Genomic DNA, 72,089 nt, shown 5'->3' on the forward strand with positions numbered 1-72,089 from the left:
TCTTGTTGGGAGGATGGCGGAGTAGAATCTGTAGAGAACCTCCGTTTCAGTTGCTCGGAAGGACCACCATCATCCAATGCCTTGCCAATTTCTTTTAGCTTTATTGATTTTGCATTGTGAGGTCATACCGACAAGAAAAAGGAATATCATTCGCTCTTCAGAACTCATTCATGCATGATACTGACGAACACTACTCTGATGATAGGCAAAGTCATGATACGAGGATGGAATATGTACGAAAAATGGACGGCTTGACATATTCACACCTATGATGTGGTAACTAAGTAGAAGGCACTTCAACAAATTAGAAACACTGCAAGACACCATATGGAAGGCGCAATCAATATCACTCTGCCAAGTTAAAACTGTCTCGTCATAGGTGGCGTTCATCAAACTAGAAGCAATACATGCTAGAAATCATATTCAAGACACAAACCAATATCACACTGCCAACTTAAAGGTGTCCCATCATAAGTGACTGATGCAGGATACACAAGAAGAGTAGTTTCATGTAAGAACATGGTGTGATAGACAAATATAGTATGTACCAAAAACAGGAAAGCGTGTCATATTCACATGTATCATGTGTAAGCTAAGCAGATGCAGTTTACACTAATTAGGAGCAATACGAGCTAGACACCATATGCAACATGCAACCAGATATCACACTGCCAAGTTAGAGCAAGCACCTTGGATGGTGGAGTAGGGGAGCGGAGACTTGGACCATGTAATGCACTATCAGTACAAGGAGAATCGGTATAGATGCTCCATTTACGTTGCTGCAGAGGACCACCATCATCGCCTTCCTTACTCTTTTCCTTCCTCTTTCTTGATTTTACCTTGTCAAGTCAAACCCACGAGAAAAAGGAATAAAATTTGCTCTTCAGAACTTATTGATGCATGATACTGACGAACACTACTTTCATGTAAGGCAGCCGCATGATAGGAGGATGGAATATGTATGAAAAACAGGACGGCGTGACATATTGACATGTATGATAGATAAAGTGTAAACTAAGCACAAGGTGCTTGAACTTGTTAGAATCGATGCAAGCTAGAGACCATATGAAAGATGAAACCAATATCACTCTGCCAAATTAAAAGGGTGCCCTAACAAATGTATTTGACCAAATTAGAAGCAATACATGGCAAGAGGCTAGAAATAATATGCAATATGGAACGAATAAAGGTGACTCATCGTAAGTAATTGATGCAGGATACAAAAGAGAGGTAGTTTCATGTAAGAACAAGGTTAACACATAGATGTAGTGTGTACCAAAAATAGGAAGGCATGTCATATTCACAGGTATAGTGTGTAAACTAAGCAGATGCAATTTACCCTAATTAGAAGCATTACAAGCTAGAACCATATGCAAGATGCAACCACATATCACACTGCGAAGTTGGAGCAAGCACCTGTGATGGTGGTGTAGGGGAAGTGCTGTCTTCAGGTACAGAGCAACGTTCAATATCTTCATTTAGGCTTGCTGTTTCTTGAGAATCATGTGGAGAGGATGAAATTGCATTCTTTATAAGAGTATTGCGTCTCATATTAACCAATGCGCGTGACTGTCTCATCATAAGCGATAGACGCAGGATACACAAGAACAGTAGTTTGATGTAAGAACATGGTGTGATAGGCAAATGTAGTATGTACCAAAAATAGGAAGGAGTGTCATATTCACATGTATAATGTGTAAGCTAAGGAGATGCAATTTAACAAATTAGGAGCATTGATGAGGGATACACAAGAGAAGTAGTTTGATGTAAGAACATGGTTAATAGAAAGACATAGTATGTACCAAAAACAGGAAGGCATGTCATATTCACAGGTATAATGTGTTAACTAAGCAGATGCAATTTACCCTAATTAGAAGCATTACAAGGTAGACACCATATGCAACATGCAACCACATATCACACTGCCAAGTAAGAGAAAGCACCTGCAATGGTGGTGTGGGGGAATTGCGGTGATCAACTAGAGAGCTACGTTGACTATCTTCATTTAGCCTCGCTGTTTCTTGAGAATCATGTGGGGAGGATGACACTGCACTCTTTAAACGAGTATGGCGTCTCACAGTAACCCACTCGGGTGACTGTCTCATCATAAGTGATTGACGAGGGATACAAAAGAGCATTAGTTTGATGTACGAACATGGTTAATAGACATATGTAGTATGTATCAAAAACAGGAAGGCATGTCATTATCAAAGGTATAATGTGTAAAGTAAGCAGATGCAATTTAACCAAATTGGAAGCAATACAAGCTAGACACCATATGCAACATGCAACCACATTTGACAGCGCGAAGTTAAAGCAAGCACCTGGGATGGTTGTGTGTGGCAATTGAGATCATCAACTGCAGAGCTACTTTTATTGTCTCCAACTGCTGACACTGCACCCATTAGAGCGTTGAAACGCTTACTGCTTATCTTTGAATTACACTGGAGCGACTTCTATCTTTTCTTTTCTGCATTCATCAACACTGCGTCAGAGTCTGAAATACCCATGCATAAAAAACAATAGTGTGAGTATGGGTGAAGTGTGCACAATTAGTACAGTGTGAAGGTAGCAGATAGCAGGTCGGTGAGAAATAAATGACGGGAGACATATGATAGCTCTACAACATGCATGACACACTCAATTACTACAGGATTCTATGAAAATAACAGTCGACTGAAAGCAAATAGGTCAGTCCATTTTTTCTGCACCGTTCGATGTACAAAGAATGGGGAGATCGCTTTCATCTACCTCCAGCCAATCAGTGTTGACGATCTTCCTCGAAACGCCAGCGACCATCGGCCCAGTATTTCTCCCCTGCCTGCACCCTCCCCTCGACCTCACCGCACCGCCGTGCTTGGCACTGCCCCCGGCCATCCATTCAAGCCCCGCCGACCTCCAGATCGGGCGCAAGCAGCTCCTGTGCCCCACACCCCTATGTTAGACACTGATGCGCCGCTTCCCTGGGGAACAGGCGGACTAGGTGCTCTGCGCGCGTAAGCGGGTGCTGCTTCTTTTAATTGCGGTTCGACTGACCCTGAATTGAAATCCAGGCGGGCTACTGACCTCTAGCAAAGGTGAAATAGTAAAAGGGAGGAAACCTTGTGCATTTAGTATCACGAAGAAGATGGAGTAAGAAGCGCTCAACTAGTTTCTTTCATGGGATGAATACGGTGTGAGCGGAGACGTAAGATTTGCACGAATAAGGGAAGAGGAGTACCTCTTTCTGCTGGCAGTGCTGTGTCCTCCTTCTGTTTTTCTGACGATCTTGTTGTTCGCCGGAAACCAAAAGTTATGAAGGACGGTGCAGCCTTGGACGAACCCATTGCCAAGTTGTTGAGTGTGGTGCGGTGGCCGTCTGTCGGCGGCAGGGAAGTAGATCCGAGGCGGCGAACGACGGCGTAGCGGGAACAACTTCGGTGCGGTGGACGGTTGCGATAGTGGAGCTGCAGCAGTGAGGCGCAGGACGGCGTGGTCGGAGTGGTTCTGGTACGGCGCACGTCGGCGTCGGCATCGTGGAGGCAGCTCTGCCTCGGCTTCAGCTGCTAAGTCCTTGAGGGCGTTGCGGTTGCGGTTGCGTTGGACGACGACGTCGGGGTACCGGCTCCGGCTTGATGGAGGAGGGCGGCGGTGGATTGGCCGCTATGGGGTGGAGGACGGAGGAGGTTGGGGTTTCGCGGCTGGTGGAGAGGGCGTTTTCGCGCCCACGGAGTATGAATGGGGAAATGGAGGGATGCGGGGAACTAAGGGGGAACAATGTTTCGGTTTGAGACACGCTTGTTTGAAATTTGGGGAAAATTACAAACTTTGCCCCCATCTAAAATTTCGGACATATTGCGGGTTGGGGGTAGGACAGTTATGTCAGGTGTCCCAAATGTGGGCGGGATAGATTTCGGCCGAGCGCATGGGTGTTTAGGCGCCCACATCGTATGAATGCTTCTCGGAGGCGGTTGAGACTGGCGTCTTGGTGAAGTTACAAACCTACCCCGGTTTAGACCTTTGGACATCGGGCCGATAGGCTACACGGGCCAGAGTCAGGACAGTAATTTCCTACCACCAAAACATTAGTCTCGCGCGGTTTCGGGTGACCAGAGGCCTATTTGGTGCTTCGTTCAATATTTGGGAGCAGAAGCATTAACGTTTTTGGTTCTCTTGAATTGAACTTTCAGGATTTGTCAAACTTCACAAATCTTTACTCTTGAAAATCCTAAAGCTACGATTATTTTGGAATGGAGGGGGTACATTTTAATATACATTGTACACGAGTATGTATTAAAAAATATGCAACTTACCTTAGTTCATGCATGGTTCTAGGTATAATCTCCTTGGTTGCAAAAAAAAGTTAGATATGCGTATGAATATATATATACCATGTTCAAACTCACAACAAAGATTGATGCCCCCTTTTACATCTGATTTACAAATGCCATTATCTCGGGTTCAAATAGATGAATGCACTTCCTATGAATTCGAATCTTCGAAACTCCCTTTATGTTGAATTCAACATGTATTTTATTTCGTAGCTAGCAATTTGGAATGTATCCATGCAAGTGACAAATGTATAAAGTGCTTCACACTAACAACATGGAGTGCACTAATTAATGTTTATATATGAATTGCAAAAGCATCCATGGCCTGTATTTCAAACCGCTCTCACTCTATGGATCGGTAATATGAAATAAACACATGCACATGCTAGAATTCAATAGAGTATGGATGTCTGATAGACCGATTTTCGTCCATACGCAATTTTGCAAAATTCATGATCTCATCCAAAAATAATAATGCCATTTATATTTTAATTTAATGCGTAGAACCGCCTTTTACACGTAGATATCTCTCTATCTAACGCATAAGTGCACAGACTTTATATGCATCGGCATTTCTCTTTCACACATGCTCACAATCTCTCTTAGGGTGTCGGGGTGTCTCACGCACATGCTCTCTCTGTTTCTCTATCTCTCTTTCTGACTACTATGTACCACTACTTTCACTAATCTCAGTTGGAAAACACTATTTCTGTCACATGCATATATACACATGCACGGTCTCTACTAGCCCTCTATACGCACATATATGTGCCTACGTGTCTCCCGCACGCACATTATCTTTAGGCCTCTCTCGCACACATTGCCCCCCCCGACACACCTCTCTAATATTAGTTCGCAGATATGAGTTCGTCATATCATTCGGTAGGATATCCCTGGCTGTTAGGCTGGATGGTAATACGAGGCAAAGTTTTACCCTAGTTCGGATCGGACCCTTGCAGTTGAAGAAAGAGCCTACTCCTGGTACTGTATATTAGTGTTAGGGGTGTGTACAAAGTACACGTGAATACCAGGCATTGTGCGTGTGTGTATACTATCGACAAACTAGCCCCCAAGCTTGTATAACATACTAAGGGCCTAGGGTTACAAATCATATATAGTCGGCTTATCACCAGTGGGGATAGAGTCCTCCGCGACCCTGGTAGCTTCGTGTTGTACGCCGAGTCCTCCACATGGGTCTCCGTATAACACGTCTCGGTCCAACCTATATGTGGCGTAGGATGGAACCGACCCATGAGTCTTCATGTTGACCCACCACAACTAGAAATGATGCGCCCACCATACCGCACACGCAATCGCCCACTAAGAAAATAAGCATATACAATAGTACAACGGTATCTAGCTCACGATACGTCTCCATATTTTGTTGATGACACTGATGGACTTTGCATTTGATGCGTGCTCCATATTTTGTTGACGACACTTACGGTCATTGTATTTGAAGCGAAAGCACGATATGGTCACCGGACTTCAGAATAAGCTCATCACGGTCACCACATACATTTTGTCGTGCTAACCAACATGTGGTTGGATGGTTAGAGGACAGTGGTTTCTTGAGCCCACCAAGGTTAAAGTCCCGGTGCTCGCATTTATCTTGTGTTAATTTCAGTATTTTTCGGTGATGTACGTTTAGTGGGAGGAGACGTTCCACTCGACTACGAGGCACCTATGGTGACTTCGTAAAATCTCAAGATCATATATGCTGGCCCACTCTCTCGAAGGTGCGGTGGTGGGGAGTGGTTTCGGGGAGGGCGGGCCGGCCGCGGGCGGCGGGGGCGGGCGGTTCGGCCGGTGGTGGCTGGCGGCTCGGGGGAGGGGGGGGGTGGAGTTTGATGATAAACTGGAGGCCTTTGATTTCGAATCCAACGGCTGGAAAATCTAATGACCAGAGATGAAAAAGTCAGTCGACTGACGTGTAGCCTCACCCTGCACGTACACATGCACGCACGCAAGACATGCATGCATGTAGGCATGCAACACTGACACGTACACATAACGTACACACGCACGCATGCTGGCGTGCAACACTGACACATACACATGCACTCACGAACACACGCACGTACGCACCCATGCATGCAACACTAAAATGCACCCTTGCACGTACGCACCCATGCATGCAACACTGAAACGCACCCTTGCACGCACGCAACACTCGCACGCCTGCATGCACACAGCACACGACGCAAGACACACGCTTAACTACATGAAAAAGATGACGTCACACTCAATGAACAATCATCAGTTTATGAAATGCCCGCTTCTGACCGCCCTGGCCCACCAAAGGTTCCTCTGCTATGCGCTGCCTGCGTTGGGTCACTGACATGCAGGCCATGTAAGAGCCCACACGTCAGTGGAAGAATGGTGCAGTGTCCTAGGTCAGAGTCGAGGGCGCCACTCGCGGCACGCCCGGCTGAACACGCCTCCGTGCCGCATTCAAACGCCTCCATGAAACCCGCCTGTGTGGAAGCCGAGAAACCCACTCTGGACACACGTCCGTTCATGATCGGGCCAGCATTAAACGCAATGCCGGCCGAGCTCCTCCCGTCCGCCGTCTATTTAATCTCCTATTTAAACGAGGCCAAACGCCGTCCAAGAATCGCACGCCTCCGCTGCTCCCCTATCTCCTCCACCATTTTGTCCACTCTGTCAGGACCCCGACTCGATGCCACATGGGTCTAGCATGTAACACCTCATATCACTTTGCGGCCTCACGCACGGTATTCCCACGGGTGTCGCCTTACCTTTGCCCGGGACCGTTTGCGCCTTTTGGCACACGTATATGATAGTGTCGCTAGCACCCATATGATAAGGAGCCCGGGCTGACATGGCTAGTCGTAAACCCAAAGTGGCACTAACTTACAGGGACAGGCATCCATGACCCAGCATCGAACGTGTCGGTCATCAGCGAGTGAATCCAGGCTGTAGCACTGGGCTAGCAGGACTCCGGTGAACCGGGCTGTAGCGGGCTAACAGGACTCCGGTATTCATCGCGTGACATTTCCCCGAAGGGACAGACACAGGAACGAAGAAGGACACATGCCGGCCAGCCTAAGTGTTCCGGAGCAGTAGCAAGCTACCATGGCTCGGTGAAACACTAGGAGACATTTCCCCGTAAGAGAGGCTACTAAAGATAAACAACTAGATGGTCAGATCCCACACATACCAAGCATTTCAATAGCATACACACAATATGCTCGATATGTGCAATACAACATGGCATCACAAAATGACTCTACGACTCAAGTATTTATTCAATAGGCTCCGAGGAGCGAGATATTACAAACAGGGGTCTCACGACCCAACATTCAGAGCACACAAGTCAAAGCACAAGCGGAAGCTATCATGTCTGGGTACAGACATCTATAAATGAAAAAGGCTGAGAAGCCTGACTATCTATCAGATCCTGCCGAGGCACAAGATCGTAGCTGAGGTAACAAGCTAAACGTCGAAGTCCACGCGAAACTACTAGTGAGACCGAAGTCTCTCTGCAAAAACATAAAATAGGCAAACGTGAGTACAAATGTACCCAGCAAGACTTACATCAGAACTAACTACATATGCATCATTATCAACAAAGGGGATGGTGGGGTTTAACTGCAGCAAGCCAGCTTTGACTCGGTGGCTATCCTAAACTACGACTGCAAGCGACTCTTTTGAGGTGGCGCACACGAGTCCACATATTCACCATATCAATACACCACTATGGATCCGCTCCCGTCTCCCTATGAGAACGCCATCCATAGCACTCACGCTTATCTTGCGCATTTTAAAGTATCCACTTTCACTTGTCTATGAACTGATATAAGCAACCCAGAAGTCCTGTACCGCGGACACGGCTATTCGAATAGATGATATTAACCCTGCAGGGGTGTACTTCTTCATACATGTTTCCACCACTTAGCGTCTGCACACGACATGTGCTCGGCAGACTTCAAGCGAAAGCCGACGTGGGTGTAGACCACGACCTACCTAAACACTCAAGTCTCTAGTCCAGGTTTATCGCCTATTCGGGTCCCATCCATGAGGAGATCCGGCCGGAGTTTCGCTCACAGCCCCAAACGATGTGAACAGGGTTCCGTGACACCAAACGGGCGCCCGGTTTACCCGGCCACGTGCCTACCGCATCACAGCCCACCCCTCCGGTCAGCTCTGTCCACGGCCTCCAGCATACTACAAACACCAGAAACTACTTGCAACTCCTGGACAGAGGACGAGGGTGAATAAGAAGTCGAGCGGGGTCATATTTCAGGGCCCAATGTATGGTAGTAGCTGAATCATGGATCACAAACACAGAACTCAGTTCCTAAGGACGACTTCAATGAGACAACCCTCCATGTACTCCTACATGGCCTCTCACCGACACCTTTTACCAAATCGTGTTCACACACTTAGCTCACACACAGTAGGACATGTTCACACACCTCTGATTCATCCCGGATGAATCAGACCTGACACAACTCTAAGCAGTAGCAGGCATGACAAACAAGCATGAATGAGTAGGCACAACAGGGCTCAAACAACTCCTACTCATGCTAGTGGGTTTCATCTATTTACTGTGGCAATGACAGGTCATGCAAAGGATAAAGGGGTTCAGCTACCGCAGCAAGTAACAAATATGTCATTGTTGTCCTAATGCAGTAAAAGAGAGCAGGAGCGAGAGAGTGGGATTTTATCGGAATGAACAAGGGGGTTTTGCTTGCCTGGCACTTCTGAAGATAACATTGAGTCTTCATCAGTGTCAACGATCACATCATCGGTATCACGTCTATCGAGAGGGGACAAATACCGGCAACACAGAAGGGAACACAATCAATGCAATGCACAATATGATGCATGATCATGACATGGCAAAATGAATGTGTTTTGGGCTAATGCAACTAGCAACAGATTAAATGAAGTTGGTTTGAATACAAGATTCAAATTCAAACTCCATATGTGATTATTCAAATGCCATTTAATTGATTTGTGCTATACAGCAGCTATAAGTTGTTCTAACATGCATGAAAATGGTACAGATGGATTCCTTGAATTTTTCTGATAATTTTTCATATATAAATTATTTAATTTGGAGTTACGGTTAATTTCCTATGATTTATTGAAGTTTAGGGCATTTTCTGAAATTAATAAATCATTTCTGATTTATTTAAAAACTCCAGAAAACAATTACTGCATCAGCCTGACGTCATGATGACGTCAGCAGGTCAACTAGACTGGCTCGGGTCAAACCTGACGTGTGGGGTCCACACGTCAGTGACTAACTAACTAACCTAATTAATTAATGTTAGATTACTACTAACTAAAATGTCAGTTGAGTTAATTAGACTTAATTAAAAAGACTAATCTAGGATTAGCTGGGCCAGGGCCCACTTGTCGGCGACCCAGGGGAGGTCAAACCCCTGGTCAGCCGAGGCTAATACGCCGGCGGCTCGTCGCCGGCTACAGCAGGCGCGGCGGAGGGCTCGGGTTAGCTCCTCCGGCCACCAAAACGACGGCGGAGAGGCTCTACGAGATGCCCAGGCTCGCGCGCATCCATTGCGGCCAGAGGCAGCAGCTGAGGTGCACTACAGCGATGACGGCGATGGCAAGTGCGGCGGCCGGAGCTACGGGTTCGAGCGGGGCGAGGCCACAGAGGACGGGAGGGATGGCTAAGGGGCTCACCGGGCTCCTGAAGATGCTAGGAGCACGGTGCCGTGCTCGGTTTCGAGCCTTACTGGCTGCAGTGACGGTGGCGACATCGCCGGCGGCGTGGAGTTCTCGGCCAAGACGGGGCTATGGCCTAGAGGTCGAAAGAGACCAGGGGAGAAGGGGAAGACAACTCGGGGGCTCACCGTGAGTCCGTTTGGAGGGTCAGTGGGCTCGAGGGCGGCCGGAGTGCAGCGAATCGACGGCGACGATCTCCGGTGGCCGAGGAGGGGAACGGCGACGTGGGCGGCGATGCAGGGCTCCCGGCGTTGCGTAGCTCCATGGAGAGGTCGGGGGCGTCAAGGCGGAGCCTTTGGTCACTCTGGTGGGGTGGAACGACGGTGGTGGCTACGACTGCGACGAGCGGCGGCGACGGCGGTCCGCGGTCGCGCGAGTGAGAGAGCTAGAGAAGAGAGAAGAAGGAATGGGGGAGAGTGAGAGCGGTCCAGGGGGGTGCGTGGCATCCTCAGGGCGACGGGGAGACAGGCAGAGAGGCAGGAGGTGGCCTGGGCGTGTGCCCGCGCGCTCCGGCCATGCGCCTGCGCCTACTGGCGCGAGGAGGAAGGCGACAGGGGGGAGGGGGAAGTGGTGGGCTGGGCCGGCCAGGTGGGGGAGCTGGGCCGGCTGGGCTGGACAGGTAAGCGCCAGGTAAGTCTTCTGCTCTGTTTTATTTTTTTCTTCTGTTTTGTTTTATTTAATTTATTTTGCCACTGTTTTGAATTTAAAATAATTCAAACAATGCCAAAAACTCCTCTGAATATTTTATATTGCTAGATGGACTTTTCCAAAAGCTTATAAAATATTTCCGGGGGTATTTGAAATTATATTCTAATTATATGAATATAATTCAAATTCAAATAGCTAATGAATTAAATCCAAAGTCCCAAAAATAATTCCTTAAAAATGTTCAATATTTTGGTTGGGACCAGAATCCTTACCAAAAATTATCAAACATTTAAGAAGAGCATTTTGGAGCAATGAATGAGATTTCTAGGGTTTTTGCCCCTCTTTTATTTAAGTTTTTGAGGCTTCCAAAATTCCTCAGTTCAAGTTTCGAAAATATAGACATGATGCACACATGAAGCTAGCCTAGAGCATTACCAGCAGCTAGGGATGTGACAACTCACCCCCACTAAACAAGAATCTCGTCTCGAGATTCAAGCGTAGGGTAAGGTGAAGGGGGAACGCAACTAGTACAATCTTCACGATCCAGGTTGCACTTCATAGGAACGTTGATTCGATCACCATCATCGTCTTGAAGTCTTGCTCTGAGAAATCCTGTCAACATGACATGGAGGGAAGAAGGAGACTCTAGAGGGGTCGATCTTCTCGAAGATCGAACAACTCACGGAATGAGACATAGGACCATCTCTCAGGTTGAGACACGAGATACACATCAAGAGGGGTGGAAAGAAACGGATGACGAAGGTTCACTAGGTGGACAACAATTCCACACCTAAGAAGGTGGTAAACGATTGTCAACGTAGCGAGGAGTTGAGTTGCCATGATATCACGACGAAACATCCTGGAGGAGGGTGATTCGTAGATTATTACCTTAAGTGGCAAAAAGAATTACCTTTGATATAGAGATCATTGAGACTCTCTATATCAGCCTAAGGCAAATCACAGCAATCGATTGGCGGGGTCGGTAGAATGGCATACTTGGACTTGAATGATGTGGATTACCTTGTTGAAGACAACGTAATGGATGAATTTGCTTATCACCGGAGATGGAAGAGACCCATGGTAGAATGGCACATTGGCGGTGCAAGCTGGGAACAAAATGCAAATGCTGGGAATGATTCTGGTAACTGGGGAAGAACCCAACAATAGAGAGTGAATCAACTGTTTGAAAAGATCATAGCATTGCCGAGGAAACTGAGAGCACTCCAGTTAGTGTCGGTGATAACACCTAGCGCTTGTGCGTGCTCTCAAGAACTTGAGCAATTCCCTAAACATCAAGGTTTTACCAACATCCGTGTCAAGGGTCCGGTGACACAACTTACTACCATGATGAATGGTGATGGAGGATGCAGATGCAAAGGAAGATAACACCTACTCAGATTTCACCCTTGGCGGGGCCAAGGAAATAAAATCTGGATGATCGACCGGGAGACATTTAGCACTCCGCTTCTAATGTTCTCCTTGATGTGCTAGTGTATCCCATTCATAGATATGGTTTGATAACTAGAACATCAAGTAAAAGGTCGGACTTCGGGAGCAATAGAATCCATAAGGAACAGTTATGGAGGTAAATCCTACGAAATCCTTATGGGGAGGTGGCCAACTTCTTCAATCAAGATACTACAATAATAGGTCTTTCGGCTGGGTGGTGCTGGCCACGACATCCACCTTACCAGTTATCGAGGAACCAATATTATAGTTCTTGGGGAAATGTTCCAACCATCATATCTGCCTGAGATTCAGATCTGGTTGGTGTCAGAATATTCCAGACCCATCGAGTCTAGGAAGAAAAATGAAAGTTTGCAACACAAATCGACGAGATGACGTTGCGGGATTCTCGGGAGATGAACTACGATAGCAAGCTCCAAAACATGAGCTAGTTCTGCTACAAACATGTGAACACGTTGTCCCAGACAAGCATGACCACAAAGTAGTCTTAAAATAAAACACTACCGAGTTCAGGAGGGGGAACCATCATTAATGACATCGAAGTCTCCACGCGTGGAAGTCCAAAGAGTTCACCTTGGACAGACTCCTTTATCTTTGAACAACTCAATCAGTGGCTTGGTGTGCTAGGATATACATATAGAATGGAGGTTGCAAATCTCCAGACCACAGAATACTTCGCACGTATGCATGACTGACTTGGGATGATTCCAGAGGAAGCAAAACTAACTTTCTCAAATTCACGGCGGCAACTTTCACCAAATGCACGTGTATAAAAGGAAGTCACTCCTTTCATCAACAAATACTTCATGAGCTAGCATGACGAAAATGCTTTCAAAAGTTTCCAACACTAGCTTAATGTCCAACAAAATCATGGAGGAGATAAGGATGTTGTCAATGGGCTCAACAACAATTCATCTGGGTTTCCTTTTAAAAGGAATTCCATAGTTAAGTGAACAAGTGATAGCATTGGTCAGGCCAAAGATGTAATGGTGTATGCTCGAGGGATCAACCACGAATAAGACAACATTACGAGCATCATTGGTACTGATTTGATTTGACGATAGCCCACACTCAAATCAAAGGATTGATAAGACAATAGGTCCAGCAACTGATCACAGGGACCAATCGATGAAGATATCATCTTTCTTCAACACACACTACACAAGATTATCCCTTTGGAACGAACTAGGTCCGGCAAGCTTTTATCCTCCAACTCTCCAAGTTGTTGTCTAGCTTAACCAACTAGCTCAGGGATATCTAACACCGATTCTTGGAGAGAAGGTGGTTCACAAGAAACCAACTTGATCACGAGCTCAACATAACGGTCAGGTGACGACCTGGTAATACTTCCGAGAAGATCTTCGGAAATCACGAACCACCGATATGTTACTAAGCTCGAGAACAATCTTGCTTTTCAGGGCAAGATGATATGATCAAATGAGCGAGGACTTGACAAAATCCTAACTCATCAATCAAAGAGTGCACCAGGAAATAAGGACTAGGTAGCACGATCAATCTTAGAATGGTGATTCAATAACCAACATACTAAGAATAAGATTATTGTCCATTAACTACCAAGCAATGGGGTTGCTAGGAGTATTGAGTTCACACATCATGATTCACTTGTCGGCACTCCGGCTGCAACAACACGGAACCGAGGAATGAAAAAGGATGGCGAGAAGTATCACTATGTCAAGAATTCACAAAAGGTGGTGCAATTCTCATGAAATTCCTGTCATAAAGAAGGTAATACTTCAGGGTAGAGCAGACCAGAAGCTGGATTGTAACTTGATCTGCGGAACACAACTACTTTGACCCAATCCTAAATATGGATGAGGTACTGGAGTTTGTTTCTCCTAGTCATTCCGCGATAGAATGGCTTGACGGACCACAAGAGTAATAGGCATCGATAAACGAACGCACGCATACTCTTGACTATCAATTGATAGACGAAGGTCAGTAGACAACTAAAGAGAACATCTCAAAGGAACATATAATTTTTCTGAGTTGTGGATGCATAGATTAGTATGTCGAACCAAGTTCAACATATTTCTTCCGGATAACCCATGCAGAAAGGTAGAACTGGCAGAGTCACGATTTATGAATGGAGAACTCCTCAAGAGTACTCTAATTGTGATTTTTTTTTGATCCAATAAACATCTGCCATAAGTAGTTCATGGTATTTGGAAGAAGAAGATACCACGAACATCGAGGACTAATGCAAAGGTTACTAATAACCTAAAGGAACGAGCAAAACTATCAACATGAAGCAAGTAGGGTGAATCTCGGGTTCAAAACCCAGGAGTAGAATACCTACTACTAAGTAGCATCACGGGATGCTTCCGAGAATAAAGGCCAGAATCATCACACTGGGAACACAGATCATGGCTAGACCACTAGATGATCCCCTAAGCACTTAGGGTCATAATAATAATTCCAACATATATGTCGAGGCAATAATTATCTCAACACACCGATTAGTGTGGTTAATCTGGCCCAAAGGAACATCGAGGCGGGAGGAAGGAATTTGCAAATTGCTTCAAACTATTTAGAAACCTGGGATGACTCGGACAGCATAACGGCTGTAAATGCTCAGAAAAGATTTGAGACATTTCACAAAAATGGTGGCATATCCACTCAGAAGCACAATATCAAGGTTTCGAGATCAACAGTTAACGTACGGAAGTAGTAGAAACTGAACTCAAGCTTAAATCCAACAATCTATAAGTCTACGGATTAGTAACACGTGATCCTGATAGAAAGAAGAGATAGCCTAGTTCTTAATCCCCGTAGGAAAGATAAGATGACTCAGATCAGAAGGGCATAAGGTATAAGGAGTAAAAAGAGCCTTACGTTCCATCCCACAATCAATTCCCTCATATAACTAAAGAATTTCTAGACTCAACTTCGACCAATTTGGCTTGGTAATCCTACAGGCAGTCAAGCTCTGATACCAACGCTGTCAGGACCCCGACTCGATGCCACATGGGTCTAGCATGTAACACCTCATATCACTTTGCGGCCTCACGCACGGTATTCCCACGGGTGTCGCCTTACCTTTGCCCGGGACCGTTTGCGCCTTTTGGCACACGTATATGATAGTGTCGCTAGCACCCATATGATAAGGAGCCCGGGCTGACATGGCTAGTCGTAAACCCAAAGTGGCACTAACTTACAGGGACAGGCATCCATGACCCAGCATCGAACGTGTCGGTCATCAGCGAGTGAATCCAGGCTGTAGCACTGGGCTAGCAGGACTCCGGTGAACCGGGCTGTAGCGGGCTAACAGGACTCCGGTATTCATCGCGTGACATTTCCCCGAAGGGACAGACACAGGAACGAAGAAGGACACATGCCGGCCAGCCTAAGTGTTCCGGAGCAGTAGCAAGCTACCATGGCTCAGTGGAAACACTAGGAGACATTTCCCGGTAAGAGAGGCTACTAAAGATAAACAACTAGATGGTCATATCCCACACATACCAAGCATTTCAATAACATACACACAATATGCTCGATATGTGCAAATACAACATGGCATCACAACATGACTCTACAAATCAAGTATTTATTCATTAGGCTCCGAGGAGCGAGATATTACAAACATAGGTCTCATGACCCAACATTCAGAGTATACAAGTCAAAGCACAAGCGGAAACTATCATGTCTGAGTACAGACCACTATAAATGAAAAAGGCTGAGAAGCCTGACTATCTGCCAGATACTGCCGAGGGCACAAGATCGTAGCTGAGGTAACAAGCTAAACGTCGAAGTCCACGCGAAACTACTAGCGAGACCGAAGTCTCTCTGCAAAAACATGAAATAGGCAAACGTGAGTACAAATGTACCCAGCAAGACTTACATCAGATCTAACTACATATGCATCATTATCAACAAAGGGGTGGTGGGGTTTAACTGCAGCAAGCCAGCTTTGACTCGGTGGCTATCCTGAACTACGACTGCAAGTAACTCTTTTGAGGTGGCGCACACGAGTCCACATATTCACCATATCAATACACCACTATGGATCCGCCCCCGTCTCCCTACGAGAACGCCATCCATAGCACTCACGCTTATCTTGCGTATTTTAGAGTATCCACTTTCACTTGTCTATGAACTGATATAAGCAACCCAGAAGTCCTTTTCCGCGGACACGGCTATTCGAATAGATGATGTTAACCCTGCAGGGGTGTACTTCTTCACACACGCTCTCACCACTTACCGCCGTTTACACGACATGTACTCGGCAACCTTCAAGCGGAAGCCCAACGTGGGTGTCGGCCACGACCTACCTAATCACCTAAGTCTCTAGTCCAGGTTTATCGCCTATTCGGGTTCCATCCATGAGGAGATCCGGCCGGAGTTTCGCTCACAGCCCCAAACGATGTGAATAGGGTTCCCGAGACACCAAACGGGCGCCCGGTACACCGTGCCACGTGCCTACCGCCCACCCCTACGGTCAGCGCTGCCCATGGCCTCCAGCATACTACAAACACCAGAAACTACTTGCAACTCCTGGACAGAGGACAAGGGTGATCAAGAAGCCGAGAGGGTCCATTGGTTTCGGGCCCAATGCGTGGTAGTAGCTGAATCATGGATCACAAACACAGAACTCAGTTCCTGAGGACGGCTGCAATGAGACAACCCACCATGTACTCCTACATGGCCTCTCACCGCTACCTTTACCAAAACGTGTTCACACACTTAGCTCACACACAGTAGGACATGTTCACACGCCTCTGATTCATCCCCGATGAATCAGACCTGACTCAACTCTAAGCAGTAGCAGGCATGACAAACAAGCAAGAATGAGTAGGCACAACAGGGCTCAAACAACTCCTACTCATGCTAGTGGGTTTCATCTATTTACTGTGGCAATGACAGGTCATGCAGAGGATAAAGGGGTTCAGCTACCGCAGCAAGTAACAGATGAATCGGTGTTGTCCTAATGCATTAAAAGAGAGCAGGGGCGAGAGAGTAGGATTGTATCGGAATGAACAAGGGGGTTTTGCTTGCCTGGCACTTCTGAAGATAGCATTGAGTCTTCATCAGTGTCAACGATCACATCATCGGTATCACGTCTATCGAGAGGGGACAAATACCGGCAACACAGAAGGGAACACAATCAATGCAATGCACAATATGATGCATGATCATGACATGGCAAAATGAATGTGTTTTGGGCTAATGCAACTAGCAACAGATTAAATGAAGTTGGTTTGAATACAAGATTCAAATTCAAACTCCATATGTGATTATTCAAATGCCATTTAATTGATTTGTGCTATACAGCAGCTATAAGTTGTTCTAACATGCATGAAAATGGTACAGATGGATTCCTTGAATTTTTCTGATAATTTTTCATATATAAATTATTTAATTTGGAGTTACGGTTAATTTCCTATGATTTATTGAAGTTTAGGGCATTTTCTGAAATTAATAAATCATTTCTGATTTATTTAAAAACTCCAGAAAACAATTACTGCATCAGCTTGACATCATGATGACGTCAGCAGGTCAACTGGACTGGCTCGGGTCAAACCTGACGTGTGGGGTCCACACGTCAGTGACTAACTAACTAACCTAATTAATTAATGTTAGATTACTACTAACTAAAATGTCAGTTGAGTTAATTAGACTTAATTAAAAAGACTAATCTAGGATTAGCTGGGCCAGGGCCCACTTGTCGGCGACCCAGGGGAGGTCAAACCCCTGGTCAGCCGAGGCTAATACGCCGGCGGCTCGTCGCCGGCTACAGCAGGCGCGGCGGAGGGCTCGGGTTAGCTCCTCCGGCCACCAAAACGACGGCGGAGAGGCTCTACGAGATGCCCAGGCTCACGCGCATCCATTGCGGCCAGAGGCAGCAGCTGAGGTGCACTACAGCGACGGCGGCGATGGCAAGTGCGGCGGCCGGAGCTACGGGTTCGAGCGGGGCGAGGCCACAGAGGACGGGAGGGATGGCTAAGGGGCTCACCGGGCTCCTGAAGATGCTAGGAGCACGGTGCCGTGCTCGGTTTCGAGCCTTACTGGCTACAGTGACGGCGGCGACATCGCCGGCGGCGTGGAGTTCTCGTCCAAGACGGGGCTATGGCCTAGAGGTCGAAAGAGACCAGGGGAGAAGGGGAAGACGACTCGGGGGCTCACCGTGAGTCCGTTTGGAGGGTCAGTGGGCTCGAGGGCGGCCGGAGTGCAGCGAATCGACGGCGACGATCTCCGGTGGCCGAGGAGGGGAACGGCGACGTGGGCGGCGATGCAGGGCTCCTGGCGTCGCGTAGCTCCATTGAGAGGTCGGGGGCGTCGAGGCGGAGCCTTTGGTCACTCTGGTGGGGTGGAACGACGGTGGTGGCTACGTCTGCGACGAGCGGCAGCGACGGCGGTCCACGGTCGCGCGAGTGAGAGAGCCAGAGAAGAGAGAAGAAGGAATGGGGGAGAGTGAGAGTGGTCCAGGGGGGTGCGTGGCATCCTCAGGGCGACGGGGAGACAGGCAGAGAGGCAGGAGGTGGCCTGGGCGTGTGCCCGCGCGCTCCGGCCACGCGCCTGCGCCTACTGGCGCGAGGAGGAAGGCGACAGGGGGGAGGGGGAAGTGGTGGGCTGGGCCGGCCAGGTGGGGGAGCTGGGCCGGCTGGGCTGGACAGGTAAGCGCCAGGTAAGTCTTCTGCTCTGTTTTACTTTTTTCTTCTGTTTTGTTTTATTTAATTTATTTTGCCACTGTTTTGAATTTAAAATAATTCAAACAATGCCAAAAACTCCTCTAAATATTTTATATTGCTAGATGGACTTTTCCAAAAGCTTATAAAATATTTCCGGGGGTATTTGAAATTATATTCTAATTATATGAATATAATTCAAATTCAAATAGCTAATGAATTAAATCCAAAGTCCCAAAAATAATTCCTTAAAAATGTTCAATATTTTGGTTGGGACCAGAATCCTTACCAAAAATTATCAAACATTTAAGAAGAGCATTTTGGAGCAATGAATGAGATTTCTAGGGTTTTTGCCCCTCTTTTATTTAAGTTTTTGAGGCTTCCAAAATTCCTCAGTTCAAGTTTCGAAAATATAGACATGATGCACACATGAAGCTAGCCTAGAGCACTACCAGCAGCTAGGGATGTGACGCACTCTTACAATGGCTTACGAAGAGTAGTTATTCCGCATCCAAGCCGACTGGGTAGCCCGCCGGATACGAGCTATGCAGCTCGCTGGTCCACCTCCCTCCCCTCGCCCGACGGAGCCAGTTGCTGCCCCAAGCCGGTGCGCGGTTCATCAACTCGCTGCTCCAGGCCAGCTCGACGAGGAGCAGCGCACGGGCGTCGTTGCTGCCGTCCACGCCGCCGCCTCATACCGCGTCTCCCGTTTCTGTGGCTGAGACTCCCATGCCGGCGGCCGCGCCATGCAAGCAGCGACAGAAGCCGGGTGCACGGAGAGCGACGAGTCGGTGGCCAGAGCCTCTGCGTCCGCCGCCATCATCGAGGAGAAGTAGAACACGGGAGGCCACCGCCGCTTGGGTCCCATGAAGGCCACCGTGGAGGCGACGCCGGCGTACACAGCAGGTGTCTTGCCGGATCCTTTTGTTGCGAGGACCTTTGTCGACCCCGCATGGGCTCCACGGAAGAGGTCAATGTTAGGATGAACTCGAGCCGGTGCCGGCCATGGTGAAGTAGTGGCCGGTGATGAACTCGAACCGGTGCCGGCCACCATCATCTTCGGCACTAGCCAATGATATCAGTTGGGCAGTGGGGAAGCGAGCCATCCTTTGCGCTGAAGCATATACGTCCGGGGCTCCCGGCAGTCCGGTGATCATGCTGCCGGACATGAGGAACACAAATCGATCAGCGGGCGACCATTTAGGCCATGTATTACATACCTGTGCTTTCCAGAACTAGCACCGCGTAGTTCATTTGAATGTCATGAAATCCGTCATGTTTGTGTGAAAATCCGGTATTTTATATGATTTCCGTCGTTGTTTATATGAAATATCAGTTTGTCTACGTGTTTGCGTGAATTTCGTCCGATTGGTTGAGTTTCTGTCATAATGTGTGCGGCTACGGTTGGATGGCGCAATTTGCGGGTCGCCGGTCAGTCTGCGGGCGGCTCGGGCGGCGTTGTGGGACAAAAAAACAGAGCTCGTGCGAGCTCGTCTCCAACGTGCGCGCTGGAGGATGCATGACAGCATGAGCACCCGAGCCGTTCCTCGTTCATCGGTGGCAAAGGCACCGGTGGACAAAAGGGTCGCCAATATTTTGGCTACCCTGGGCAAGATCCAAACAGCCCCTCCCAACAGATTCAAATGCCTCATTCGCCGTGGAATTTTGCCATGTGTTGTTTTCATGGACTAGCAAGATGCCCGTGCATTGCATGGAACATCAAGATGCATTTTTTTACAAACTCCCGCATGCATGCAAGGGATAATTAATGTCCTCCTTTGCTAGTACCACGAGGCAAACACCATTAATATTGCATCAATTAGTGTTAGTGGCCTTGTATATCTGCAAATTGTAATTTTGATAGTGGCCCCTTGTATATAAAAATGGAGGGAGAAATATGAGAGTTAAGGCGAGGAGGAGTGGGGCGTGGTGCCGTGGTGGTGACTGGTGGTCGGACAGGGCGGAGGCATGGGGATGGACGGCGCATTATGTCTAGGTTTGTATCTCTCTCACACACACCCACGTAGGTGGGGGACGTGCACGAAGAGAAGAGGTGCACGCACGGCGCACGTACTCCCGTCTCTTTCCCAACCACACCCGCGCGGGTACACGGTGGAGCTCATTTCTGTACGAAAAAGGTAGCCCACGTGGTAATTTGGCACGTGTACTGGTTGTGCACTTGGTGGAGGGAGGATCGTCTACCACGGGTGAACAAACAAATTGCGACTTAACGCGTTATGTTAAATTAAAAAAAGAGGCAAACCACGTGGGGCCTACCTTAGAGGCAAGGCTCTATACATTGGAGTACTTTTGATGTGTCCCATCAACTCGCAGAACGAGGAGAAGCTTGCTTAGTACGCCGTCTCCCCCGCCCACGGGCGCGGTGGCTTGCAGGATGAGGTGAAGCTTGCTCCTCCCTCGCCCATGCGCGCGGCGGCTCGCAGGACGAGGAGAAAAATTTACTACTCCCTCCGTTTACTCCTCGTCCCTACTACGTACTTTGGTTAGTACTCCCTCTATTTACTTATAAAAGGCCACTATAAAAAAATACATTTTGCATCTATACAAGGCCACAAATAGTAATCGAGACAAAAGTTACTACTCCCTCCTTTCCAGTTTATGGCTCAATTTCAAAATCTCTCCAACCAAGGTAGACGGTGAGTGGTTGAATTAATTTCATAGTTTGCACAGTACGCTCGTTTTTCTCAAGAAGTTATGTTTACCGAGGCATTAATTAGAACGAATGCATGAATGACCACTAAATTTCCATGAACTTGTACATGCATTGGTTAGTTTCCTCTTGACACTGCTTGCGTCGGGTGATCTAACGCACCACGAAATCCAACATGTAATGGTACTACTACTAGTATAGTACTAGAATTGAGACTTATCAAATGGAAAAACGAATGTTTTTTAGATGAGCCCTATAAACCCTAGTGGGTACGTACTCCGTAAAAAACAGATTTTTCCAAAACTAAGTCGCTCCCTTTCATGAATTCTGTAGTATACTCCTCCGTCAACGCTCCCTTTCATGAATTCTGTACTTCCTGTCGCCGACATGTGGGACATATAGCAACCGGGTTGACGTGTCAAGCACCAAATAACAGTGCAGAACATCAGGGGACGCACCCCACTCGTACCGGCCCAGTGTTAGTAATGACCAATGAGACGTCAAATCACAATGCCGCACCTTCCCAGACGGACGAAGCAACCATTATTTCACACTTCGGTTCGACATCATCTCAAACCACGTACTAGTATTGCTTCTGCCTCAAGAGGGACACGCGCATCGCCTTGGTACATCATGACACGTGGGACCGCATGACAGGCCATGCTCCCCCGCCGATCGCTGGGTAAAATCACCTCATTTTTACTATACTTCCTCCGAATCGGTTTACTACATGGCATGCACGTCGTTCTAGGTTGAGAATTTAACAGGCTATATATATATATGTGATGAACAGTACGCTAGCCTTTTAAAAAATGTATACTTTTGTACAGTAGTACCCCACTATCGATGGATTGCGCCATGGAGCAAAAATTGAAATTTATTAAAAAAGGTGGCACATATAGAGAGCGCTCGTTGCCAAATTATGCATATAGTAGTTCTCGAGCTACCGTGAGTGCGACCCTTGAGTTCGCCTGCTCTCGCCGTGAGTACGGCGCCGTGGCCGCGGTGTGGCTCGAGGCCCTCGTTGCCGACCGCACCTGCCGTGGCGTGAGAGCTGGTGCCGCCTGACCGCGTCGCCCGTGGCCCGCAGCGCCCTGCGGACCGCGGGCTGCGTGGGGAACGGGGTTGAGGTCGCCCTAGGTAAGCGGCTCTGCGTGGGCGGGCCAGGCTGCCCAGGGATCAGGATTGCCCGTGGGGTCGCCGGACATGATGACGATGATGTGACGGGCGGCGAAACACAAGGCGACGGAGGGCAGATTCCGGTGCACCACTACCTAGCGCGCCAAATGTCGGATTTCGGGTTCCGGCAGACCCTTGAGGTTCGAACACTGGGGTGCATGCGGAGATCACACCCCCAGCCTACCCATGTCTCACCGCCTCGCCAGGATCTAAACTACACAAAGAACAACACAAGGGACACGAGATTTATACTGGTTCAGGCCACCATTGTGGTGTAATACCCTACTCCAGTTTGTGGTGTGATGGATTGCCTCTGGGGCTGATGAGGAACAGTACAAGGGAAGAACAGCCTCGCGAGGGTCTGTTCTTGGTTGGTGCGATGAACTGCTAGGGGGAGTTCAGTCGCCTCTCTCTTTGTGTCTTCGATGTGGATCTCTCTAGATACCCTACCCTATGGGTGGCTACTCCTATTTATAGGCGAAGGCCCCGGGCCTCTTCCCAAATATTGAGCGGAAGGGCGCCAACAATTGGCCATTTTGAAGGGGAACATCTAGTACACTTATCCTGACTAAAGTTGGTCCTCGCCTGCCAAAGACCCTGACAATGACGTTGGCTTGGGCTCCACGATGACCTCCGCTCTGCCGTCCTGCTGGTCTTAGTCTTGTTGAACTGAAATGGTTGCCTTTGCTTGATACCCTTGCCTGCGCTTTCCCCCTTTGCAACAAAGGGGAAACAAGGACTCTGCGCAGGCCGGCGCCCGCCTGGCGCCCGCCTGGCCTTGGTCATCATGGCTTGCGTCACGGGTACCTCGTGAGGTACCCCGCCTTGATCTCTCCGCCTCCTCGCAAGCTAGCCTGACGAGGCCGTGCCTGAGGAAGCCTCCCGTCGTCCACCCCACAAGGCTTGGTCCCTTGCGAGGGTCTTGAGCATGTGCTGATGAAGATGGGCCGTGCTGGGCCACTCCTTGAGCCACGCCGTAGGCCGCAGGCAGGCAAGTCTGGGTACCCCCATTCCTAGAACGCCGACATAAGTATTACGGTGGGTGAACAAATTACTGTCGAGCAATTGATAGAAAAGCGAATAATTATGAGATTATCTAGGCATGATCATGTATATATGCATCACATCCGCAACAAGTAGACCGACTCCTGCCTACATCTACTACTATTACTCCACACATCGACCGACTCCTGCCTGCATCTAGAGTATTAAGTTCATAAAGAACAAAGTAATGCATTAAGCAAGATGACATGATGTAGAGGGATAAACTGAAGCAATATGATAGAAACCCCATCTTTTTATCCTCGATGGCAACAATACAATATGTGCCTTGCTGCCCCTGCTGTCACTAGGAAATGACACCGCAAGATTGAACCCAAAGCTATGCACTTCTCCCATGGCAAGAAAGATCAATCTAGTAGGACAAACCAAACTGATAATTCGAAGAAACTTGCAAAGATAACTCAATCATACATAAAAGAATTCAGAGAAGATTCAAATATTATTCATAGATAAACCTGATCATAAACCCACAATTCGTCGGATGTCGACAATCACACCGCAAAAAGAGTTTACATCGAATAGATCTCCACAAGAGAGGGGGAGAACATTGTATTGAGATCCAAAAAGAGAGAAGAAGCCATCTAGCTAATAACTATGGACCCGAAGGTCTGTGGTAAACTACTCACAACTCATCAGAGGGGCTATGGTGTTGATGTAGAAGCCCTTCATGGTCGATTCCCCCTCCGGCGGAGCGTCGGCGAAGGCTCCAAGATGGGATCTCACGGATACAGAAGGTTACGGCGGTGGAAATTGTGTTTCGTTGGCTCCCCGGATGTTTTCGGGGTACGTAGGCTTATATAGGAGGAAGAAGTACGTCGGTGGTTGCCCGAGGGGCCCACGAGATAGGGGGGGCGCGCCCTATTGGGGGAAGGGGTGTCCTACCCTCTCGTGGCCGCCTCGGCTGCTTCTTGACTTGCACTCCAAGTCCCCTGGATCACGTTCGTTCCAGAAATCACGCTCCCGAAGGTTTCATTCCGTTTGGACTTCGTTTGATATTCCTTTTCTTCGAAATACTGAAATAGGCAAAGAAACAACAATACAGGCTGGGCCTCCGGTTAGTAGGTTAGTCCCAAAAATGATATAAATGTGTAAAATAAAGCCCATAAACATCCAAAAGGGGTAATATAATAGCATGGAACAATCAAAAATTGTAGATACGTTGGAGACGTATCACTGTGCAATCGCTCGGGCTCCTCCACCGGCTACTGTTCAACCAGCCCTCTCCACGGGATCCTGTTCAACCACCCCTCCATGGGATACTATTCATCCAGCCCTCCACCAACTACTGTTCAACCAGCCATCCACAGGGTCCTGTCCATCCAGCCCTCCACGGGGTCACGTTCATACAGCCCTCCACGGGGTCCTGTTCATCCACGCCCAACCGACTCGATCAATCGGGGTCCTGTTCATCCAGCAGCAACACCACAGGGTCCTGTTCATCCAACTCCTCCACCGGGAACTGTTCATCCAACCCCCCAACAACGCTCACTGTTCATCAAGGGAAGCAAGGCCGCAAGTTCGATCGACTTCAGTTAGCAGCAGTAGCAAATGAAGGAATCGCTCGATCGGGTTCAGTAACACATAGCCTGCAGTGCAATTGCTTGGGTTCAGTTAGGCGACGCCTCGCTCGGGTTTAGTTAGAGCCCAACACCTCGCACCCACGCGCGTATGTGTATGAGGTCCCCGACCACCCACTGTAACCGGGAACTCCCTGAAATTTTCCTCGCCCTTGCATCTACCACGGTTTTTCCCATCATGGACGGCCCAAAGAATGTCATGCAGTTGCGTCTCTGGCCCACCCAGGATGAAAAGCCCATTTTCTGTCATGATTTTTTGTCATAGAAGTAGGAGCCCACCACATCTATGATGATACCGGGTTTTGTCACAATTATTGTCATAGAAGTGTCATAAGTATGACAGAAAAAAATTCGTTCGACCCAAAATGTCACAGATGTGTCTTTTTTTGTAGTGACAGGAGCCACACAACCTAGCTTGGCAAAAACTTAAGTCATAAAGGTGCATATAATGGTACAGACAAGACACATATGAGTAGACAACACATATATACGGTGAGCTTGACGCTCGAAAAGTAATAATCATAATAAGCTTTTGTGAAGAGAAGCCCCCAGGTATTATGGGGTATGTACATTTAATGATGTATATCCCTCGAGTGTGCGGTTTATCTGAACACTGGTAGAATTCGTACAAAAACGAAAATGAGAGAAAAAAGGTGAGAGGGAGAAAAGAAAAAACGAAAAAGTTATAAGTGTGAACTTAGGCGCAGAATCTTCGGAGCCGAGTAGCGTTCCATGGGTTTGGCTCCAAACGATTACCCGAAGCATTGCGAAGGCGATAGGCTCCTCCAGTGAGACTTCATTTATAATGAAGGGCCCCTCCCATTTGGGCTTGAGCTTTTCCTTTTTCTTCTCTGGTAGGCGTAGGACGAGTTCACCGACATTATAAGTCTTTGCCCGTACTTCCCTGCTTTGATATCGCCGAGCTTGCTATTGGTAAAATGCGCAACGGGCCTTTGTGACATTGCACTCCTCCTCCAAGCCGTCCAGATCGTCCTGCTGGTCGAGCTAGGCCTCTCTCTCTTCATACATGCGCACTCGAGGTGAGCCATGAATAATGTCACAAGGCAAAACTGCTTCTGTGCCGTACACCATGAAAAAAGGTGTATATCCAGTCATGCGATTGGGCATGGTACGCAGCCCCCAGAGTACATAATCGAGTTCTTAAACCCAATGCTTGTCTGATTCATGCAGAGATCGCACTAGTCTAGGTTTAATGCCTCTCATTATCAAGCCGTGAGCCCGTTCGACTTGACCGTTTGTCCGAGGGTGATATACGGAGGCGTAATCGAGCTTGATGCCCAAATTAGCGCACCGGGTTTTCACCTCATCCTCCGTAAAGTTAGAACTATTGTCAGTAATGATACTATGCGGGACACCATAACGGTGTACAACACCGGATATGAAGTCTATAACCGGTCCGGCTTCGGCCGTTTTGACTGGTTTGGCTTCTATCCACTTAGTAAACTTGTTGACCATAACCAGTAAGTATTTCTTCTTATGGCTTCCCCCTTTAAGGGGTCCGACCATGTCTAGCCCCCAGATCACAAAAGGCCAAGTAATGGAGATTGTTCATAAGGCAGTGGATGGCATATGGCTTTGATTGGCGAAAAGCTGGCATCCAACATAGCACTGTATGAGGTCTTGTGCGTCTGCTCAGGCTGTGGGCCAAAAGAAACCCGTACGGAAGGCCTTACTTACAAGGGCCCGAGCTGCAGCGTGATGGGCACCAAGACCGGCATGTATTTCAGCCAAGAGTTGGCATCCTTCTTCGGAGATACACCTTTGGAGTACTCCGGTGGTACTTTTCTTGTGTAGTTCTCCCTCATGGACTTTGTAGGCCTTCGAGCGTCGAACAATGCGATGGGCCTCCGTCTGGTCATCATGGAGCTCATTCCGAGTATGGTAGGCGAGGAAAGGTTCAGTCCACGGGGTGATTACAACCATGATTTTGTGAGCTGATGGTGTTATTTCGGTGTCCGAACCCCCAACGATATCGGAACTGTGTTCGGAATCTGGGGGTATGATCGGTTCTGGAACGATGTTGCCGCTATCGTCTTGCCACACAACGGATGGCTTGAAGAGCCTCTCCACGAAGGTGTTAGGCGGGACGGGGTCGCGTTTGGCGCCCATGCGGGCAAGTATGTCTGCAGCTTGATTATGCTCTCGACCCACATGATGAAACTCGAGCCCTTCAAATCGAGCTGATATTTTGAGTATGATGTTGCGGTAAGCCGCCATCTTATAATCTTTTGCGTCGAAGTCTCTGTTTATCTGAGATATTGCGAGTTTTGAGTCCCCACGTACTTCGAGGCATTGTATGCCCATGGAGACGGCCATCCAGAGACTGTGCAATAGGGCCTCATATTTGGCTGCACTATTAGAGTCTGTATATAATATTTGGAGCACATAGCGGACTATGTCTCTGGTGGGGGATGTCAAGATGACACCAGCCCCCAATCCGGCTAGCATTTTAGAGTCGTCGAAGTGCATCACCCAGTTGGAATATGTGTCGTATTCTTTAGGGAGTTCGGCCTCTGTCCATTCGGTGACGAGGTCAACCAACACCTGAGATTTAATAGCTCGGCGTGGCTTGTAAATTATCTCAAATGGTAAGATCTCAATGGCCCATTTAGCAATCCGGCTGGTGGCGTCCCCATTGTTTATAATATCATTAAGTGGTACTTTGGAAGCCACCATGATCGAGCACTCTTGAAAGTAGTGCTGCAGCTTGTGGGATGCCATAAAGACCGCATATGCTATCTTCCGATAATGCGGGTATCGGGATTTGAATGGTGTAAGGACCGTCGATACGTAATATACTGGTTTTTGAAGTGGGAATTTATGTCCCTCCTCATCTCGTTCAACGACGAGCACCGCACTCACCACCTGGTGAGTTACAGATATGTAGAGTAGCATCGGTTCGCCGACGTGTGGTGCGGCCATGATAGGGTTACTTGCTAACAGAGCTATTATTTCTTCCAGTCCGACTATGGTAGCGTCCGTCCACACAAAGTGGTCAGTGCGGCGGAGCAGGCAATATAAGGGCAACGCCTTTTCCCCTAGTCTAGAGATAAAACGGCTTAAAGCTGCCACTCACCCAACTAGTTTTTGGACCTGCTTAAGGTCCGTTGGTGTTGCCAACTATGACAGGGCTCAGATTTTTGTGGGGTTTGCTTCGATTCCTCTATTGGAGACAATGAACCCAAGCAGTTTTCCAGCTGGAACGCCGAAAACGCATTTTTTCGGATTGAGCCGTATATCATATGCTCGGAGGTTGTCGAATGTAAGGTGTAAGTCATCCACCAATGATGCGACATGTTTGGTTTTGATGACTACGTCATCTACATATGCCTCCACAATTTTGCCGAGCTGCTTTTCCAGGCATGTTTGAATCATGCGTTGGTAGGTGGCCCTGGTGTTCTTGAGCCCGAAAGGCATAGGGTTGAAGCAGAAGGGCCCATACAGAGTGATGAATGCCGTTGCGGCTTGGTCGGATTCTTCCATCTTATTTTGATGGTATCCAGAGTATGCATCAAGGAAGCACAAGGAATCATGTCATGCGATTGCGTCAATAATCTGGTCAATTTGAGGTAGTGGGAAGGGGTCCTTAGGGCAGGCCTTATTAAGGTCTTTGAAATCGACACACAGGCGCCAGGATTTATCCTTCTTAGGTATCACGACCAGGTTTGCTAGCCAGTCCAGATGTTTGATCTCTCTTATAAACCTGGCTTGAGTAGCTTGGCTAGCTCCTCGCCCATAGCCTGTCATTTGGGTTCGGAGAATCGGCGCAGAGTTTGCTTGACTGGTTTATATCCTTTGAGTATATTGAGACTATGCTCGGCCAGTCTTCGTGGGATACCCAGCATATCCGAAGGGTGCCAGGCAAAAATGTCCCAGTTCTCACACAGGAATGCGCGTAGTGCCGCATCGACCATTGGATCCAGCTGTGCCCCAATGGAAGCTGTTTTCTTAGGGTCCGTCGGGTGGACTTGAAATTTGAGTATTTCATCTGCTGGCTTGAAGGAAGTGTATTTGGGTCTCTTATCGAGGATTACATCGTCCCTATCTACTATAGAACGTAGAGTGGTTAATTCTTCAGCCGTGAGGGCCTCGGATAATGCCTCGAGGGCCAGAGAGGTGGTTTTGTTTTCGGCCCGGACTGCTATGTCCAGATCACTGGTGATAGTGATAACTTCATTGGGCCCGGGCATTTTGAGCTTCATATACCCGCAATGGGGTACGGCTTGGAAGTGCGTGAATGCGTCTCGCCCCAGCAAGGCATGATACCCGCTGTTGAAAGGTGCCACATGGAAGAGTAACTCTTCGGACCTGTAGTTCTCCGGTGTACCGAATACCATGTCGAGTTTGATTTTTCCCGAGCATCTGGCTTCCCGACTAGGGATAATACCGCGAAAGGTTGTGTTACTTTGCTCAATGCGACTCCTGTCCATTTGCATTTTATTGAGCGTGTCCTCATAGATGAGGTTTAGTCCGGTACCGATGTCCATTAGTACTTTAGTGAGCTAGAAGCCGTTTACGATTGGGTTTAGGACCAAAGCAGCTGGTGCCCGGATTGAGTGGGCTCTTGGTTCATCATCGGCGTTGAAAGTGATTGCCGTGTCGTTCCAAGGATTTACTGCTACCACATGGCAGACTTCGGCAAGGTCGCGGAGCGCCCTTTGCACAGATTATTTGATGAAAAGGTCTAGAAGACCGTGAATACTTTGGGATCATTGTCCTCTAAAGAGTAGTTCTCTGGAGTGTGGTTGGTGAGGATACCCTCACCCTCTTGGCCACTTGCTGGAGTATCCAACATGCTCGAAGGCTATGCATTGGTTCATTGTTTGGTGTCATGTGAATTTGATAGGGCTTGTCGAGCCATTCCTCCAGGACAGTCCTATGCCCTGTAAAGGGTTTGATTTTCTTGTACGAGGGATATTGATTAGGTGCTCCGCGAGGGTGCATCCTCTTTGCCCATCCAGGAGATGGCCTAAAGGCCTGTGGTTCCCATCGGGTTGTCTGGGTTTTCCCGGCGCTTTCCGTTGTGCAGTACTTCTGTACTATGTGTGCCAAATCTGCAAAGTGCAGTACGCGATGGCGGTTGAGGGCATTAAGGATTCCCTCATCCGTGAAATTGTTGCAAAATACCTAGATTGCATCGTCGTCACAGCAATCCTTGATCTTGTTTTTAACAAGCAGGAATCTAGCCCAAAAGTGGGGGACTGTTTCCTGAGGCTTCTGCCGCATATACATTTAGTCGCATATGTCCGGAGGACCGGAGTTGCTTGGGGAATATTTCTTGTGGTGGGTGGGTGGGCTTAAATCCGAACCCTGACCCACTATGAAGTCCAGGTTCTGAAGAATTTCCGAGGTTACAGGCCTGGGCTCCGGAGCATCCGGTGCGGTTTTAGGATCGACACCCGATTCCATGTTCACAGGACAAGAAGTGTCTTCCAGAAGACGGGAGTCCAGTTCTCCGGGCTGGGAAACCCGAACATGCTTTGTTCTCAATGTAGGAGATGTGTCATTGTCAGCGTGTTCCTCCATGATTGCCGCATGATGGGTGATCGGTGAAGATCTGATTTCTCTCTGATCGGGTTTAAGCCCAGTCCGATCATAGTCCATTGCGACCCCCAGGGCGGTGATGCGATCTAGCAGTTCGTTTAAGGCCGATACATCTGCGGATCTATCTTGTCGGAGTATTCATGGTTGACGTGGAGACAATTTTTGGTGACGAGTTGGGCTGCTTCTAGCTTGATGACTGGACGAGCGCTCATGGTGAAGCTGCCGAGCTGGAGGGTTTTCCCTAAAGCTAGGGCTCCTCCGGAAGTGATGTTTTCCTTGATGATAAGGCGAGCCATCAACCCTTCTGTTAACGGCACAGTGGGACTCTCAATGAAAGCACCAATGTTGGTGTCAAAACCGGCAGATCTCGGGTAAGGGGTTCCAAACTGTGTGTCTAAGGATTGAAGGTAATAGGAGGCATGGGACATGATGTTTACCAAGGTTCAGGCCCTCTTAATGGAGGTAATACCCTACTTCGTACTTGATTGACTTTGATGAGTATAGAGGTTACAAGAGTTGATCTACCTGGAGATCGTAGTGGCTAAACCTTAGATGTCTAGCCTATATGATTGTCATTGCCCCTACGGACTAAACCCTCCGGTTTATATAGACACCGAAGGGGGCTAGGGTTGCACAGAGTCGGTTAACAGACGAAGGAAACTACACGTCCGGTCACCAAGCTTGCCATCCACGCAAAGGAGAGTCCCATACGGACACGGGAGAAGGCCTTCAGTTCTGTATCTTCACGGCCCATCAGTCCGGCCCATGTCACATAAGCCGGCTCTTCGAGGACCCCATAATCCAGGACTCCCTTAGTGGCTCCAAGAGTAAGCATCAAGACCGTCCCGGCAGGCTTGTCGGGCACGACAAAGGCAAAATACCCTGCCAAGCCTCCACCGCTCCAACTCACGGTGACACAAGTCATCGATCGGTGCGGTGTCAAGCCCCCAAGTGACTAAGTGGCTGTTTTTTGCCACATGGCAGCCGCTTCCCATGGAAATCACCTCCAAATGACACCCGTCCAACGACGTGTCAAGCAGACATACAAGAAGGTGGTAGAACAGCCCGGCAAGGCTTGCCGGGCCTTCCGTGATGTGACACTAAGCGACGCATTTAATGCACTCTCCCTTGTCTGCAGAGTTAGGTATGATAGCACTGTTCGCTATCTAATCAGGGCACAATGATTGATTTGCCATTGTGGTGACCCCTTGATCTATAAAAGGAGGCCTATGGCAACCATAGAAAGGATTCGGACCCCTGTACACTCATACACGCATAGCTGCCCTGGCCCGGAGCTAACCCTGTCGGGCCAGAGCACTACATTTCCACCACTATCGACCATCAATCCACCAAAGTAGGAGTAGGGTTTTATGCCTCGCGGCGGCCCAAACCTAGGCAAAAGCTGCATGTGTGATCTCTGCCATGCTGCACGACATTCTCCGCTCTTTGTGCAATATGGTCATCCCCCCTGCTGAACCACAAAGGGGCTCATGGCCCCATAGGTGGCCGTGGTTTTCCACGACATCTTTGGCACGCCAGGTAGGGGGAAGCGCTTGAGCGAACCCAAGAAGCGTATGCAACATGTAATCTTCATCGTCATTTTCTACACTGACGGCTCCATCGCCCATGGTGCCCATGAAGAAGCCCGGTGCCGTAGCCCATCCGCCTGCCTCGAAGGCACCATCGCACGTGCCGCCTATGTCGCAGGGTCTATGGGAATGAACGGAGATGTGGACGCCGCGGGGGACGTGGTCGGCGTAGGCGGCGCTGTCACCACCTCTCCTGTGGCCGAAACAGGAGACAGAGACACCGAAGAAGGATAGATCAACACTTATCCAAGATTCGGAAGAAACCTTTGCTAATCTGTGCAAGATCAACTTGAAGCTGAACCTGGAAAAGTGTGTGTTTGGCATTCCTTCCAGCAAGCTAGTTGGCTTCTTTGTGTCCCATCGGGAGATAGATGTTGGGGGACATAACATGCAATTTCAAAAAAATTCCTACGCTCATGCAAGATCTATCTAGGAGATGCATAGCAACAAGAGGGGGAGAGTGTGTCCATGTACCCTCGTAGACCGAAAGTGGAAGCATTATGTTAACGTGGTTGATGTAGTCGAATGTCTTCACGATCCAACAGATATAGCACCGAACATACGGCACCTCCGAGTTCGGCACACGTTCAGCTCGATGTTGTCCCTCAAACTCTTGATCCAGCAGAGGGTCGAGGGAGAGTTTCGTCAGCACAACGGCGTGATGACGGTGTTGATGATGTGATCCGCTCAAGGCTTCACCTAAGCACTACGATGATACTATTGGAGGAGTAAACATTGGGGGGGCACCGCACATGGCTAAGACTATGTTGTGCCTTTGGGGTGCCCCCTGCCCCCGTATATAAAGGAGGAGGGGAGGAGGCGGCCGGACAAGGGCGTGCCAAGTGTTGGGAGTCCTACTAGGACTCCCAGTCCTAGTAGGATTCCCCCTTCCTTTTAGGAGAAGGGGAAGGGGAAAGAGGTGGAGGAGAAGAAGGAAAGGGGGGCCGCGCCCCCACTCCTAGTCCAATTCGGTTTGGGCTTGGGGGGTGCGTGCCTTCACCTGGCCACCAGCCTCCTCTAACCACTAGGGCCCATGAAGGCCCGATAGTCCCCCGAGGGGTTCCGGTAACCTCCCGGTACTCCGAAACTTATCCGATACTTCCCGAAACCATTCCGGTGTCCGAATGTAACATTCCAATATATCAATCTTTACCTCTTGACTATTTCGAGACTCCTCGTCATGTCCGTGATCTCATCTGGGACTCCGAACAAACTTCGGTCACCAAAACACATAACTCATAATACAAATCATCCTCGAACATTAAGCGTGCGGACCCTACGGGTTCGAGAACTATGTAGACATGATCGAGATACATCTCCGATCAATAACCAATAGCGGAACCTGGATGCTCATATTGGTTCCTACATATTCTACAAAGATCTTTGTCGGTTGTCAGCGTCAAAACCAGCAGATCTCGGGTAGGGGGTCCTGAACTATGCGTCTAAGGCTAATGGTAACAGGAGGCGGGGGACAAGATGTGTACCCAGGTTCGGGCCCTCTCTATGGAGGTAATACCCTACTTCCTGCTTGATTAATCTTGATGATATGAGTATTACAAGAGTTGATCTACCACGAGATCGTAGAGGCTAAACCCTAGAAGCTAGCCTATGATTATGATTGTTCTCGTCCTAAGGACTAAACCCTTCAGTTTATATAGACACCGGAGGGGGCTAGGGTTACACAGAGTCGGTTACAGAGAAGGGAATCTACATATCCGTATTGCCAAGCTTGCCTTCCACGCAAAGGAGAGTCCCACCCAGACACAGGACGAAGTCTTCAAGCTTGTATCTTCATATTCCAACAGTCCGACATAAGCATATAGTCCGGCTGTCCGACGACCCCCTAATCCAGGACTCCCTTAGTAGCCCCTGAACCAGGCTTCAATGACGATGAGTCCGGCGTGCAGATTCTCTTCGGCATTGCAAGGCGGGTTCCTTCTCCGAATACTCCAAAGTAGATCTTGGACACAAGAATCATGTCCGGCTCTGCAAAACAAATTCCACATACCACCGTAGAGAACACAATATTCCACGAGTCTAATCTACTGACAACTTTTCCACAGCGTGACATCATGCCGTGGCTCGGTCATTATTCGAATCGGTTTCTCAACCTGCTACTGCACATCTTGCGAGGCGGTTTTATTGGCACGTCTTGTCGAAGTAGAGATCGTGTCCCCTTATCACGAGATTCTCATCAATATGGGTGTGGGTAACCCAACCGCGCCATTAGCATGGTGCTTGGGGAATAAGCGAGTTTCTAGGGCAAGTGGGGAGGCGCACGACCCCTGCTACCTTTATAAGGAGATAAGGATTCCCCTTTTTCACCCACGCCTTCCTCTTCTTCCACCTATTCTCTCTCGCTCGAGCTCCAGCGCCCAAGCATTCGCCTTCTCCGCTCATAAAGGCTCTCCGAAAATGTCTGGATTTGGAGCAGGAGGCAAGTGGATGGCCTCTATCATCCAGGAGAAGGATATCAAGAAACTTCGGGAGGCCGGGTATCTGACCAAGAAGATCGGTCACCGCCTTCCGACAACGGGACAGATTGTCCCTACTTCGGAACCCCACGAGAAGGTTGTATTCCTCCCTCACTTTGTCCGCAGGCTAGGGTTTCCCCTCCACCCATTCGTTCGCGGCATTATGTATTACTATGGGATCGATTTTCATGATCTATCCCCCAATTCCTTCCTCAACGTCTCGACATTCATCATCGTGTGCGAGGCCTTTCTCCGCATCTCTCCACACTTCGGATTATGGCTGAAGATTTTCAATGTGAAGCCCAAGGTGGTGAGCGGTGAGCATGCTGAGTGCGGAAGAGCCATGGTGAGCAAGATACCCAACGTCACATGGCCATCAGGTACCTTCAATGAGTCCGTAAAAGGGTGGCAACAACAGTGGTTCTATGTCACTGAGCCACGCGGCACAAAATGGGTCGCAGCTCCTGAATTCCAATCCGGAGCTCCATTGCGGCTTACGTCCTGGCCCAAGAAGGGCATGAACTGGTCTTCGCCAGATGAGTTGGCGGTGCTCCAGGCGCGTGTCAAGGGTATGGAGGACAAGAATATCAAACTTGTCAATGTTGTCTAGGTGATGTTAGTTCGCCGGATTCTCCCTTGTCAACACATGGCTTGCAATTTATGGGAATTCGACCCGGCCAAGCACCAGACCCTACTAGGGTTCTTCGACTCATCACACAAGGACATCTGGAAGGTGCTCTTTAGGTCCAGCAAATCGTGGCCGGATTCCGCCGAGGACCGCGGGTACCAACTTTCCTGACCGCGAGTTCGGTAAGTCTTCGAATGTTGGCAAGTCATATGCTTTATTTGCATAATCCAAGGGAAACGCTTAATGTATTTTCCCACAACTCTCCTAGGGTTGGACGAAGAAAGTAGGGCGGATCTACTGCCTAGCCTCGCTACCAGAAGAACAAGCTAGCCCACTTCTGACGAAGATGCTGGTCCCGGTGCCTTACAAGGCACCGAAGAAAAAAGGCGAGAAAGAGGTCAAAGAGACCAGGGGCGACCTTCATCGCCAAGGAACTTCGGACATAGTATCCAAAGACTCCGAGGCCCGCTCTTCCTCCAAAGAGGACAAGGAAGAGGAGGAAAGCCGATCCCCCCCAGCGAGGGGAAGAAAGAAAAGGACGACCTCCACACACTTGAAGGCTGAGTCGCCTAAGAAGGGAAAAACTCCCTTTTCGGAGGAATCCGCCACCGCCACCGCCACCGACAGCAGCCCAGAGTGGGATCCCAGGGTCCAGCCCCTGGTGAAATCGTGAGTATATAAAACCCGGACACATTTGTGCATCCATACTCACTATCGTATAATGTTTAATCGCATTGAGTCACACCTTTTTTGTAGTTCGGTGAGGTCCCGCGCCGAACAATCCTCATCGGAGGATTCACTGGGTTCGGATGCTATGGACAGCAGGACACCTCTGACGGCCCCCTCCCCAAAACACGTGAATGACACCGGGGTATCGTCCCAAAGGGACCCAGCCTGAGGAGGGGGTGGGGAGACCGTCAAGGCGGTGCCAGAGGTTCAAACCTCGCTGGCCGGACACACGAGGGAAAAGGCTCCCATGGACACCGACGGCGGGAGCTATCTTGAATTCGGCCCCTAGCCGGACACAGTTCCGGAGACCAACACGGCTCCGGATTCAGGCGGGCAACCTCCCTCGAAAGAAGGGGGTGCGCCTGTTCCACCGGAAACTTCTGCCCAACTAGAGCTGCCGGATACCTTATCAGCAGCGTTGAAGAGCGCCTCCATCGTTGAAGAACACCGTGCCCTTATGGGTGCGGTGATTGAGAAGATTCAGTCTGCCGAAAGCGGGCTGACTGAAGCCTGCATCAGCCTTATAACGGGCTTTGAGGTATGTTGTGAGGTTTCAGAGAGTGTCATAGTATAGATAGTAGCCCCTGATACACTGTTCGGTGTTCGAAAGAAAAAACTGTACAAAGGATCAAATATATGTTCTCGGGAGACTTACCTTGTGATACCTCTCCCTCTTTTGTTTTTTCTAAGCAGGCGTTTGTAGTGACTGCCACCTCTCAGACTGCGGAAGTCTTTGGACTGAAGCAGAGTCTGGAGCGGGCCGAAGAAGAACTCGGCCAAGTGAAGAAGCAGTTGAAAGATAACCAAGGTATGCAAAAACCTTGTTCGCATTCAGCAGGAATGAATAATTGAGTAGGACGAAAATTTTCCATGATGTGCTCTAGGAGCGACGGCCGAAGTCGAGGCTCTTAAGAAAGTAGCGGCCGAGGCCGAGAAGAAGGCAGCCATAGAGCAGGCCCTTCATGAAAAGCACGAGGCTAGGTTTATTGAAGTTCAGCAAGAACTCCAAGAGGCCGCGGAGAAATGCGAGACCTTGGAGTAGAGTTTAACAGAGAAAGAATCCAAACTCACCAAGGCCCGACAAGCCGCACACGATGCCCAGGGCGAAGCCCAAGGCACCCTGCAGGAAATTGAAGAGGCCAGAAAGATTGCGGCGGTTAAGGCTTTTTCTATGTAAAGCAAATATTTAAAGGAAGAAGATCATGTTACTAATCCGAATTCGGATTTCTCCAGGAGTGTTTGCGGAACTGCCGCGCAGCGTATCTGATGCCGCACAATTATACCAAGCCGAAGAAAGGAGATCTACGGAGAAGCTCTTCTGGTTGCAATATCAGGCGCCAGAGCATCTAGTGCCCTTTGCCGATCAACTGAAACAGCTGATCGAGCTGCATAGGGCGGCCGAACTAGCCATGAAGGATTTAATTATCCGACTATGGCCCGCTGAGGTGATTCCCATTAGCTACTTCAGGCTCGTGAAGCGGCTTGTAAGTGCCTGCCCTCGACTTGAAGTCATCAAGAGGTCGGTCTGTATGAAGGTGCGCGAATGGCCTTCGCCCGCGCAAAAGTGCATTGGGCGAAGATGGATGCCGAAAAGCTGATGACCGAAGGACCACCTGCGGGGAAGGAGCACCGCAAGCCCGAGTTATATTATGACAATGTCCTGAAAGGATCCCGCCTTGTAGTTCAGCAATGTGCCAAGGATATTATATTCCCATGAATACATTCATGTTATCCTATGTAGTGTTGAACAAGGTCATTTATGTGATATAATGCCTGTTATTTGAAAATTTTACCTCCTGTGCGGCCGTTTTATATATTAATCCTGAGAGTTGGCCAGTCGTCGGCTTCTGCCCCCATGTAGGAAGTACGGGGGTGTTCGGGATAAACCTGAGCACTCTTTACCCCAATTTTGGGTCCTTGAAGGAGGTGTTCAGCGCAACGAACTAGGCAATCAGACTATAAGGCTTTATCACCCTCACTTAGCCATAGGAGTTTGACAAAAGAAAGGTAGGTGCATCCCCTGGTGTTCGGAAGACCACACTAGGGGCTCTATAAGCACCTGATCAGAAGAAAAAGCCGATCCATCGCACGCTGCATTAGTTATCGCATAATGCGGAAGAAATCCTTAAAGATTTTGTAACCTCTCGAATAGCTGACCAGCTCTCGCCATATCATGACAGTCAGTTTTCGGCTTTCCCTACTGAGGCGCTCATCCGGAAGAACCAGGACACAATCGCAGTAGTTCTCCCTTTACTACCCTAGCCGATATAGAGGAACGTAGGGTAGCAAGCACAGGAGCCGGGCAACCCAACTATTGAGCCAAGACATGATTCGGAGCCGATGCATATAATGCTATAAGTTCGGGGTGCCGAACGACCATGAGGGTATTCAGACTTTATTGCCGTATTATGGGTACAACGAGGCCCTTGGCATATTAAGGCATACCGTGGTGTACGGATGCCATTTGACAAAAAATATCAATAAGAAAGAACAACAAGTAAGCGTCATATAAAGCCACATGTTGTAATTGAATAATACATCAAGGCGTACGAGTACAAGTAGTGCAATAAAAAGAAATATGACTTCGGAACCTGCTGAGACCAGGGGGGAGGCTGTGTGCGGATCCGGGTAATAATCAGATGATCATCAAGGGGAATATCTAAGGATTCCCTTACGCATTCGAGTTGTTTCCCTCCTTGGTATGTTCGTCCCCTCATGGGTCTGGTCGCCATGTCGCCAGTGATGGCCTACACAAAAGTGGACCTGCAAAGAAAATGCAAATAATGTTTGTGTGCCACAGAGCGGTTAAGCCGCATTGTGGGGCCTAACCTAGATTTGCCTCCGCCTACCACCGGAGTGGTTAATTGAGCTCTTGACGAGCTGGGCTATCCTGCCGCGAAGTAGTTCAGACTCTTTTGATGGTCTCCAGGAACCTGGCTGTCGAATGAAGGTTCGATTGAAAAATGCCACTCTGCGCTTCTACTGCTAAGGCGGCGGTGTGCTCTTCAGTACGGAGGGAGCGCTCGGCTTTGCCATTAACTGTTATGACGCCGCGTGGACCGGGCATCTTGAGCTTAACATAAGCGTAATGTGGCACCGCATTGAATCGAGCAAACGCGGTTCGTCCGAGCAGTGCATGATAGCTGCTGCAAAAAGGGACGATATCAAAGATTAACTCTTCGTTACGGTAATTATCCAGGGGTCCGAAGACTACCTCCAGAGTGACGGAGCCTGTACAGCGGGCCTCCAGGCCTGGTATAATACCTTTAGAGGTGGTTTTAGTGGGTTTGATCTTTGGAGGATCGATACCCATCTTGCACACTGTATCCTGATAAAGCAGGTTCAGACTGTTGCCTCTGTCCATAAGGATTCGTGTGAGGTGGAATCCGTCAATTATTGGGTCAAGGACTAGTGCGGCTGAGCCGCCCTGACGGATATTGGTCGAACGATCCTTGCGGTCAAAGGTGATCGGGCCGGACGACTATGGGTTATATTTTCGGGCGACCAAATCCGTTGTGTCGACATCCCTAAGTGTGCGCCTCTGCTCCCGCTTGGGAATATGGGTGGCGTTTATCATATTCACCGTTTTAGTTTGCAGGGGAAACTTCTTTTACTCTCCTGTGTTCGGTGGCCAGGGCTCCTCATCATCGTCATCGCTTTGTGACCACTTCTCCTTGTTTTCGGCACCTGACTTACCGGCTTGTTTGAATACCCAACATTCTCTGTTGATATGGTTGGCTGGTGTTCCTGGGGTGCCATGAATTTGACATGGACGGTCGAGTATACGGTCCAGACCGGACGGGCCCGGATTGTTTCTTTTAAATGGCTTTTTCCATTGACCGGACTTGGAGCCACTAAATCCGGCATTGACGGCCGTGTCTTCGGCGTTATGTCCATTATTGCAACGCTTGTGTCTGTTGCGCCAGGTCTTGCTGCTGCTATCTCTGGCGTCTGAAGTGCCAGGATTTCTTGATGTGCTATTGCTACGAGCCAACCAGCTGTCCTCGCCCGCACAAAAGCGGGTCATGAGTGTCGTAAGGGCTGCCATGGACTTCGTCTTCTCTTGGCCGAGGTGTCGGGCAAGCCACTCGTCATGGATGTTATGCATAAAGGATGCTAGGGCTTCGACATTCGGATAATCGACAATTTGGTTCTTTTTAGTTAAGAACCGAGTCCAGAATTTCCTGGCCGACTCTCCGGGCTGTTGGGTTATGTGACTTAAGTCATCAGCTTCCGGCGGTCGCACATAAGTGCCCTGGAAGTTGTCAAGGAATGCGTCTTCCAGGTTCTCCCAACTGCCAATGAGTTTGCCGGCAGACTATTCAGCCAATGCCGAGCTGGTCCCTGGAGTTTTAGTGGGAGATACTTGATGGTATGTAGATCATTGCTGCGGGCCATGTGAATGTGGAGAAGGAAATCTTTGATCCATACTGCGGCGTCTGTTGTCCCATCATATGGTTCGATGTTCATGGGTTCGTCAGTGAAGCATAGGGGATGTGCGGCGCCTCTATGCCGGGCTACATCGCGACGCAGTTCGGATGAGTCTGGCCTGCTGTATTCGGCTCGATCGGATTTGTATTTAGTATATCCGGCGTGGCGGTCATCATCAAGCATTGGGGTGCGCCCCCGCGATCCGTAGATCGATCTTGACTGTCCTGCTTTATTTTCCGATTCATCTCACAGGTCATGCGTGTAGCCTCGAGCCTTGGTGTTTTTAGTTATTCGGCGACGGGGTGCGGGCTGGTGTTCGGGCTGATACGCCGCTTTTTCTCGGCCACGAGGTGATCGGTCAGCCGCATCCTGCGCTTGTAGTATAGGCTCTAGTGCCTCGTCCTCGAATTGAGGTAACAACCTGTGCCTCGGGTAGCTTTTGGTTGGGCACTCGAGTCCGTACTCCTCGGCTACCAGGACCTCAGTCCATCTATCAGTGAGCAGATCTTGATTAGCTTGAAGCTGCTGCTATTTTTTCCTCGGGCTTTTTGCACTGGCTATAAGCCGGCGCTTGAAGCGCTCCTACTCGACGGGATCCTCAGGCACGATAAATTCTTCGTCGTCGAGGCTCACCTCGTCTTCGGAGAGGGGCATGTAATTGTCATCCTCCGAGTCTCCATCCATTGCCTGTTCCTCAGGGCTAGCTTGCCCGTCCTCCCGTCCGGCATGTTCGAAGCTTGGCTGGCCGAGATTGTTTTCATCTTCGGCATCGTCCGGAGTGCTATTGTCTCTTGTGCCAGTATCGTTGTTTTTGCTGTGGCGGGGTTTAGAGCGGCGCCGCTGACGTCGGCACTTTGGTTGCTTCTCAATAGGATTACCCTCCGTTGCATCCTTTTGATCCTCGCCATTGTTTTCTTTGGGTGTGTCCACCATATATATGTCATATGATGAGGTGGCTGTCCAGCACCCTGTTGGCGGTGGTTCTTGTTCTTCTCCGGCATCATCATCCATACCGTCGATGTCTTCAGAGTCGAAATCAAGCATGTCGGTTAAGTTGTCGATAGTGGCTATTTAAGTGGGTGGTGGGTGGGTAATGAATTCCTTCATCGTCCGCTTCCCACTCAAGCTGGACATAGTTTGGCCAAGAGTTTCCTGACAAGGAGAGAGATTTTAATGAGTTTAGCACATTGCCCAAGGGCGAGTGCTGGAAGATATCCGCAGAGCTTAACCCTATGATTGGCGCTCAGTTAGATCCGATGGGCGCGGATACACGCGGTTCGGAGCCTATGGCCAGAGACGAGTCCGGGGGTCCGATGACATAGACCTCATTGGAAGTGAAATTTGTGTTGGGCTCTATTGCCGTTAAGTGTGCGACTTCTATGGCGGGGTCCATCCTCCCGTCCTCGGATGGCACGATCTGCACTGGATCTAAAGCCAGGGTAGCTGTAGGTGAGATCTCCTGAACACCATCCGATGACAGATCTAGGTCACGCTTATCGTGGCTGTAGGGTGCACCTGTCATGGGCTCGAATCCGTCGAAGATCAAGTCTCCGTGGATGTCGGCTGTGTAATTCAGGCTTCCAAACCTGACTTGATGGCCAGGGGCGTAGCTATCAATCTGCTGCAGATGGCCAAGCGAGTTGGCCCGCAGTGCGAAGCCGCCGAATACGAAGATCTGTTCGGGGAGGAAAACCTCACCCACGACCGCATCTTTGTAGATGATTGAAGGGGCCAACAAGCCTTATGGTGACGACACAGTGGAACTCTCAATGAAAGCACCAATGTTAGTGTCAAAACCGGCGGATCTCGGGTAGGGGGTCCCGAACTGTGCGTCTAAGGCTAATGGTAACAGGAGGCGGGGGACACGATGTTTACCCAGGTTCAGGCCCTCTCTATGGAGGTAATACCCTACTTCCTGCTTGATTGATCTTGATGATGTGACTATTATAAGAGTTGATATACCATGAGATCATAGAGGCTAAACCCTAGAAGCTAGCCTATGATTATGATTGTTCTCGTCCTAAGGACTAAACCCTCCGATTTATATAGACACCGGAGGGGGATAGGGTTACACAGAGTCGGTTACAAAGAAGGGAATCTACATATCCGTATTGCCAAGCTTGCCTTCCACGCAAACGAGAGTCCCACCCGGACACGGGACAAATTCTTCAATCTTGTATTTTCATAGTCCAACAGTTCGGCATAAGCATATAGTCCGGCTGTCCGAGGACCCCCTAATCCAGGACTCCCTCATCGATCAAACCGCATAACAACATATGTTGTTCCCTTTGTCATCGGGATGTTACTTGCCCGAGATTTGATCGGTATCTTCATACCTAGTTCAATCTCGTTACCGGCAAGTCTCTTTACTCATTTCGTGATGCATCATCCCGTAACTAACTCATTAGTCACATTGCTTGCAAGGCTTATAGTGATGAGCATTACTGAGAGGGACGAGAGATACCTCTCCGATACACGGAGTGACAAATCCCAATCTTGGTCTATGCCAACTCAACAAACACCTTCGAAGACACCTGTAGAGCATCTTTATAATCACCTAGTTATATTGTGGCCTTTGATAGCACACAAGGTATTCCTCCGGCATTCGGGAGTTGCATAATCTCATAGTCAGAGGAACATGTATATGTCATGAAGAAAGCAATAGCAATAAAACTTAACGATCATTATTCTAAGCTAACGGATGGGTCTTTGTACATCACATCATTCTCTAATGATGTGATCCCGTTCATCAAATGACAACACATGTCTATGGTCAGGAAACATAACCATCTTCGATTAACAAGCTAGTCAACTAGAGGCATACTAGGGACACTTTGTTTTGTCTATGTATTCACACATGTACTAAGTTTCCGGTTAATACAATTCTAGCATGAATAATAAACATTTATCATGATATAAGGAAATATAACTAACAACTTTATTACTGCCTCTAGGGCATATTTCCTTTAGTCTCCCACTTGCACTAGAGTCAATAATATAGATTACATAGTAATGATTCTAACACCCATGGAGTCTTGGTGCTGATCATGTTTTGCTCATGGAAGAGGCTTAGTCAAAGGGTCTGCAACATTCAGATCCATATGTATCTTGCAAATCTCTATGTCTCCCTCCTTGACTTGATCGTGGATGGAATTGAAGCGTCTCTTGATGTGTTTGGTTCTCTTGTGAAATCTAATTCCATTGCCAACGCAATTTCTCTAGTATTGTCACAAAAGATTTTCATTGGACCCGATGCACTAGGTATTACACTGATAACCCACAAGTATAGGGGATCGCAATAGTTTTTGAGGGTAGAGTATTCAACCCAAATTTATTGATTCGACACAAGGGGAGCCAAAGAATATTCTCAAGTATTAGCAGTTGAGTTGTCAATTCAACCACACCTGGATAACTTAGTATCCGCAGCAAAGTATTTAGTAGCAAAGTAGTATGATAGTAACGGTAACAGTAGCAAAAGTAACGACATTAGTTCTGTAGCAATTGTAACAGTAGCAACAGTAAAGTAAAGAAGCAAAGCACAATATGTGAAAAGCTCGTAGGCATTGGATCAGTGATGCATAATTATGTTGGATGCGATTCCTCATGTAATAGTTATAACATAGGGTGACACAGAACTAGCTCCGGTTCATCAATGTAATGTAGGCATGTATTCTGAATATAGTCATACGTGCTTATGGAAAAGAACTTGCATGACATCTTTTGTCCTACCCTCCTGTGGCAGCGGGGTCCTAATGGAAACTAAGGGATATTAAGGACTCCTTTTTAATAGAGTACCGGACCAAAGCATTAGCACTTAGTGAATACATGAACTCCTCAAACTATGGTCATCACCGAGAAGTATCCCGATTATTTTCACTTCGGGGTTGTCGGATCATAACACATAATAGGTGACTATAGACTTGCAAGATAGGATCAAGAACTCACATATATTCATGAAAACATAATAGGTTCAGATCTGAAATCATGGCACTCGGGCCCTAATGACAAGCATTAAGCATAGCAAAGTCATAGCAACATCAATCTCAGAACATAGTGGATACTAGGGATCAAACCCTAACAAAACTAACTTGATTACATGGTAAATCTCATCCAACCCATCACTGTCCAGCAAGCCTACGATGGAATTACTCACGCACGGCAGTGAGCATCATGAAATTGGTGATTGAGGATGGTTGATGATGAGGACGGCGGCGAATCCCCCTCTCCGGAGCCCCGAACGGACTCCAGATCAGCCCTCCCAAGAGAGATTAGGGCTTGGTGGCGGCTCCATATCGTAAAATGAGATGAAACTTTCTCTCTGATTTTTTTCTCCGCGAAAGAGAATATATGGAGTTGGAGTTGAGGTCAGTGGACATCCAAGGGGCCCACAAGGCAGGGGGCGTGCCCAAGGGGAGGGGGCGCGTCCCCCACCCTCGTGGACAGGGTGTGGGCCCCCTGGCCTTGATTCTTTCGCTAGTATTTTTTATATTTTCCAAAAATAATCTCCATGGATTTTCAGGTCATTACGAGAACTTTTGTTTCTGCACAAAAATAACACCATGGCAGTTTTGCTGAAAACAGCGTCAGTCCGGGTTAATTTCATTCAAATCATGCAAGTTAGAGTCCAAAACAAGGGCAAAAGTGTTTGGAAAAGTAGATACGTTGGAGACGTATCAACTCCCCGACCCAAGCTTAAACCTTTGCTTGTCCTCAAGCAATTCAGTTGATAAACTAAAAGTGATAAAGAAAAACTTTCACAAACTCTGTTTGCTCTTGTTGTTGTAAATATGTAAAGCCAACATTCAAGTTTTCAGCAAAGATTATGAACTAACCATATTCACAATAACACTTAGGTCTCACGTTTACTCATATCAATGGCATAATCAACTAGCGAGCAATAATAATAAATCTCGGATGACAACACTTTCTCAAAACAATCATAATATGATATAACACGATGGTATCTCACTAGCCCTTTCTGAGACCGCAAAACATAAATGCAGAGCACCTTTAAAGATCAAGGACTGACTAAACATTGTAATTCATGGCAAAGAGATCCAGTCAAGTCATACCCAATATAAACTAATAGTAATGCATGCAAATGACAGCGGTGCTCTCCAGCGAGTGCTTTTTAATAAGATGGTGATGACTCAACATAAAAGTAAATATATATAGGCCCTTCACAGAGGGAAGCAGGGATTTGCAGAGGTGCCAGAGCTCATTTTTGAAATAGAGATGAATAACATTTTGAGCGGTATACTTTCACTGTCAACATAACAACTATGAGATCTCGATATCTTCCATGCTACACACATTGTAGGCGGTTCCCAAATATAATGGTAAAGTTTATACTCCCCCACCACCAACAAACATCAATCCATGGCTTGCCGAAACAATGGGTGCCTCCAACTAGCAACAATCCTGGGGGAGTTTTGTTTAATTATTTTGATTTGCTTTGATCTTTTGATCATGGGACTGGGCATCCCGGTTACCAGCCATTTTCTCGTGAATGAGGAGCGGAGTCCACTCCTCTTGAGAACTAGAACATGAAGGCGCGCGTTGCCGTGCCCGTCCATTTTTGTGAAAGAACTGATAAAAAGGAAATTTAACTAAGAATAATGAATAGCTAATAATCAATAAGTCGACAGCTGCTGTCGTGGCAACTTAGCGAAAGTTCTGTCTCAACATTGAAACTAACGACCTCGAATCAACAACCACAAAGTTTTGAAAAGGTTATGATGTGCACTGAAGAGTGGTGCATTCGGTGCGCCTGGCCTTATATATTCGAAACTTCAAAATAATCTAAAAACAAAATTTGCATGTTGAAGAATCATCTATCTACCATGATTGATGTTTTTTAAATGATTGATGTTTTTTAATTTAAATCTGAAAATCATACCGAGGAAAGAAATCCCTATATGAACACTGGTTAATTATCAATGGGCCATGAATTCGCGTTAGTTCATCAAAACTAAATTCGTTAATTTTGTTTTGAATTTAGATTTGCAGAACAATTTATACAGGTTGTTTCTATGTACTTTATATTTGTTTTCTTTTTAGTTTCTAATATATAAACTCCCAGATCGCCGGTCACATTCTCACATCACCTAGTACTAACGAATTACCAGAGTATGCAGGGCCAGGGTATGCGATATAGAAAACAGATTAAGAAAGGCAGCAGCGAAATGTCAAGAGTTCACCAAAAGCAGGACACACAACATATATAGCTTGCAGGACATGATCTTCTATATCGATTAGACATTATCAACTTCGAGGTAGCCAAAATGAGCTTGCCCAAAAATAATAATGTAGCGATACTCATGCATGAGTCCATCTATGCAAAATAAAATGAGTTTGCCCAAAATGAGCACCGGATGCAGCGGATCCACGCGAATTTAGCATGAGACCATCTATGCAAAGGCTTCCGGTGTGGGTGAGAAACCAATCTGTACTCTCTCGGCAACAATGTTAGTGTCCTGCTCTCCGGCATTAGCCGCAACATCGTGCAGCAGCATAGGTCCACAGGGCACCCACCAAAACAAAGTAGGTCCGTGTCCTCCACCCCAATGGTCATGGTAAACTCAGTGTCGTGCGCCTGCAGTCAACCACCTGTCCTAAGTGGATCTGTTCTTCGTTGCTTTGCTCCGTCTTCACTGCTCGCCGGTCACGCGGATGGTAGAGGAGACAACGACGGCGCAATTTTTATTCCGTAACTTTCTTTTTCACCATGGGGAGACGACGGCGACGGAGGATAATAGCGGCGATGAGCTTGGCCGAGAAAGAGGGGCGAGGGAGGGACATATGCGGGAATGAGCGGGCCACTGAAGTGACTGCACGAGCCCGACACACAATCCCCGGCCCAATCAACAATATCAGGCCTAGATAAATCTGTGGAGCAGCGTCCCAAGAGATAAACAAAGACGTTTGGGAGAACGTACGATGGATGGATCGGACGGTTAGCTACGGCAAAGCACTGTGAGGGCTCCTAGGTGGCTCTGTTTTACTGTTTCTCAATAACTCACCTAGCATGGAAGATACAGACAACCCTAGTTGATACATGAGCTGCTCGAGCATACAAAACTGAATTTCATTTGAAGGTTTGGAGTTTGGAACATAGAAATTTACTTGGAACGGCAGGTAAATACTGCATATAGGAAGGTATGGTGGACTCATATGGAATAACTTTAGGGTTTATGGAGTTTGGATGCACAAGCAGTATTCCCGCTTAGTACAGGTGAAGGCTAGCAAAAGACTGGGAAGCGACCAACTGAGAGAGCGACAACAGTCATGAACATGCATTAAAATTAATCAACACTGAGTGCAAGCATGAGTAGGATATAATCCACCATGAACATAAATATCGTGAAGGCTATGTTGATTTTGTTTCAACTACATGCATGAACATGTGCCAAGTCAAGTCACTCAAATCATTCAAAGAAGGATACCACCCTATCATACCACATCACAACCATTTTAATAGCATGTTGGCACACAAGGTAAACCATTATAAGCTCCCAGCTAATTAAGCATGGCATAAGCAACTATAATCTCTAATTGTCATTGCAAACATGTTTATTCATAATAGGCTGAATTAGGAACGATGAACTCACCATATTTACGAAAACAAGAGAGGTCGAGTTCATACCAGCTTTTCTCATCTCAATCAGTCCATCATATATTGTCATTATTGCCTTTCACTTGCACGGCCGAACGGTGTGTATAATAATAATAGTGCATGTGCATTGGATTAAGCTAGAATCTGCAAACATTCAACTCAAGGGAGAAGACAAGGTAATACGGGCTCTTGGTTAAATCAACAATCATGCATATGAGAGCCACTAAACATTTTCATTATGGTCTTCTCCTCTCGAGCCCCAAAGGAAGAAATAAAACTATTTACACGGGAAAGCTCCCAGCAAGCAAAAGAAGAACGAGAAATATTTTTGGGTTTTCTTTTAATTACTACTACAAGCATGGAAATTAAACTAACTAATTTTTGTGGTTTTTCTTATGGTTTATCAAACACACAAGAAGAAAGCTAGAAAAAGAAATTAAACAAGCATGGATAGTACAATGAAAAAGTATGAGCACCGACAACTAGAATGAGTGTGTGAACATGAATGTAATGTTGGTGAGAAATACATACTCCCCCAAGCTTAGGCTTTTGGCCTAAGTTGGTCTATTGCCATGGATAGCCTGGCTGATATCCGAAGTTGTAACTGGGGTCGTACTGAGATGCAGCAACCATTGCCTTCTGAGCTGCGGCATGGCGGCGAGCTGCCTCCGCTCTCCTCTCGTATTCGGTTGCTTCCTCCCTGGTTACGACATATCTTCTTTTTGCCTGGTAATCAAAAAGGGCAGGAGCAGGGAGAATAACATGGACAGAGCGACATTTGTCAAAAATTAGTCGATACTGGAGGAATTGTTCACTCCTCACAAGAAAATGATGACTGACCATAACATTATAATCTAAATAAGCGGGAGGCAACTCCCTATCACCCTCACGTGGAGGTATACCAAGATAATTAGCAACACGGGTCGCATAAATACCTCCAAACAAATCTCCAACTAAACAATTATTGTGCAACCTACGTGCAACAATTGCCCCCAAGTTGTAATCTTTATTACCTAATACAGCACTCTTGAGAACCCAAAATCAGGAACACACATGTGACATGCTTCATCCTTACCGTTAATACATCTACCAATGAAGAAAGCAAAATAATATATAGCAGGAAAATGAATGCTCCCTATGGTAGCTTGTGCTATATCTCTAAATTCTCCCACAGTAATACTAGTAAGAAAGTCTTTATATTCAGATTTATGGGGCTCATTAACACTACCCCACTGTGGGAGTTTGCAGGCAGTAGTAAAATCTTCTAGGTCCAAGGTATATGATTGATCATAAATATCAAACAGGACGCTTTGAGAATTATGCGAAGACGAAAATTTAAACCTTCTCACGAATGAATCAGTCAAATAGTAGTACTGAGGACACTTATTTTGCATGAAGTCCTCAAGATCAGCGTTACACACATATGCGTCAAATTCATCCTTGATGCCTGCATTGACCATAAATTCTTCTGACAGCCATTCACAAGGCCGCACGTCAGCTTCCCTTAGTGGTTCATCGTCTTGCTCACGCATAGCGCGCCTGGGTCCTTTCTTTGTCGAAGAACCACCATGGTACATTTTCCTAGACATATTTCTTCCTCTGAAAAATTTCTGAAATTTTTAGTAACTCAAAATAAAAGTGAATCAAACTCAATAAAACTCATAGCAACTACTCCCACAAGTGTCTAGAGCCTATATCATGCATTAGAATTACTTGGGACCTCATAAATTTGACATGCAAGCTCAAGAACATGGTCACCTAGGCAGCAAAAAATTGCAATGAATAAAGAACTAGAACAAAAACTAATTGGACCATTGGAGGAGTCACATACCAAGGAACAATATCCCAAAGCAGTTTTGTGAATGGAGCTTTGAGCAAGGAGATCGAAAATCGCAGCTAAATGAGCTAGAACTCGTGCTTGAGCTGGATGATGATTTTTTTGGGAGGAAGATGGAGTGTGTGGGTGCAAGAATAAGTGGAGGGGGGCCACCATGGGCCCACGAGGTAGGAGGCGCGCCCTGTATGGGTGGTCGTGCCTTGGACCCTCGTGGCCAGGTGCTTGCCCTCCCTGCTATGTTCTCAGTGCCTAAAATCCTCAAATATTCCAGAAAATACATACTATATTGGCAGGGCATTTGGAGAACTTCTATTTTCAGGATATTTTTTATTGCAAGGATAATTCAGAAAACAGACAGATATTTTTGCTTTATTTATTCTAAATAACAGAAAGTAAAGAGAGGGTACAGAAGGTTGTGCCTTTTAGTTTCATCCATCTCATGATCATCAAAAGGAATCCACTAACAAGGTTGATCAAGTCTTGTTAACAAACTCATTGAGAATAACATGGAATCAAAGAAATTTCGAATAACACTAGGTTACCTCAACGGGGATATGAACATCCCCTATAATAAGAATATTATATTTCTTCTTGACAGTAGGAAGAGGAAATTCAAAACCTCCAATAATAATAGTTGGAAATTTTCCAATAGAATGGATGCTATGAACTTGAGGCTGTTTCCTCGGAAAGTGTACCGTATGCTCATTACCATTAACATGAAAAGTGACATTGCTTTTGTTGAAATCAATAACAGCCCTTGCAGTATTCAAAAAGGGTCTACCAAGGACAATCGACATACTATCGTCCTCGGGAATATCAAGAATAACAAAGTCCGTTAAGATAGTGACATTTGCAACCACAACAGGCACATCCTCACAAATACCGACAGGTATAGCAGTTGATTTATCAGCCATTTGCAAACATATCACAGTAGGTGTCAACTTATTCAATTCAAGTCTACGATATAAAGAGAGAGGCATAACACTAACACCGGCTCCAAGATCACATAAAGCAGTTTTAACATAGTTTCTTTTAATGGAGCATGGTATAGTTGGTACTCCTGGATCTCCAAGTTTCTTCGGTATTCCACCCTTAAAAGTATAATTAGCAAGCATGGTGGAAATTTTAGCTTCCGGTATCTTTCTTTTATTTGTAATAAAGTCCTTCATATATTTAGCATAAGGATTTACTTTAAGCATATCAGTTAAGTGCATACGTAAGAAGATAGGTCTAATCATTTCAGCAAAGCGCTCAAACTCCTCATCATCCTTTTTCTTGGATGGCTTAGGAAAAGGCATGGGTTTTGAACCCATGGTCCTCTTTATTTGCTGTGCTTCCTAGCAACAAAGTCTCTCTTATCATAACATTGATTCTTTGATTGTGGGTTATCAAGATCAACAGTAGGTTCAATCTCTATGTCATTATTATTGGTAGGTTTGTGTTCATGACCTGATTGTGTTTCAGCATCAGAAATAGAAGTATCATTAGGATTCTCGGGTGTGTCTACAATAGGTTCACTAAAAGCATGCAAAGTCCTATCATTTTTCTTTTTCTTCTTTTTAGAAGGACTAGGTGCATCTAAATTATTTCTCTGAGAATCTTGCTCAATTCTCTTAGGGTGGCTGATGACCCACAAGTGTAGGGGATCTATCGTAGTCCTTTCGATAAGTAAGAGTGTCGAACCCAATGAGGAGCAGAAGGAAATGATAAGCGGTTTTCAGTAAGGTTTTCTCTGCAAGCACTGAAATTGTAGGTAACAGATAGTTTTGTGATAAGATAAATAGTAACGAGTAACAAGTAAATAAAGTAAATAAAGTGTAGCAAGGTGGCCCAATCCTTTTTGTAGCAAAGGATAAGCCTGGACAATTTGTTATAATGAGAAAAGAGCTCTCGAGGACACATGGGAATTATCGTCAAGCTAGTTTCATCACGCTCATATGATTCGCGTTCGGTACTTTGATAATTTGATATGTGGGTGGACCGGTGCTTGGGTACTGCCCTTACTTGGACAAGAATGGTTAACCCCTATTGCAAGCATCCGCAACTACAAAAGAAGTATTAAGGTAAACCTAACCACAACATTAGACACATGGATCCAAATCTGCCCCTAACAAAGCAACGCATAAACTAGGGTTTAAGCTTCTGTCACTCTAGCAAACCATCATCTACTTATTACTTCCCTATGCCTTCCTATAGGCCCAAATAATGGTGAAGTGTCATGTAGTCGACGTTCACATAACACCACTAGAGGAAAAGGCAACATACATCTCATCAAAATATCAAACGAATACCAAATTCACATGACTACTAATAGCAAGACTTCACCCATGTCCTCAGGAACAAACGTAACTACTCACAAAGCATATTCATGTTCATTATCAGAGGGGTAATAATATGCATTAAGGATCTGAACATATGATCTTCCACCAAGTAAACCAATTAGCATCAACTACAAGGAGTAATCAACACTACTAGCAACCCACAGGTACCAATTTGTGGTTTGGATACAAGATATGAACTAGGGTTTTAAGAGGAGATGGTGCTGGTGAAGATGTTGATGGAGATACCCCCTCCCGATGAGAGGATCGTTGGTGATGACGATGGTGATGATTTCCCCCTCCCGGAGGGAAGTGTGCCCGGCAGAACAGCTCTGTCGGAGCTCTAGATTGGTTCCGCCAAGGTTCCGCCTCGTGGCTGTGGAGTTTCGTCCCGTAAGCTTTCCCACGATTTTTCCAGGGTAAAAGCCTTCATATAGCAGAAGATGGACACCGGGGGGCCACCAGGGGGCGCGCCCAGTAGGGGTGTGACTCGCCCCCACCCTCCTGGCCAGGGTGTGGGCCGCCTGAGGTATTTCTTCCGCTCAATAATTCTTATTAATTCAAAAAATAAGTTTCGTGGAGTTTCAGGATTTTTGGAGAAGTGCAGAATAGGTTTCCAATGCTTGCTCCTTTTCCAGCTAGAATTCCAGCTGCCGGCGTTCCCCCTCTTCATGATAAACCTTGTAAAATAAGAGAGAATAGCCATAAGTATTGAGATATAATGTGTAATAACAGCCCATAATGCAATAAATATTGATATAAAAGCATGATGCAAAATGGACGTATCAACTCCCCCAAGCTTAGACCTCGCTTGTCCTCAAGCGAAAGCCAAAACCGAAAAATATGTCCACATGTTTAGAGGTAGAGGTGTCGATAAAATAAAATACGGGCATGAGGGCATCAGATCATTATTATAACAGCAACATAAATAGATTTTATCATATGATTTCTTATGCTCAAGTAACGATCAATTCACAATGTCAAGCATGGTTCAGAAACTTCATTGGGAGCTAAAAACTATAATCTCAGTCATTGAAGAAATTGCAATTTATCATAACATCAGAAAGAGTCAAGAATAGAGCTTTTCAGCAAGTCCACACATCAATTATCATGTAGTCTTCTACAATTGCTAACACTCACGCGGTACTTGTGGTTATAGAGTTTCAACCGGACACTAAGAAAGATAGGGGCTTATTGTGTTGCCTCCCAACGTATTCATCTTTAGGTGATGTCAACAATAATAATCTATGCTAACTTACATCCAATTGGATAAATATATCATGATCTTTCAAACACGAGGAGCTTGCCAAAGGATAAAATGAAAAAGGGAAAGGTGAGGATCACCTCGACTCAAGGAAAAAGTAAAAACATAAAGTAAAAGATATGCCCTTCGCAGAGGGAAGCAGAGGTTGTCATGTGCGTTTAGGGTTGGATGCACAAAATCTTAATGCAAAAGAATGTCACTTTATATTCCCACTTGTATGTGGACCTTTATTATGCAGTCTGTCGCTTTTATTGCTTCCACAACAAGATCATACAAAGCTTATTTTCTCCACACTAATAAGTCATACATATTTAGATAGCAATTTTTATTGCCTGCAACATGACAACTTACTTGAAGGATCTTACTCAATCCATAGGTAGGTATGGTGGACTCTCATGGCAAAACTGGGTTTAAGGATATTTGGAAGCACAAGTAGTATCTCTACTTGGTGCAAGGAATTTGGCTAGCATGAGGGGGAAAGGCAAGCTCAACATGTTTGGAAGGTCAATGACAATATACTTTAACTGAGATGTGAGAAAACATAAACCATTATGTTGTCTTCCTTGTCCAACTTCAACTCTTTTAGCATGTCATACTTAATGAGTGCTTCACAATCATAAAAGATGTCCAAGATAATATATTTATATGTGAACCTCTCTTTCCTTATTACTTCCTATTAATTGCAATGATGACCAAAACTACGTTTATCAACTCTCAACAACTTTTATGCCTCATACTTTCTATGTGTGAAGTCATTACTATCCATAAGATCAATATGAACTCTTTTATTCTTTCTACTTCCTCAAGATCATAGCAACAGCAAAGCCCTTGACACAACACTAGTCTTTATTATAGATAGCTCACGGACTCGATTACATAAAGAGATCACAAAGCAAAACTCAAAACTACTTGATATTAAAACTTCAATCTACTAGATCGAGATACTACTAAAAGGATCGAACTAAATAAAATGGTAAAGATAGGAGTGTGATGGTGATACGATACCGGGGCACCTCCCCCAAGCTTGGCAGTTGCCAAGGGGAGTGCCCATACCCATTTAATTATGTCCTCGGAGGTGATGATGATGGTGGATAATCGCACATTGAGCGTAAAAGCTCCTCCAACTTGCGGATAATGCCCTTGAGTCCGGCGATATGCTCCTTCAACAAAATATTCTCCTGTGTGAGATACTTATTCTGTATGCGAGCTAATTCAATCATCTTGAAAGCTTCAATCTCTGTTGGAGTAAAGAGATTAGGTAAATGTTTAGGGGTGTCTTCTTCTTTCACCGCCGGAGCTTGAACCTCCATAGCTTTCTTGATCCCTTCATCTTCGTTGATCTCTTCCTGTTCTTCTCTTTTCAGCTCTATCTTCAATAGCCAAGCATCCTTGTCTTCATTGTTAAAGGAGGGCGATGTCATGGTGCTCTAGATCTGTCAGAAAAATAGCTCGAAACGAAAATAGAGGATATTTGCATGATACGGTGGTCAAAGCCTTCGGAAGATTATATAATGAATTTTTACCGACCGAAATACGTAACGTGCAAGAAAACTGAGTCCGGGAGGCACACGAGGTGGCCACGAGACAGGGGGGCGCGCCCAGTAAGGGTGGGCGCGCCCTCCACCCTCGTGGAGGCCTCGTGTCCTTCCCGGACTACTTCTTTCTTTCTAAAATTCTTAAATATTACAAAACTGATAAAAAAATGCCATTAGAATTGTTTTTGAGTCGGTTTACTTACCGTACCACATACCTATTCCTTTTCAGAGTCTGGAACGTTCAGGAAAGTGTCCCTTATGTATTCCTCCAGGTTTATGGTTTCAATAATATTAGTTTCAACATTGATAGGATTACCTGAGATATAATGTTTAATTCTTTGGTCGTTCACCACCCTCGGACTTGTGCCTTCAAAGTTGTTAATTTTTATGGCACCAGAACAATAGACCTCCTCGATAACGTAAGGACCTTCCCATTTAGAGAGAAGTTTTCATGCAAAAAATCTTAAATGTGAGTTGAATAATAACACATAATCACCTACGTTAAACTCACGCTTTTGTATCCTTCTATCATGCCAACCTTTGACTTTTTCTTTGAATAGCTTGGCATTCTCATAGGCTTGGGTTCTCCATTCATCAAGTGAGCTAATATCAAATAACCTATTCTCACCGGCAAGTTTGAAGTCATAGTTGAGCTCTTTAACAGCCCAATATGCTTTATGTTCAAGTTCAAGAGGTAAATGACATGCTTTTCCATAAACCATCTTAAATGGAGACATACCCATAGGGTTTTTGTAAGCAGTTCTATAGGCCCATAATGCATCATCAAGTTTTTTTGGACCAATTCTTTCTAGATCTATTCATAGTCTTTTGCAAAATTAATTTGAGCTCTTTATTGCTCAACTCTACTTGACCACTAGACTGCGGATGATAAGGAGATGCGATTCTATGATTGACATCATACTTAGCAAGCATCTTACGGAAAGCCCCATGAATAAAATGTGAACCACCATCAGTCATAAGATAACTAGGGACTCCAAACCTCGGAAAAACAACTTCTTTAAGCATTTTAATAGAGGTGTTATGATCAGCACTACTAGTTGGAATATCTTCTACCCACTTAGTAACATAATCAACAACAACTAAAATATGTGTGTAACCATTAGAGGCAGGAAAAGGTCCCATATAATCAAAGCCCCAAACATCAAACAGTTTAATAACAAGAGAATAATTCATAGGCATTTCTTGACGTCTACTAATATTACCAATTCTTTGACATTCATCACAAGATAAGACAAACTTACGAGCATCTTTGAAGAGAGTAGGCCAATAAAAACCAGATTGCAGTACCTTATGTGCAGTTCTATCTCCAGCATGGTGTCCTCCATAGGATTCAGAGTGACACTTGCGTAGGATCTGTTCCTGTTCATGCTCAGGTACACAACATCTAATGACACAATCTACTCCTTCTTTATAAAGGTGTGGGTCATCCCAGAAGTAATGTCTTAAATCATAAAATAACTTTTTCTTTTGCTAGTATGTGAAACTAGGTGGTATAAATTTAGCAACAATGTAATTAGCATAATCAGCATACCAAGGAGCAGTACGAGAAGCATTAACGTCCGTTAATTGTTCATCAGGAAAGCTATCATCAATAGGCAGTGGGTCACCAAGAACATTCTCTAACCTAGACAAGTTGTTTGCAACGGGGTTCTCAGCTCCCTTTCTATCAATAATATGCAAATCAAATTCTTGGAGCAAGAGAACCCATCTAATGAGTCTAGGCTTAGCATCGTTCTTTTCCATAAGATATTTAATAGCAGCATGATCAGTGTGAATAGTAACTTTGGAATCAACAATATAAGGTCTAAGCTTATCACATGCAAACACAACTACTAAGAATTCTTTTTCAGTAGTAGCATAATTCCTCTAGGCAGTATCAAGAGTTTTACTAGCATACTGGATAACATTCAATTTCTTATCAACTCTTTGCCCTAGGACAGCACCTACAGCATAATCACTAGCATCACGCATAATTTCAAAGGGTAAATTCCAATCTGATGGCTGAACAATAGGTGCAGTGATCAAAGCTTTCTTAAGTATTTCAAATTCTTCTACACAATCATCATCAAAGACAAAAGGAATATCTTTTTGCAATAAATTTGTCAGAGGCCTAGAGATTTTAGAAAAGTCCTTAATGAACCTCCTATAAAAACCAGCATGACCAAGGAAACTTCTTATACCTTTTATGTCCTTGGGACATGGCATCTTTTCAATAGCATCAACCTTGGCTTTATCAACTTCAATACCTCTCTCGGAGATCTTGTGCCCCAAGACAATGCCTTCATTAACCATAAAGTGGCACTTTTCCCAATTCAAGACAAGATTAGTGTCTTCGCATCTCTGTAACACTCGATCAAGGTTGCTCAAGCAATCATCAAAAGATGATCCATAAATGGAGAAGTCATCCATGAATACCTCACAAATCTTTTCACAGATGTCAGAGAATATAGCCATCATACATCTTTGAAAGGTAGCAGGTGCATTACATAAACCAAAAGGCATACGTCTATAAGCAAAAGTACCGAAAGGGCAAGTAAAAGTAGTTTTTGATTGATCCCCCGCTGACACAGGTATTTGAGAGAAACCAGAATAACCATCTAGAAAGTAGAAGTGTGTGTGTTTGGATAGTATTCTAGCATTTGATCAATAAAAGGTAAAGGGTAATGGTCTTTCTTAGTAGCTTTGTTTAATTTACGGAAATCAATTACCATCCTATAACCTATAATAATTCTTTGCGAGATCAATTCATCTTTATCATTAGGAACGACAGTAATACCTCCCTTTTTAGGAACACAATGGACAGGGCTTACCCAATCACTATCAGCAACGAGATAAATTATACCTGCCTCAAGGAGCTTTAGTATCTCCTTTCTTACCACTTCTTTCATCTTGGGATTCAGTCGTCATTGAGGATCTCTAAATGGTTTAGCACCATCCTCCAAATTAATTTTGTGTTGGCATAATGTGGGACTAATACCCTTAAGATCATCCAGAGTATATCCAATAGTAGCGCGGTGCTTCTTCAGAGTTTTCAATAATCTTTCTTCTACTTGCTCTAAAAGGTTAGCACTAATAATAACAGGATATATTTTCTTTTCATCAAGATAAGCATACTTAAGATTATCAGGTAATGGTTTGAGTTCAAACACGGGATCACCCTTGGGTGGAGGGGGATCCCCAAGAATTTCAACAAGAAGGTTGTGTTTCAGCATAGGTTCCTGTTTAAGGAACACTTCATCTATTTCCCTTATTTCCTTCATAAACATATCATTTTCATGGTCTAGCAAATATTGTTCTAACGGATCAGTAGGAGGCACGACAATAGAAGCAAGACCAATAATCTCATCCTTACTAGGTGGTTCTCTATCGCGAGGCTGTCTACGAAACTTAGAAAAATTAAACTCATAAGGCATACCCTCTAAGCCAATTGTGACAATATCCTTTTCACAATCAATCCTAGCATTAACTGTATTCAAGAAGGGTCTACCAAAAATAATGGGACAAAAGTCATCTTGTGGGGAACTAAGAACAAGAAAATCAGCAGGGTATTTAACCTTCCCACACAAGACTTCAACATCTCTAACAATCCCAACTGGTGAAATAGTATCTCTATTGGCAAGCTTGATAGTAACATCAATACCTTCCAACTCAACGGGTGCAATATCATGCATAATTTCTTTATATAAGTCATAGGGTATCGCACTAGCACTAGCACCCATATCACATAAGCCATGATAACAATGATCTCCTATTTTAACAGAAAACAGGCATGCCTACCACAGGTCTATGTATCTTAGTATCTGGTCTAACAATATTAGTAGTCTCACCACAGAAATAAATAACATGCCCATCTAAATCATCATCCAAGAGATCTTTAACCATAGCAATACTAGGTTCAACTTTGATTTGCTCAGGAGGTGTATAAGCCCTAGTATTACTCTTATGAACAACAGTCGAAGTTTTAGCATGATCCTTTATCCTAACAGGAAAAGGAGGTTTCTCAACATAAGTAGTAGGAACAATAGGATCACTATAAGAGACAGTATTTTCTTCAACTGTAATAGGTGCAACTACTTTTACTTCAACGGGAGGATTATATTTAAACCACTTCTCCTTAGGGAGATCAACGTGAGTAGCAAAAGATTCACAGAAAGAAGCTACTATCTCAGAGTCAAGTCCATACTTAGCGCTAAATCCACGAAAAGCATCGATATCCATAAAAGAATTAACACAATCAAACTTAGGTGTCATACCCGACTCCTTACCATCAACGGAACCCCAATCTTCAGAGTTGCGTTTAATTCTTTCCAATAAGTCCCATTTGAATTCAATAGTCTTCAGCACATAAGTACCAGCACAGGAAGTATCGAGCATGTTGCGATCATTGAGAGAAAGCCGAGCATAAATTTTTTGAATAATCATTTCTCTGGAGAGCTCATGATTGGGGCATGAATATAACATTGACTTAAGCCTCCCCCCAAGCTTGAGCGATGCTTTCTCCTTCGCGAGGCCAGAAATTATATATGTAATTACGATCACAATGAACAAGATGCATAGGATAGAACTTCTGGTGAAATTCCAACTTCAATCGTTTATAATTCCAAGATCCCGTATCATCACATAGCCTATACCATGTCAATGCATCTCCCTTCAAAGATAAAGGGAAGATTGACAACATCATCGGTAATACCTGCAAGCTTTAATAATCCACAAACTTCATCCTCAAAGATAAGGTGTAAATCGGGATGCAATGTTCCATCTCCCGCAAATGGATTAGCTAGCAGTTTCTCTATCATACCCGAAGGAATCTCAAAGTAAATTTTTTCATAAAGTTCAGTAGGTTGAGGAGCAACTATTTGCTCTTCTGGTCGGGGTGAAGATACCCCGAACAAGACCCTCAAAGGATTAGTTTCCATAGTGACAAGTAACAGAAAATTTCAGCACACTATATAAATGTTTCCTTACCAAGGTCCACTCACCAAAAGCGCTACACTCCCTGGCAACGGTGCCATAAAAGAGTCTTGATGACCCACAAGTGTAGGGGATCTATCGTAGTCCTTTCGATAAGTAAGAGTGTCGAACCCAACGAGGAGCAGAAGGGAATGATAAGCGGTTTTCAGTAAGGTTTTCTCTGCAAGCACTGAAATTGTAGGTAACAGATAGTTTTGTGATAAGATAGATAGTAACGAGTAACAAGTAAATAAAGTAAATAAAGTGCAACAAGGTGGCCCAATCCTTTTTGTAGCAAAGGATAAGCCTGGACAATTTCTTATAATGAGAAAAGAGCTCCCGAGGACACATGGGAATTATTGTCAAGCTAGTTTCATCACGCTCATATGATTCGCGTTCGGTACTTTGATAATTTGATATGTGGGTGGACTGGTGCTTGGGTACTACCCTTACTTGGACAAGCATCCCACTTATGATTAACCCCTATTGCAAGCATCCGCAACTACAAAAGAAGTATTAAGGGAAACCTAACCACATCATTAGACATATGGATCCAAATCAGCCCCTAACGAAGCAACACATAAACTAGGGTTTAAGCTTCTATCCTAGCAACCCATCATCTACTTATTACTTCCCTATGCCTTCCTCTAGGCCCAAATAATGGTGAAGTGTCATGTAGTCGACGTTCACATAACACCACTAGAGGACAAGACAACATACATATCATCAAAATATCAAACGAACACCAAATTCACATGACTACTAATAGCAAGACTTCACGCATGTCCTCAGGAGCAAACGTAACTACTCACAAAGCATATTCATGTTCATAATCAGAGGGGTAATAATATGCATTAAGGATCTGAACATATGATCTTCCACCAAGTAAACCAATTAGCATCAACTACAAGGAGTAATCAACACTACTAGCAACCCACAGGTACCAATTTGGGGTTTGGATACAAGATTGGATATAAGAGATGAACTAGGGTTTTGAGAGGAGATGGTGCTGGTGAAGATGTTGATGGAGATTGACCCCCTCCCGATGAGAGGATCGTTGGTGATGACGATGGTGATGATTTCCCCCTCCTGGAGGGAAGTGTCCCCGGCAGAACAGCTCTGCCGGAGCTCTAGATTGGTTCCACCAAGGTTCCGCCTTGTGGCGGCGAAGTTTCGTCCCGTAAGCTTGCCCATGATTTTTCCAGGGTAAAAGCCTTCATATAGCAGAAGATGGACACTGGGGGGCCACCACGGGGCCCAGGAGACAGGGGGCATGCCCAGTAGGGGTGGGCATGCCCCCCACCCTCTTGGCCAGGGTGTGGGCCCCCTGAGGTGTTTCTTCCGCTCAACAATTCTTATTAATTCCAAAAATAAGTTTCGTGAAGTTTCAGGATTTTTCGAGCAGTGCAGAATAGGTTTCCAATGTTTGCTCCTATTCCAGCCAGAATTCCAGCTGTCGGCATTCCCCCTCTTCATGATAAACCTTGTAAAGTAAGAGAGAATAGCTATAAGTATTGAGATATAATGTGTAATAACAGCCCATAATGCAAGAAATATTGATATAAAAGCTTGATGAAAAATGGACATATCAGTGGCCTTCAGGATACAAAGGTTCCTGAGTCATTTTACGAGTTCTAGTAGCCACTCTAACAGCAAAATCATGTTTATTATTTAATTCATCAAGCAAATCACTTTGAGCTTTAAGTACTTGCTTCGCTTGAGTGGTAACTATAGAAGCATATTTGCTAATGAGTTTAAGTTCACCTTTAACTCTAGCCATATAATCACTCAAGCGTCCAATCATGTAAGCATTACTTTTTAATTCTCTACCAACATAAGCATTGAAATTTTCTTGTCTAGCCATAAAGTTGTCAAATTCATTTAAACATTGGCTAGGAAATTTAGTAGACGGGATTTCAACCTTATCATATCTATAGAGAGAATTTACCTTTATTACCTGTGTCGGGTTATCAAGACAATGTGCTTCTTCAATAGGTGGTAGGTTAACACCATGTATTTCTTCAACAGGAGGTAAATTCTTAACATCTTCAGGTTTAATACCTTTTTCTTTCATTTATTTCTTCGCCTCTTGCATATCTTCAGGACTGAGAAGTAGAACACCCCTCTTCTTCAGAGTTGGTTTAGGAATAGGCTTAGAAATTGGCTCAGGAAGAGTCCAATTATTTTCATTAGTCAACATATTATTCAATAACAATTCAGCTTGGTCGACTGTTCTTTCCCTGAAAACACAACCAGCACAACTATCCAAGTGGTCCTCGGAAGCATCAGTTAGTCCATTATAAAAGATATCAATTATTTCATTTTTCTTAAGAGGATGATCAGGCAAAACATTAAGTAATCGGAGAAGCCTCCCCCAAGCTTGTGGGAGACTCTCTTCTTCGATTTGCACAAAATTATATATTTCCCTCAAGGAAGCTTGTTTCTTATGAGCAGGGAAATATTTAGCGGAGAAGTAATAAATCATATCCTGGGGACTACGCACACAACCAGGATCAAGAGAATTAAACCAAGTTTTAGCATCACCCTTTAATGAGAATGGAAATATCTTAAGGATATAATAGTAGCGGGATTTCTCATCATTAGTGAACAGGGTGGCTATATCATTTAACTTAGTAAGATGTGCCACAACAGTTTCAGATTCATAGCCATAAAAAGGATCAGATTCAACCAAAGTAATTATCTCAGGATCGACAGAGAATTCATAATCCTTATCAGTAACAAAGATAGGTGAAGTAGCAAAAGAAGGGTCATGTTTCATTCTAGCATTCAGAGTTTTCTGTTTAAGTTTAGCTAGTAACTTCTTAAGATCAGATCTGTCATTGCAAGCAAGAAGATTTCTAGCAGTTTCTTCATCCATAACATAACCCTCAGGAACAACAGGCAATTCATACTAAGGGGAGAACCTTCATCATCACTATCTTCAATAATATCATCTTCAATAATTTCATTCTCTCTAACCCTAGCAAGTTGTTCATCAAGATATTCACCTAATGGCACAGTAGTATCAAGCATAGAAGTAGTTTCATCATAAGTATCATGCATAGCAGAAGTGGCATCATCAATAACATGCGACATATCAAAATTCATATCAGTAGCAGGTTTAGGTGTCGCAAGCTTACTCAACACAGAATGAGAATCTAGTGCAGAGCTAGATGGAAGTTGCTTACCTCCCCTCATAGTTGAGGGGAAAATCTTAGTTCTTTTGTCTTTCAAGTTCCTCATAGTTATTAGCAAATATGAATCCCAAGTGACTCAAAGTATAGAGCTATGCTCCTCGGCAACGGCGCCAGAAAATAGTATTGATAACCCACAAGTATAGGGGATCGCAACAATTTTCGAGGGTAGAGTATTCAACCCAAATTTATTGATTCGACACAAAGGGAGCCAAAGAATATTCTCAAGTATTAGCAGTTGAGTTGTCAATTCAACCACACCTGGATAACTTAGTATCTGCAATAGAGTATTTAGTAGCAAAGTAGTATGATAGTAACAATAACAGTAGCAAAAGTAACGATAACAATTTTGTAGCAATTGTAACAGTAGCAACAGTAAAGTAAATAAGCAAAGCGCAATATGTGAAAAGCTCGTAGGCATTGGATCAGTGATGGATAATTATGTCAGATGCGATTCCTCATGTAATAGTTATAACATAGGGTGACACAGAACTAGCTCCAGTTCATCAATGTAATGTAGGCATGTATTCCGAATATAGTCATATGTGCTTATGGAAAAGAACTTGCATGACATCTTTTGTCCTACCCTCCCGTGGCAGCGGGGTCCTAATGGAAACTAAAGGATATTAAGGCCTCCTTTTTAATAGAGTACCAGACCAAAGCATTAACACTTAGTGAATACAGGAACTCCTCAAACTACGGTCATCACCACGAAGTATCCCGATTATTGTCACTTCGGGGTTGTCGGATCATAACACATAATAGGTGACTATAGACTTTCAAGATAGGATCAAGAACTCACATATATTCATGAAAACATAATAGGTTCAGATCTAAAATCATGGCACACGGGCCCTAGTGACAAGCAGTAAGCATAGCAAAGTCATAGCAACATCAATCTCAGAACTTAGTGGATACTAGGGATCAAACCGTAACAAAACTTACTTGATTACATGGTAAATCTCATCCAACCCATCACCGTCCAGCAAGCCTACGATGGAATTACTCATGCACGGCGGTGAGCATCATGGAATTGGTGATGGAGGATGGTTGATGATGACGACGACGATGAATCCCCCTCTCCGGAGCCCCGAACGGACTCCAGATTAGCCCTCCCGAGAGAGATTAGGGCTTGGCGGCGGCTCCGTATCGTAAAACGTGATGAAACTTTCTCTCTGATTTTTTTCTCCGCGAAAGAGAATATATGGAGTTGGAGTTGAGGTTGGTGGACATCCAAGGGGCCCACGAGGCAAGGGGCGCGCCCAGGGGGAGGGTGCGCGCCCCCACCCTCGTGGACAGGGTGTGGCCCCCCTGGCCTTGATTCTTTCGCCAGTATTTTTTATATTTTCCAAAAATAATCTCCTTGGATTTTCAGGTCATTCCGAGAAATTTTGTTTCTGCACAAAAATTACACCATGGCAGTTCTACTGAAAACAGCGTCAGTCCGGGTTAGTTTCATTCAAATCATGCAAGTTAGAGTCCAAAACAAGGGCAAAAGTGTTTGGAAAAGTAGATACATTGGAGACGTATCATACACCTAGATTGGATATGAACTCCTTCATCCAGACTCCTTCATTTGCTGCTTCCGAAGGAGCTATGTACTCCGCTTCACACGTAGATCCTGCCACAATGCTCTGCTTGGAACTGCACCAACTGACAGCTCCACCATTCAATATAAATACGTATCCGGTTTGTGACTTAGAGTCATCCGGATCAGTGTCAAAGCTTGCATCGATGTAACCATTTACGACAAGCTCTCTGTCACCTCCATAAACGAGAAACATATCCTTAGTCCTTTTCAGGTATTTCAGGATGTTCTTGGCCGGTGTCCAGTGATCCACTCCTGGATTACTTTGGTACCTCCCTGCTAAACTTATAGCAAGGCACACATCAGGTCTAGTACACAGCATTGCATACATGATAGAACCTATGGCTGAGGCATAGGGAATGACTTTTCTTTCTCTCTATCTTCTATAGTGGTCGTGCATTGAGTCTGACTCAACTTCACACCTTGCAACACGGACAAGAACCCTTTCTTTGACTGATCCATTTTGAACATCTTCAAAACTTTATCAAGGTATGTGCTTTGTGAAATTCCAATTAAGCGTCTTGATCTATCTCTATAGATCTTGATGCCCAATATATAAGCAGCTTCGTCGAGGTCTTTCATTGAAAAATTCTTATTCAAGTATCATTTTATGTTGTCCAGAAATTCTGTATTATTTCCAATCAATAATATGTCATCCACATATAATATTAGAAATGCTACAGAGCTCCTTGTAAGTGCATCTAGTGCCCCTTTGTGATTTTGGTGTATTGAAGACTTATAGGTTAAGGGACTAATATATTTGTGAGTATACACAGGCTCTATAAGTCGATGAGGAGTTTGATATTTACGATGAAAGTCGACCCCAAAAAGTGTATGTCTTTAGCTGAAGACTTTGGTTCTCCTAAAGATTCTGAAAGTGAAGAAATTGGTGTGACCTTGAAGACTTGGATATTCATGCGAGGATTATGAAGTGTGAAGACTTTTGTTTTCGTAGTTTCCTTTTCTCTTTCTTGAGTCATAGGAAACACCGTACTATTAAAGGGGGTTGAGGTAATACTAAGGAAACTGATTTCCAAGCGATGCTCATCTCAAAATCCTACACCTACCCAATCCTTTCGAGTGAAGCCATTGGAAATCTCATATCAGTTCAGTCAATTTCTTTAGTGACAAAGACGAAGATCTTCTGGTCTCTGAGGAATTTGTTCTGACTGGGGAGTTAGGAATTCGCCAGTGCGGATTGCCTACACAGTGAGGAACATGATAGCCCTGAGGAATTCAAACCTCAAATATCCGACCGTTGTTGTGCTATGCGCCAGCTGTCCAAAAATATCTTCCACCTAATGGTCATATCATTAAAGGGCATTTATGTCTTATCATGTCGGGCTGCTCCCTAGGCTATAAATAGCCTCCCTTACAACCACTAGCTGGTTGGCTGCTCCGAGAGAAACTGACACTTGTCATTGAGAGTATCCCATCCTCCGAGGACTTTGAGCAAAAATCATCAAGTGAGGAAAACCCCAAAACCCAAATCCAAACACCTACAAACCCAAAGTGATTGAGCATCGCTGAAGAGATTATTCCTGTGTGGAACCAATGCTTGTTACCTTTGAGGACTGTGTACCCTCCAAACGGTTAGGCGTCATGGTTTGAGCATCCAAGAGGAATTGTGGATCACCGAGTGACCAAGTCTGTGAAGGTTTGGAAGTCACTTGTGAAGACTTACCACGAGTGTTGGGCAAGGTCTGTGTGACTTTAGCTCAAGGAGAATACGGTGATGACTGTGTGTCCTCAAGTTTAAATACTCAGCCACTCCAACCAGTCGTACAACTGTCATAGGAGTTGGAACTGGTCTACCAAATCATTGTCTTCACCAAGCCAACTGGTTCTATTCCCTCAACCCTTTCATTTCATCATTCATGTGTTGATGAACCTGATCATTACTGTTTGAAGACTTTGACTTAAGGCTTTCTCTATTTCCTCAATCCAATTTCTTCAGTCACATTGTCTTCAGCCTGCTTATCCTGTTTTCACGCTATCTGTACTATGTGCTTGTTTTCATTTCATCATGATGACTATGATGTTGCTCTGTTATGCTTATACTTGAGTACTTATTCCGCTGCTAGTGTGTCGTTGCTTAGGAATTTCCTCACCTAGAAATTCCTTAGTGACGAATTTGTAAAAATCGCCTGTTCACCCGCCCTCTAGTCGATATAATGCACTTTCAATTGGTATCAGAGCAAGGTACTCCCTTGTTATGTGTGATTTTGGTTTAACCACCTGGATTTTTAGTTATGTCGACTGCAGGAATGAAGAAAGTGACATGCCCCATCTTTGACGGTCATGAGTATCCCAAGTGGAAGGCCATGATGAAGAAGCGACTCATGGCGATGAACAGCGAATTGTGGACCGTCACTAAGATTGGTATTACTGATCTATGCAAGATGGCGGAGGCTAATGATATTCGCAAGTACACTCTACTTAACCTCACGACGAAGGGTATCATCTGCTCCTATTTGTCACAAAATCAGTTCAAGAACATCATGCATCTCAACCATGTGAAGCTTATCTGGGACTGACTCTCTGAGGTCTATGAAGGTCATCGGACTCATCATGATCCTTGGTTTGAGGATTTCAAGGAATCACTCAAGGAGATGACTTTCGCCCCAGAATCATCATCCACTGCGCCATGCCTTATGGCAAAGGGTGCCAAGGTAACTGAATGCTATCTTTCTGAATCTAGTGATGAATTTGGACCCAGCTACACTAAACTTGCTTCCCTTGCCACTAAACAACAAAGAGCTCTTGAAAAAGTCCAAAACATGCTTGATGAAAGCAATGATATGTTGGGTGAGGAATTGAATCAAACTAAGACCTTGACTGATAATCTTCAGAGACTTCAGTCTAGGTTTGACAACCTTCAAAATCATCATAACACTCTTTTATCTGATCATGAGAAGCTTTCTTACGAATTTGTTCAGAGAAAGCAAGTTCTTGAGAAGTTAAAAGTGATTTATGAAGATCTTCAGAAGGAAAACAATTCATTGCTTGCTCAACAGATCAGTTCCGCTCAGGAAGAATTTATTCCACCATGTCTAAAATGCATTCAACACGAATCTGCTAACTCTTCACCTGAATGTTCAAATGCTTCTATTGCTGAAAATTCTTCAACTGTCTTTGTGGTCACAAATTCCTCATCTGAGGATACCACAAGTATCACTGACGATAATGCAGGGTTGAAGGAATTGTATGTGGCAGGCATATACAAAGCCTCAAAGGGCATTAGAGTCTTTGTGATGTGCTCAAAAAGCAGATCTTGAATAGGAACCCTAGGAAAGAGGGTATTACCTTTGAGAGGAAACTCAATGCTGATGGGACCTACTGGAAACCTGAGCAGTACCCAAAACCTCATGTGTTTCTACGAAGGGACTTTCCGTAGATCCATGCACATTATATGTCTTTACTTGTGAATCTTCATATTCCTCTGATGAGTCATTTGACTCCAACTATAAACTGTTCAAGAATCAGAATTGTGAAGTATTTGCTCGATATGTTGGGACTAACTGTAGGAATGGTCCCTGTCGGTGTCAAAACCGGCGGATCTCGGGTAGGGGGTCCCGAACTATGCGTCTAGGCGGATGGTAGCAGGAGACAAGGGACACGATGTTTTTACCCAGGTTCGGGCCCTCTCGGTGGAGGTAAAACCCTACTCCTGCTTGATTAATTATGATGATATGGGTAGTACAAGAGTAGATCTACCACGAGATCAGAGAGGCTAAACCCTAGAAGCTAGCCTATGGTATGATTGTTGTTCGTCCTACGGACTAAAACCCTCCGGTTTATATAGACACCGGAGAGGGCTAGGGTTACACAGAGTTGGTTAAAATGGTAGGAGATCTACATATCCGTATCGCCAAGCTTGCCCTCCACGCCAAGGAAAGTCCCATCCGGACACGGGATGGAGTCTTCAATCTTGTATCTTCATAGTCTAGGAGTCCGGCCAAAGATGATAGTTCGGCTATCCGGACACCCCCTAGTCCGAGACTCCCTCAGTAGCCCCTGAACCAGGCTTCAATGACGACGAGTCCGGCACGCATATTGTCTTCGGCATTGCAAGGCGGGTTCCTCCTCCGAATACTTCATAGAAGATTTTGAACACAAGGATAGTGTCCGGCTCTGCAAAACAAGTTCCACATACCACCGTAGAGAGAATAATATTTACAGAAGTTCAATCTGCTGACGTATTCCGTGGCGTGACATCACACCACGGCCAAGCCTTTATTCGAATCGTTTTTACTATTCCACCTCAGCGCGTTTAGCGAAGCGGTTTCTTGGCACGTCTTGTCAAAGCAGAGATCATGTCCCCTTATTCCGGGATTCTCATCAATACGGGCGTGGGTAACCCAACCGCGCCATTGATTATGATGCTTGGGAGATAAGAGAGTTTTACCAGGCTGGTGGGGATGCATAGTTTCACTCGTCCATATATAAGGGGATAAGGATCCACCTTTTTACCTACGCCTTCTTCCTCCTTTGCTTATCCATTTCTGTGTACTCGAGCTCCAGCGCCCAAGTCCGCACATCTCGCCTCAACCCTCCCAAGCCATGTCCGGAGCGGGAGGCAAGTGGATGGCCTCCTCCGTCACGGAGGGGCACATCAAGAGGCTGCGAAAGGCCGGATACTTGTCCAGCGACATCGCGCATCGGCTCCCCGACGAGGGGCAGCTCATCCCCACCCCCGGGCCCCATGAGAGGGTGGTGTTCCTCACCCACTTCCTCCGCGGACTAGGTTTTCCACTTCATCCATTTGTCCGGGGGCTCATGTTCTACTATGGCCTGGATTTCCACAATCTGGCCCCGAATTTCATCCTCAACATTTCGGCGTTCATCATCGTGTGCGAGGCCTTCCTCTGCATCCAGCCCCACTTCGGCTTATGGCTGAAGACCTTCAATGTCAAGCCGAATGTAGTGGGCGGCCGCCAAGCAGAGTGCGGAGGTGCCATGGTGGGCAACATGCCCAACGTCCTATGGCTCGAGGGATCCTTTGTGGAGACCATAAAGGGGTGGCAATCGGGGTGGTTCTACATCACCGAGCCGCGTGACCCTAATTGAGCAGCAGCCCCCGAATTCAGATCTGGCATCCCCACACGGCTCACCTCCTGGAAAGAGAAGGGCCTATCATGGGGTGATTCGGAGGAGCTGACCGGACTCCAATCCTGCGTCCAAACCTTGGCGAACAAGAAGCTCAAGCTTGTCAACATAGTCCTGGTCATGCTCATCTACCGGATCCTCCCGTGCCAACAACGGGCTTTTAATCTGTGGGAGTTTGATCCGGCACAACACCAAACCTTGAGCAGGCTCTTCAACACTACGTACGAAGATGCCTGGAAGGTGCTGTTCAAGGGCGCCGAGGCTCCCGCATCCGCTACCGAAGATCGCGGATTCAGCTCGCAGCGTCAAGCCGGCGAGGTAAGCTATTTTACCCTTTACAGGATGCTTATTTTCCATAGTTTGACTCTATGCGGGATCTAAACTCCCTTTACCTTTGACAGGCCTGGCAAAAGACATCAGGGCAGGTTAACTGTCCAGCTCCCTTGCCAGAAGACCCAGCGGACGCCCAATTAACGGGGTTGCTGGCTCCGGTGCCTTATGTGGTGCCGGAGAAGAAGGCCAAGAAGAAGGCCACGGGAACCCGAAAGAGTTCCCGGCGTCAGGTGTTATCGGACTCATCGTCCGATGACTCCGAGGCGAACACCTCCCACGAAGATGAGGAGGAGAAAAAAGAAGCCTCTCCCCCAGCGGGGGGAGAGAAGAAAAGGAAGGCCTCCCCAACAGGGGAGGCTGAAGGGTCCAAGAAGGGAAGGACCCTCCCCCCGGACTACTCCACCAACGCCGACGACGATGAAGAGGAGTGGCCACCAAGGACTAAGCCCCTGGCGACCTCGTAAGTGTCCGGATACCAGAATAACTCATGGTGCTTCATTTGTTGCATAGAATCTCTTAACGCCAAATATAACCCTGCAGGCCGTCCAAGGACGGGCTCGATACTTCAACGAGTGGCTCCCTGGCGCCATCGGGCGTGGATAGCACTTCGCGTTCGGCCGTCTCCTCTCCCCGTGCTGCGGATGACGCCGAGGTCGGGTCCCGAAAGGGGCCCAGCCTGGAGGAGGAGGTTCCGGAGGTGCCGCAGGGCAACCTCCCGGACTTTGGGCACAAGAGGGATCAACCCCCAAAGGGTTCTGAGTTCGGCCCAGGGCCGGACTCCGCACCGGAACCTTTAGTGGTTCCAGAGTCCGGCGGGCGGCCCCTTCGTAAGAAGGGCGAGACTGCGACACCGGTGACCTCTGTCCAACTGGAGGCGCCGGATAATTTGCTGGAGGCGCTTAATGGCGCCTCCATCGACGAGGAGCACCGCACTGTTATGAGTGCGGTGATCCAGAAAGTTCAGTCCGCCTAGAGCGGGCTGACTGAAGCCTGTACCAGCCTTCTAACAGCCTTTGAGGTATGTAATTAAGATATGTAGAAATAGTACCGCATAGACAGTAGCCCCTGATGCTCAGTTTGGTGTTCGGAAAGAAAAGCCGAACTGAGGATCTAAAAAGATATACGCATGAGTCTAACATAAGCATGTCAATATGGGAATGCAGGCTGCGCTGCTGACCTCTGCCGCACTGACTGCGGAGGTCAATACATTGAAGCAGGACCTCGAGCGGTCCGAGAACGAGCTCGGCCTTGCCAAGAAGCAGCTCGAGGACAAAGAAGGTAAGTAGTACCCTATGGAAGTATATAAAATATGTGGTTGCAAAAAATTACAGGAATAACGTGAGAATTGCAGGGGCCACGAACGAGGTGGCGACCCTGAAGGAGGCGGTGTCCAAGGCCGAAAGCATGCGGCCGCGGAACACACCGAGCGAGAGAAGCAGGAGGCACGGGTGGCGGAGGTGCGGCAAGAACTCCAAGCTCTCGTGGAGAAACACGAGAGGTTGGAGCGTGACTCGAAGACTCGAGAGTCCGAGCTCGCCTCGACTCTTGAGAGTGCCAAAGCCGCTAAGGCCGAAGCCCAAAAAGCCCTCCAGGAAATTGAAGCAATAAAGAAGATAGCGGCGGGTAAGGC

The sequence above is a fragment of the Triticum dicoccoides genome, chromosome 5B (assembly GCF_002162155.2).
Source record: "Triticum dicoccoides isolate Atlit2015 ecotype Zavitan chromosome 5B, WEW_v2.0, whole genome shotgun sequence".
NCBI classification, from domain to species: Eukaryota; Viridiplantae; Streptophyta; class Magnoliopsida; order Poales; family Poaceae; genus Triticum; species Triticum dicoccoides.